Raw genomic sequence first — 72089 nt, 5'->3', positions numbered from 1 at the left:
TTTGTGGAGTCTTTAGGGTTTTCTATTAAAGAATCATGCTATCTGCAAAAAGCGACAATTGCACTTCTTCATTCCTTATTCAGATGCTTTTTATTTCTTTCTCTTGCCTTATTGCTATGGCTAGGAGTTGCAGTACTATGTTGAATAAGACTGGTGAGAGTGGATATCCTTGTGTTGTTTCTGATCTTAGAGAAAAAGCTTTCAGTTTTTCACCATTGAGTATAATATTAGCTGCACTATATGGCCTTTAGGTTGAGGTACTTTTCTTTCTTTATCCATTTCACTGAGTATTTTAGTCATAAATGAATGCTGTATCTTATTAACTGCTTTGTCTGTGTCTATTGATAAGGTCATATGATTTTTATCCTTTCTTTTGTTAATGTGGTGTATTACTTTGATTGATTTGTATATGTTGAAGCACCCTTGTGCCCCTGAAATGAACCTAACTTGATCATGGTGTATTATTTTTTAATGTATTGTTGTACTTGATTTGCTAGCATTTTGTTTAGGACTTTTGCATCTTTATTCATCAGTGATATTGGTCTGTGGTTTTCTTTTGTGTGTGTCCTTGCCAAATTTTGGTATCACAGTTGTGTTGGCCTCATAAAATTTGTTAGAAAGTATTGCCTCTTCTTCAATTTTCTGGAAGAATTTGAGAAGGGTAGGTATCAAATCTCATTTGAATGTTTGGTAGAATTCACTAGTGAAGTCATCTGGCCCTAGACTTTTACTTTTGGGGGAGTTTTTCATGGTTGTTCCAATTTCCTCACTGTTGATCAGTCTATTTAGATTTTCAATTCTTTGTGATTCAATCTATAAAGGTTACATGTTTCTAGAAACTTCTTCATTTGTTCTAGGTTATCAAATTTTGTGGCATATAGTCATTCATAGTATTCTTGTATGATCCTTTGTATGTCTGTAATATCTGTGGTAACTTCTTTTTCTGATTTTATTTGAGTCTTTTCTCTTTTTTGCCTTAATGAGTTTATTGAGGAATTTCCCAATTTTATTAATCTATTCAAACAACCAGGTCTTTGTTGCATTAATTTTTGTAGTCTTTTATATAGTCATTTCATTCTCTATTTCATTTCATTCTGCTTTAATTTTTATTATTTCCTTTCTTCTGCTGACTTTGGGCTGTTTTGTTCTTCTTTTTTCTAGTCTTTAAGATATAATGTTCAATTGTCTATTTGGGATTTTTTGTTTGTTTCTTGAGATAGGCCTGTAATAATATAAACTTCCCTCTTATTACTGCTTTTGCTGTCTCTCAAAAGTTATGTTGTATTGTCATTCTTATTTATCTCCATATCTTTTGATCTCACTTTTTATTTCTACTTTGACCAATTTTTTAGGTGCATGTTGTTTAATCTCTATATATTTGGGATTTTTCACTTATTTTATTGCAGTTTATTTCTAATTTCAAAGCATTGTGACCAGAGAATATGTTGGTATGATTTCAATCTTCTTGAATTTGTTGAGGCTAGTTTTTTGTCCCAACATATGATCTACCCTTGAGAATGTTCCATATACACTGGAGAAGACATATAGAATGTGATGTTTGGAGACGAAAGGCTCTATAAAGTCAGTTATGTCCATTTGATGTAATGTGTCATTTAAGGCCAGAATTTATTTGTTAATTTTCTGTTTGGATGATCTATTTCTGTTTAGCTGTCAACTTGGTGGTTAGGCCCGCTACTATGATTGTGGTTTTGTCAGTTTCTCCCCTTAGTCCTACTAGTATCTGTTTTGTATATTCTGGGGCTCCCTGATTGGGTACATATACAGTGAGAAGGGTTATGTCTTCCTGATGTAGTGTTCCCTTTATTATTATAAAGTGTTCATCTTTGTCTCTCATTACCTCCTTTAACTTGAAATCTATTGTGTCAGATATTAGTATGTTTACACCTGGTTTTCTGTGGGTCCCATTTGCTTAGAGAATCATTTTTTACCCTTTCACTATGAGTCTGCATTTGTCTTTGCACCTTTAGTCTCCTGAAAGCAGCATATGGTTGGGTTTTGTTTTTTGATCCAATCTGCTGCTCTGTGCCTTTTTACTGGTGGATTCAGTCCATTTACATGTAGGGTAATTATTGATATATAAGGATTTCTTATAGCCATTTTATCTTTTGTTTTCTGGTAGCTCTGTGCTTCCATTGGCTCTTTCTTAAAACTTTACTTATTGATTTTGGAAAAAGAGAGAAGAAGGGTGGAGAGAGAACAAGAGAGAGAGAGAGAACACCGTCAATTTGTTGTTCCACTTATTTATGCATTTATTGGTTCCTTCTTGTATGTGCAACCAGAGGTCAAGCATGCCACCTGGGTGTATTGGGATGACACTCTAACCAAATGAGCCACCTGGCCAGGGCTCCCTTGTGTTTCTGTCTGTTGTTTTTGTTTGGTAGTATTTTGTAACGTTTTTCTGTTCCCTCTTTTTTCAAGTTATGTGTCTTGGTTTGGGGTTTTTGTGTGTGGTTGCAATTGTGTTTATGCAAAAGAAAGTTTCATATATACAGTATTTCTTTTTCTTCTGAATGTATCTAATATCCATTTCCCTTTGCAAATTCATGCCTTTACACCTTCCCCTTTGATTTTTTTTTAGTACAAATTATCATTATTTATGCTGAGTTCATTTCCAAAATGTAGTATCTATTGTCTTCTTCCTCTCTTTTAATTTTATGACTCCCTTTAAACTGAATGTGATATACTTTAATATAGTACCCTGTTTTAAAAAAGGGTTGTAATATTCTTATTCTGTCTTCTTGTTGGTGATTTTACTAATAGTTGGGTGAATTTTTATTCTTTGTTTTAGGTAGAATAACCCCTTTGAGTATCTCCTGCAATGGACGTCCTCTGGTGGTAGGTTCCCTCAGCTTCTATATGTTTGGAAAAGTCTTTATTTCTCCTTCATATCTAAAGGGTAACTTTGCTGAGTGTATTATTCTGGCTTCATAAATTCTCTCTTTCAGTAGATTGAATATTAGTTTCCACTCCTAACTTGAAGGGTTTCTGCTGAAAAATCCAATGATAATCTAATGGGATTTTCTTTCTAAGTTATTGTCTTCTTTTCCTTGAATGGCCTTAAGATGTCTTTCCTTGTTATTAATTTTTGACAGTTTTAACTCACTGTGCCTTGGAGAGAATCAAGGATCAAGTTCTTTCAATGGGTTTGAATAGGATCTCCATTCCTTTCCTTCTCTTATTCTGGCATTCCTGTTATTCTTATTTGCTTTTTCTGACAGAGTCAGATAGTTCTTACAGAGTTCCATCATATTTTTTATCCTTAAATTTTTTCCTCTTCCCTTTATGGCATTTCTATCTTCAATATCCCTGATTCTTTCCTCAGTGTGGTCAGTTTTATTTCCTAAACTCCTTATTTCATTCTTTATCTCTTTTACTGAGTTTTTCATCTCCAGAATTTCTATTTGTTCCTTTTTTTAATGTTTCAATGTCTTTGAATAAAGTACTTCCTATTTTCATTGATTTTATTTCTGAGTTCATTAAACTGGCTATCTGTATTTTCTTGTAACGAGTTTTTTTCAGAAATACAGTCTTGAATTCTTTATCATTTAAATCACATATTTCTACCCTGGCAGGTGTGTCAAGGGCTTGTGAACCAAGGGTTACGGGTTTGATTCCCAGTCAGGGCACATGCCTGGGTTGCAGCCAGGCTCCTGGTAGGGGCCATGTGAGAAGCAACCACACATTGATATTTTCCCCCCTCTCTTTCTCCCTCCCCTCCATTCTCTAAAAATAAATAAATAATATCTTTTTTTTAAATCACATATTTCCATGTCTTTAAGTTTATTTTCTGGAGATTTTTTTTCCTGAGCTTCCTGGTTACATTGGTCATTCATGGTATTTGATGGATTTCTTCTCTATTTAGGCATCTAGGTTTGAGTGGTACATCTCTAGTAGATTGATAAAGAGGACTTGCTTTTCTTTTCTTGCTTGCTTTTGTTTTCTGGTAGGTGGCGCTGAAGTACACATTTTTAGTTCTCCTATACCACTCCGGCTTTTCAGATCTCTGCATTGCGGTGGAATTGTTCTGTGTTCCATGGGAAAGTGAGCATCTCACCTGTATTCAGGTGTCCTCGGTCCCAGGGGACCAACCGCACAAGGGAATGTGGTGGGAGATTGGGTTCCATGTCTGTGAAGTCACAGTGCTATCCCCTACAGCCACTGCTGGCAGTGCAGCCACAATGGATGAAGGTGGGGTGAGCAAGAGCATGCTAGCTGCTACCTCTTTGCTTTGTTCTGCCAATCATGGTGACTGGCAAACATCAGCAACTTCTCCTCTGTATCTCCACTTGGTCCTGGGATTAGTAGCAGACTGTGCTCATTGCTCAGGGGAAAAAATGTTTCTATAGTACCAGTTCTCAGGTTTGCAGATAATGTGCTCCACAACCCAACATTCATTGCTAAAGCTTCTTCTGGGGCCAACTCCTTACTCTGGGAGCATGAGGCCAGGTGAGCTCTGGGACGGTGAGAGGAGGCAGCCATGCTCCATGGCTTTGTTTCTCATCTGGAATGGCTATTGCCAGACAACCATAGCCACACCCCTGTGCTTCAGCCTTCAGCCTCAGCATGTACTGATCATTCCTGCAGGAATGTCCACAGTATCTCTCTGCTCCTTCAGGATGAAGGGAGCACCAGTGGTAAGGACTCACCAGTGATTCCTTCCCTCTCTGGGCTGAAATTCACAGACATCCCAGGGATGTGAGCTCCAGGCTGTCGCCAGCACTGAGTCAGCCCTTCTCCCTTCCCAGCTCCATGGTTCACTCCCACTTGTCCACCTTCAGATAATTCAATGCATGGATCTCTTAGACGTGCTAGTGCATTGAGCAGGGAAGTTTTCTTGAATTATAGCTGTTCAAATTGTTGAAACTTCAGGGGGAGAGACCAAGGGGACCTCTCACACCACCATTTCTCAGACATCACTTCAACAAATCTACATATTTCTTTTTTATTTCTTTGAATGGCTAAGTTTTCCTTCTTCTTTTGCCTGTTGCTGTAAGTTGTCTCCTAAAATTAAGTCTTCATTCTTCAGTCCTTTTATTATACCCAGCCTTGTCATCTCTACTTCTCTGTTCTCCTATAGTTTTCTAAATGGTCTTACAGTTTATGTTTTTTTTTTTAATCTTTAGAGAGGAAGGGAAAGAGAGAAATATCACTGTATGGTTGCCTCTTGTGAGTCCCCTTCTGGGAACTGGACTGCAACCCAAGTATGTGCCCTGACTGGGAATCAAACCGCGATCGTGTGGTTCGCAGGCCCGCACTCAGTCCACTGAGCTACACGAGCCAGGGTGTGTTTTCTTTGAGTATTGTGATTATATAGAACATTAGCATTTGTAATAATATTACACTGTCCACTTAAGTCAGTATCAGTTTAGGTAACCCTTTTACATTGGAGTCAAAGGTGATTTTTTGACTTCGGATATAGTATAAAGAAAGCATTTTAAGAGAGAATATCTGAGGACTGTCTAAGAACGGGATTAGGCTCCCCAAACCAGAGCACCAGTATCAGGAAGAGGAGCCCACAAAATATCTGGCTGTAAAAACCAGCCCGTATTTCATCCATTCAGGTGAGACAAAAAGCTACTAGAAACCCATGCATCCTCTTAAAGGGCCTATGCACTGACTCTTGCTTGCAGGTACTCACCTCGGGCTCCAGTGGAGGAGCAGAGGCTCAGAAAGTGCCAGAGGCATATGGAGGGAACTGAGTTGCATAGCTTCCGGGTGAAGGCTGGAGGGACAACCATCAGTGTCCCTGTGTTGAGCCCTTGTTTAATGCAGTTGGCAGACAAGTACCATCTTTACTTTGTTGAACCCCCTTGCCCAACACACACACGGAGAAACGAATCTGAATCTGCACTAGTCTGGTGAACTCCTCTCACTTCACTCTGAGACTCCCCTTGACCAAAAATGCATGTAGTCCCCAGGCAGTAGGCCTCAGTGTATACTGTGACTTTTGCAGATTGGCCTCAGGCTCAGCACCAGCACCCAATCTGAAACTGCATTAACCTGGTAAACATGATTCACTTTACCCTGGTGACTCTCTGAGACCATGCCTCACCTAACTCATGCACCACTCAAGACTTTCAGTAGCTCAGACTTACAGACATCCAGCAAGCAGCAGCAGATCTCAGGCGTCCTTTGTGCCTTTTGCTGACCTGCCCCAAGCTCCATACTGGTAGTAGCCAGCCTCACTTTTCAGTGTGGCCTCTCCCATGTGCACCCAGGTCCAGCACATGCAACTACCAAATGTGGATCACTCTGTAGCTCTTGATGGGTAGTCCCACGCTGGTCACAGACAGTGTCTGACATTGGTCTGAAACTGAGCCCCTCCCAAGAGGCCTCAGAAACCAAAACACCCAGTGGCCTGCTTCAGACCACAATGGAGCACCATCTGATTAGCTCCACAAGTAGCACACCAAAAAGATGGTCCCTTCCAAATAGGCATCAGACCCTGCTGGGGCAAATCCTGTACCATGATGTCAGCCCCACACAGCAGCAGCCCATGCATTGTGTTTGTGGCCAATCATCAGAGCCAGTTAGCCTGAGGGTCAATCTGACATGCCAACAGCAAACAAGGCTCACTACAGCAGGAGGGCACACACAACCCACAAAGAAAACACTTCTGGAGCACCCAGTTCAGGCAAGACTGAGACATTGGGCCCCACAGGACACCTTCTACATAAGGACACCCTGCCTGGGAGACATAATAGATCTACACAATATAGAAACAAAAACAGAGAGGTAGCCAAAATGAGGAAACAAAGAAACATGTCCCAAATGATAGAACAAGAGAACTCCCTAAAAAAAAAACCTAAATGAAATTGAGAAAAGCAATCTACTAGATAAACAAAATGAAGAATAAAAATAATATTATTTTATCAACAGATGCAGAAAAAGCATTTGACAAACTCTATCATCTATCTCTGCAGTGTGAGAATACAGGGAACATACCTCAACAAAATAAAGGCCATTTATGACAAATCCATAGCTAACATCATACTCAATGAGAAAAAGCTAAAAGCATTTTCCTTAAGATAAGTAATAAGACAAGGTTTTTCTCCACTTTTATTCAACATAGTATTAGAAGTCCTAGCCAAAGCAATCAGACAAGAAGAAGAAATAAAAAGCATCCATATTGAAAGGGAATAAGTAAAACATTATTTGCAGATGACATGATACTATATATAGAAAACCCTATGGATTCCACCAACCACTATTAGAACTGAAAAACATATTCAGTAAAGTAGCAGATACAAAATTAACATTCAGAATATTCATAAATCAGTTGTATTTTATATGCCAATAATAAGCTATTTTAAAACTTTTTAAAATCCTATTTACAATTGCTTTAAAAACTACCTAGGAATAAATTTAACCAAAGAGTTAAAGTTCAGAAAAGTATGAAACAAAAGTATAATTGAATAAAAAATTTAAAAATACAAATGAAACATATGTTGTGTTCAAGGACAGAAAAAAGTTCCATTTTTAAAATGTCCACACCACCCAAAGCAATCCCTTTAAAAATAGCAATGATGTTTTTCACAGAACTATAACAAATAATGCAAAAATTTATTTGAAACCACAAAAGACCAAGCAATCTTGAGAAAGAAAAAAGTTGGAGGTATCTTGCTGCCTGATATTAGACTATACTGCAAGGCCTTAGCAATTAAAATAGCCTGGTACTGGCACAGAAACAGACAAATAGATCAATGGGACAGAATAAAGAGCCCAGAAATAAACCCCAGCCTTTATAGTCGATTAATATTTGAGAAATGAGGTAAAAACATACAATGGGCTAAAGATAGTCTATTAAATAAATGGCATTGGGAAAATTGGACACATGCAAAAAATGCAACTAGATAATCTTATACCATATAAAAAAATAAACTCAAAATGGACTAAGAGTTCAATGTAAGCCCCCAAACCATATAAACCTAGAAGAAAACACAGGCAGTGAACTCGTTGACAGTTTTCTTACACCCCAAGGTGGACTATGGCCTATGGCACAGAGGCAAGGGCACGTACCCTCATGACAGGAAGGATGAGGAGGGCACGTGGCCCCTGTGCTGTCCTTTGTGGGTCCTCTATGGCCTTTCCTGACATGGACCTAGCTGTCCATCGGAATCAACTGGAGAGATTATTATAACAATCCTTTTAATAGGTCCTTTTGATTCAAGAGAAGGGATTGAAACAAAAAAAAAAGTTTTTTTTATAAGTCTGCCAGAGGGCTCTGATGTAGCTAAGCCAAACCTGGCATTTGTTAAACACCAGCAGAGCCATCCTGTTTCCTGTGAAGCTTGGGACTTCCTGCTGTATAGCCAAAGACAAAAGACTCATAAACTATTGTCTCCCATTGAGAGGTATATGCATGTTTTCATGGTGCTGTCGTCTTTATCCATTGTGAGTATTGGGGCAAACGATATAAGGCATCCACAGTGAGTCTTGGCCTTGGTTGCAATTATACTACTGCTGCAATTTGAGTGTGATAATCATAGAATTTTTTAAGACAGAACTGAGGAAACAAAAGGAGAAAAAGATCTTTTGGTGTTAATGTCAGTTATTCAACACCATTAAGAAGGAGGAGTTTCTAAGAAAAGCCACACAAAATCCCTGAAGGGGAAGAGGAACAATTTTTATGAAGAAAGGCGAAAAGAATTATATATGATTCATTTTTACTAAAATCTACATCCAAAACTGAAAATTATCGTGTTTAAAAACTGCTGGAAAAAGAAATTAGCTATTATTTTTTTAATTGTATACCTTAAACATTAGATAAAATACTTGCTGTTTCTTTGGTATTTTTATATAATAAAGAAGCTACAACATCATTTTGTAGCATTTTTAAATCAAATATTGTATTTTAGTAAATAAATAGAGTTTGTTTATACCACTTAAATTTGATGTCAACAAAATCTCCAACCCAAAGCAGCTTTACATTTCAAATCCCATAGAGTGAAACTTAACCTTTTAAAATCTGATCCAAAATAGTATCTCAGCTTTTTTTTTCAAGGCGAACACTTCCCTGATATAGCAGTCAGACCTGCATTTACAAACAACTCCAAGATTTCAACACCTAGACCCATGAAAGTTACGTTCTCTGCCTGCATACATCCGGAACATGGGTGAACTGGACAGGTCTTCTGACCCCAGTCTTCCAGGGCCAGGCTGACAAGGCCTCAGTACGTGCTCCCGAGTCACCCATGGCAGCTTCTGCTCACATTTCACCAGTCAGACAAGTCAATGACCACTCTTAACTTCAAAAGGGTGGAGGATTTTCATCTCTCTACTACCTCCCAGAAGAACTGGAGTATATTTCACCAGCCTTATTGACTATCTGCTTTTGCTTTTTATCTTCTTTGGATTTTGGCATCTTATAGCAATCCACACTATCTACCCCCTCATTTGGAACTCATATCACCAATCCAACAAACTGATATTATCAATCAAACAACAACAAAACATTTCATTCTTTTACACTTTCATATTAAAACAAGATCTTCTTTTTTTCTTAGGATGAACATCCCTAGTACATCTCATTTTGACAGAGCCAGGGTGCTATATGTATGTTAAAAGGAAAGAGTAATTGGTACTGCCAATAAGGCAGGGATGACAAGCTGTTCCCCAAAGACGGATGACCCTCCCCACCACCACCATGAGTTGTAACAGGAGATACACTCAGGCCCTGGTACTAGCTCTGTTACATGACTGAGTTCTGGCCAATGTAATGTAGATGGAAGTGCCATTCAACACTTTCAGACCCAGCCCACAAAATCTCCTGCTACTCTTATCTTCTGACGGGTTATTGATGCCTAAATCAACCTAGAAAGCCACACTTAGAAGATGACAAAGCCTCTTAACAGCCTGGTCTCCAGATGACTATATGACCCAGACCCTCCATCAATCCTTTACCCTGCTGATCATATAAACTTTTAAATTAAAAATAGTTTTATTGCCCTGGCTGGTATGGCTCAGTGGATTGAGTGCTGGCCTGCGAACCAGTTGCTCGTTCAATTCCCAGTCAGGGCACATGCCTGGGTTGCAGGCCAGGTCCCCAGTAAGGGGTATGCAAAAGGCAACCACACATTGATGTTTCCCTCCCTATCTGTCCTCTGCCTCTCTCTAAAAATAAACTTTTATTGTGATAAGTAAACTTTAATAGTGATGGGGGTAGTTAGAATAAACTGATAGAACACTCCAAAGTGTGAATTTTATAAAATGTTTTGGTTAGCCTTCACAGTGTAACTCCTTAGCTGTCTACGAATTTCTCTCCATTCTCATGTGTATTCTCTGGATTACCGCTCTGCCTGATTAGGAGAGACCTTCCCGGCAAGTGAGAGAAGACTGCATTATTATGGAGGATTTTGGAGAAGTACACAGGGAGGACTACCAGGTTCTAGTTTTATACTAACCTTAACTCCACTGATCACTCGACATAGAAACAAGATATAATCACAATGTTAATGACTGCCTAAGGTTGACGGGCCATATTCTAAGTGTCTCATGACAGAAATAACTCATAAAGCAAAATTAGATATATGATAGTACTTAAATTTTATCATGCTCATCAAAGCCTTAAAATCTCTAACATGTTGTGGCAAACATATTGCTAACGGCTCTGCCAAACCTATTTTCTTCCCCCCTGGACATGCAGGCAGGCTGAGTTTCCCAGCGGCCCTTTGGAGGACTCAAGGCCTGTGGGAAGGGCAGGACCACTCCTGGGAAGGAGCTGGGTCCTGAATGAATGCCTAAAACAGCACAGTCTCACCCAGCCAGCTCGGGACTAGGAAGTGAGGAAGATATAAACCACCAAGATTTTGTCGTCGTGATTAACACAGCATTCCTTAATAAATGACTTAGGACTGCTGCGTTTGCTTCAGAGAACTATGTAAAAGGCTAAAACTGAAGAAATGGTATGTAAAGTATAGATCAACAGAGCTGTTAGTCCAAAAAAGGAAGTCCAGCTCTACAGAGGTACTCTATACTCACCCCTCCCCCCACCCCACTCTGTTCCATTTGGCTCTTGAGTGTTAAGTGTTACAGAATGCTTCAGGCCATGGCATGGGGTGGGGCAGACCCTAGAGGAACTTGCCCTATCTGAGACACACCCATCAGGGCTTTCTCCTTATCTCCAAAAGGTCTCTGATGGAGGGAAACAAGAGGTCAAAACTTCCAGTTAAAAAAAAATAACAATAATAAGTCATGGGGATATAATGTACACGATAGAGAAAAGTCATTATTATCATAATAACTTTGTACGGTAACAGATTTTATTGCGATGCTCACATGGCAAGGAATATACACGTCAAATCACTATCTTGTATACCTGAAACTGATGCAATACCATATGTCAATTATAATTATTAAAAAAGCAGGCCCACAAAATGGGCATTATAACTTTGGAGGAGAAGAGGATTCTTCCTAGGTGCAGAGCAAGGCAGGCACAGCTGTAGCCCCAGGCCACTGGTCCCGCCCTCCCGCTTCACTTACACCAGCCCCTCCAGCCAGCGACCTACCAGGAGGCCTTTCCCTCCAGCCACCAGAAGAAGGCCCTGCGGGCTTGTGGCCTGCTGCATCCAGAGCCAGGGAAGCTCAGCTCAGGCCAGCAGTCCCATCCCTTTACCCACCTTCAGTCCACACTCCTGTACCCTTTTTCTGAACTTGGAGAGGCAGGGCATCCTCTGGCTTCCTTCCAGTGCCTCCTGTCAGACTCAGGAACCCAGGGCTTTGGATGAAACAATCCTCCACACAAAGACCTAAGAGGCAGCTTCTATTCAGATGTCAAAGCCTCAGGACCAAGGCTTTGAGATCAGGCTGTATTCAAGAGGTCTAAGGCTTCTTATCTCTTAAGACCCTCTGCTATGCCCTTAAACAGGAAAAATCCTTCAAGTAAAGGAACTGTTACTGGGGAGACCCCTCCTCAGCTCTTGTCTCCCTTGAAAGAAGAGAGTCCAGGTGAGAGACAACAGGCATAGTGGAAATAAGATAGCAAGTTTATTTATGAAATACACTTGAGTATGAAGCTGCAAGCAGACACCCAGCTAGTCTGAGTACTACAACTATTGGGATTTGGGGGGTTTTGTGCTTGTACCCAGCTTCTACATTCCCTCTCCTCCTCCCCTTTCCCAATCTTGCGATTAATATACAGTTTTAAAAGCATACAGAACTTCAAGGGATCCCCTCCTCTTGTGCTATTTTTTTTTCTTGTGATTTTCAGAACACCAGGCAATCTTACCAGACCAGGCTCAGGACTGCTGAATTAATGGGTGAGACCTGTCTCCCTCCCCCTCTCTGCCTTGGTTTACTATCTGTCCTGTCTGACAGAACCACCTGTGATTTGGAAACTCCCTATTGCAAACAGTTTATTCAGGATCCTCATATGTGTGTAAGAGGTAGATGGAGACAGGTAGGTGATTAGTTAGCTGTGTAGGTAGAGAGCTAGATAAAACTCCTTGACAGTCTGAAGATCATTCTAAAAACAGGGTCCCAGGGGTGAGTCTGGGTAACCATTATATGGGAAAGTCCTTGATCACACGAATGTAGTACAGTTTTTTGTCTTACGTTTCAGTCAATATAAATAAGGGAACAAAGAAAACGAATAAATTGGGTCAGGCAGAGGGGCTGAGAAGGGAATATTTCTAAAGTTCCTACACAGATGCTTACAATTTAATCAGGGCGGGTTCCCTCCCAGTTCCACACTGCACATTATTCCTAACCCAAGTTTCCTTCTCAGGGTTCAAGAGGAGGCAGGTTGCTAGGCTTTGGGTTTTGTGGTGAAATGGGACGGAGGGGATGCCTGGGTTGATCTGGGCCTTCAGGAGAATCATCCAATATTCCTGTTCAGTCCACACTCCTGTCCACTTCCTATAAATGCAAGGGAATCCACAGACTTAAAAAAAAAGGAGCTATTCTATACAAACTGTCCATTTCACAATTGTTTATCAAGGCCCCTGCTTTGTATGCAGCAAGGACCACGTGCGGTCTTGGGGAGTTCCGTGATGAGCAGAGCAGCCACTGTCCCCAAGCACTCACAGGTTGGTGGAGCAGGCAGCCTCACAAACATCTATTCTCTGCAAGGAGAAGTGCCCTGACAACTGCCACTCGCTGGCAATGGGACCTGGGGCAAGTCACTTGACTTCTCTGTGTCTTGCTTCCATCATCTGTAAATGGGTTTAATAGTAGTGCTCCTCTCCTTGGGCTGTTGGGGGGATTACATGAATTCATATATTAAGGTGCTTAGAACAATGTGAGACACACAGGAGGAGCTATGCACGAGTTTGCTCTTGGGGATAGTGGTCACTGACGGAGAGAAGCTTCCCGACCCTGTGCTCCCCTAAACCAGAAGGCCCTCCCAGAGGAAGGTACACAAACCGAGCAGAAGAAGAGTTGGTCAAGTGTCTGAGGGGAGGAGAGATGGGGGAGGAAGAGGAGAGAAAAGAACGAGGGGAATAGATGGAGCAGAGGAAGCAGCGTGTGGCAGCACAGAGGTGCTGAAAGCACAGCACGTGTGAGAACAGAAATCAAGTCCATTCGAACGTGGAGGCGCTTTGGAAGATGAGGCAGAGAGTTAGAAACAGACCACACAGAATAGGTCATAAAGGTCTGTTGTATCATGCTAAGGGATTTGGATGTTTACACATCTATTTATGGGAAAAATTTTTCTAGAAATCTGTGAAGTGCTTACTAAGCTGTATCAGCAATTTAGCTAAACAAGGAAATTGAGAAAAGTGCCCTCAATGGCCAGTTTCCAATGACCAGAATGGGAAACGTGTGCAGTGTCCCACAGGCACCTGGATCTGGCTGTAGATCCCTGGGGCCATGTGGACTGTGACTGATTTCCTACAGCTTCTTCTCCCTGACCCTGGAGTGGCTCCCCTCTACCCACATGGCATGATAATAGCCTACCTCCATAAAGGCATTCCAGGCTGTGACAAACTCTCCTGCTGTCCTCCCTGGTATCCCTTTGTCTTTACTGTCAAAGAACTGACATTTTGTTCTGGGGTCCACCCTTTTCTCCATCCACGAACTCTATAGAGAAAACTAGGAATAGCTCCAATCACTCATGTAATTCTTTCCCCTTTCCCAGTGATTGACTGAGAGATAGATGGACACTTGTCTCAATTCTGGCCAGAAACATGAGGGGACCCAGGAGGCTCCTGGGAATGTTTTGCCATCTCTGAAAAAGGAACGCACAGGCTGACATGCCTCTTCTTTCTCTGAATGTTGCGTTGGTATGAGACACCTGGAATCGCAGGTCCTCTGGCATCTCTAACACAATGACTTTTGTACAGTTACATAAATTGGCATTCCATTGAAAATTGGAGATTTATGACAACTTCCTGTGGAATATATAGGGTGGTTGTTATCCCTTTGGTAGATGAGAGGGCTGGAAGACATAAATTAGCATATGTATGAGGCCTAGAGAATGAGCAGAATAAACCCAGGTCTGATGATTGCTAGCGCTTCTACAACACCGGGATGCTTCTCTTTCATCATACCAGGTACAGACCACAAAGCTTCATAAAGATTGGCATTCATGCCCAGACAAAAAAGCAAGGCATGAAGATCAACCAGCCTGTTGCAGTAGATTAAAACGTCCTTCAGCACTTTTGTTCACATTGTATAAGCCATTTGAGGCTGAGCTGAACACACACGAAAGGGTGGATTCTAGTGCTTTTCCAGCTGAGAGATACACACACACACACCTGAGTCAGACAGCTACCTTACCCAGGAACAATTACCAACAACACGGCTTCCCAACCAGTGTGTCTCAAAGGGGCTCAGGGCCCTTGGGGATGCAGGCATTATCTCAAGTTTTGAGGAGACTCTTCACTTCACCGCAGGGTCGTAGGCAGTCCGGGCCACTGTGACAAAGTGCCTTGGATGGAATGGCGATAAATAACAGAAATTTATTTTTCGTAGCTCTGAAGACTGGAAGTCTGAGATCAGGGCACAAGCACAGTCAGGTCCTAGCAAGGGCCTTATTCTGGATTTCAGACACAGCTATATTTGTATCCCCACATGGCAGAGGGAAGGCAAGGGAGCTCTCTGAGGTCCTTTTACGAAGGCACAAATCTCACTCATAAGGGCTCTGCCCTGAATACCCAATTATCTCCCGAAGGCCCCACCTACTAATACCGCTATACTGCCCCCCAATATAGTATTTCATTATGTGAACTTGGGGTAGGAGGGCAAACCGTTTGTTGCACCTAGTCTGCCATATAAATGTCATTACTGTTCCATGTGCCGAGATATGAAATAAGTGGGAAGAACATGCCTGTTTTACCATGTTGTTCCCATACCTTCTATCGCGTCCTTTACAAACCCTCCGTTTCAGCAAACAGATACATTCACTGTTTCCAAAACTGTTCTGTTTGTTCACAGTTTTGGCTTGAAGACCTTCCGCATGATTCCTGTTGCCTTAAATCCTGGGTCTCCTCCTGCAAAATTAAAAAAAAAAATTAATTACACCCAAAGTGACCTCCTCCAGTAAACTATTTCATATCTTATTTTTTATCTGTGTGCTTTGTCTCCCCAAACAGACCACAAACAATCTCTCTGAAGGCTATCACAAAGATCCTTTCTCAGCAAATAATTCATTCTTAACCCGTTTGTGGATCATTGACACATCTCACTGTGCACTTGTGTTCTAATCTGTCCCATCTTCTCATTCCTGTGATGGTGGGATGAGCTGCAGAAGGTCAGATGACGTGAGTGCACGTTTCACAGCTCCAATGTACTGCAGCACTGCTGGGGGCACCACAGGGTGCTGGGTGTGCAGCACGGGGCTGGGTGCATGGAGGGTCACAGAAGAAAAAGAAGAAAAGAAACACATTGATAAAAACAGGGTGAGAATGAAGTCTAGGGGTCTTCTAACCTAAAAATCTGGAGACAAAAGAGGCCCTAACTAGTAAAGAATTCCTCTGCGTGGCAGGAGGACCCATAATGAGGAAGGAGACACCAGCCATTACTTCTCCCTTGGAACATTCACTATATGTAGTCAAATTTTAGTGACTATATTAGGATTTGGGGAAGGGCAGGGCACTTTTATTCTCTAACCACCAATAAAACCTGAAGTATTTGCAAGTTCAGGCATAGAATAGACAACTTTGCATAATTCAACTTAGCTGAATATCTCCTGTGGAGGTGAGGAAACCCAAGAGCCAGAGTCTAGCATCTCTGAAATAACCTAGTGTGTTGGAGGCAGGGGTCAGGGGGTAGGCAGTGTCAAGTTGGGACTTTGCCCCAGGGTGTGTCTGAGCCAGGGCAGGGAAAGAATCTGTTGAGGGACAGAATCTATTGACTGCTCTGGAGAACAGAGCTGACCAAGCTTGTGGTCCCTCTGTGGTCAGCCCTACTAACCACAGACCCCCGTCTAGCCCACCTCCCCCTGCAAGCCCTCCCAACACACTCTATATGAAGAACAGCTTGGCAAACTCCTGCAGTGGGACTCCCTCAGAGTTCCACTTTCGACCAACTCCTTCAGAATCCGTCAAAAGGGCCAGCATCAAGCCTTCTAAAGCTGCCAGCTTCCTAAGGGAATATTCCTACATAAGAATATGTTTTGGGGTGCTAATACGTCCCCTCTAAATATTTGGGACACAGCTTTTGAATTCAATAGTTTGACTGCTGACATCAACTATTATAATACAACTTATGAAAAGCTAAGATGCAAGAGGCCTATATGAAAGGAGATAGATCCTGTCAATCATGTATTATGATATCAGAGTGATTTAGAAAACTTTTAATTATATACCTCCAAGGAACCTGTGAGGCTAACACCATCCTATCTGTGGTCCCTGGGGCTCAACTGGAGTCCATGATAACCGAAGGTGGAGGATGAACTCATATAGAAACCCTGGGATGAAGGACAGTGGGCACTGGCCCAGGATCTGAGTAGGCTCAGGGCTTCTAGAAGGAATTGAGGTCACCTGGAAAATATAGAGTTACTGTAAAAATTATTTAGAATGGCTTTTCTTTGAATCCTCAACTCCCATGACAACCAGGAGCCAACTCCCAGTGACTATCTGTCTGATTATGTGACAATGCTCAGCTCCCTAATTTTCCCACGAAATCAAAAACCTCCTAGTTCGTCAGCTGCAATCATTGCCCACAGTTCAGCCTCCACACCAACACTCACGTACAAACGCACACACACCGACATACACTGTACTTTCTGTTTCAGGCAGCGATATTTTGGATCCTAATGCTCTGAAAAAACAGAGAACTATCTCACCAAGCGAAGGAAGTGAGCTCCCAGCCCTTGTTTTTAAAAATGTTCAGCTTGATAACTGAGTCCCCTAGGTCATTAGTTTCTCTTCCCCCACCCCTCAGTTGCAGTGTATAAACAAGGGATTATGTGAATTCCCAAGAGGGAGAATTAATTGAATTGGCTTTGCAGGACTAATGGATTTAATCTGGCTCTAAAAATCTTCTTACCAACCCGCTTCTCTAATGCTGTGACTGTTAAGCCTTTTCTTCTGCTTAGAGCTACCTAGAAAATATTTCATGTGTTTGTGTCTCATGATGTGGGGTTTTTTGGGATCTATGTAATTTTAATTTGCTCTGTTCTCTCACAATTATTAAAAATTAGTTCAAAGAGTATAAAGAATGTACATGGTAAACAGTGCCCCTTCTCGTGCTTCACTCTCTGTGTGATTAACAGGAAACGCATTTCTGACACTTTTAAAATGAGCAATCGCACGTATAATCAACTTGGTTAAAACTTCCTTCCTGGTAACTGCAACACTTCCTCTGCATCTGGATACGAGGGGAGACCCAGAAAAGCGGAAGAGTTTAGAGGTACACTGGGTAGGTTCAAATGCATTGTTTTCAAAAATCGAACAAATGATCCTTCAGCTTCATCGCCTCCACTGCTTTATCAGGTATTTTTTCCCTCTCTATTTTTTGCCCTTTTTGGGGATGACTGGGAATACTGACTCTTCCTTCTCTGCTAGAATATTTTTATCTGGAACGGTTACTGGTTCTTGAGATGATACTACCACTGAATGCCTCTGTTTCATTGTCTAGTTCAATCTGTATGTGTAGAGATACCCAGGAGGTTCCAGCAATAGCTTTGCAGGTGCATCAGTGCTTTTTTGTTTTTGTTTGAGAGGAAGAGGGAGGGCACCAGGAGCCTGTGCTAGCCAAGCTTCACATTCTTACAAGTGCATGCTGAGCCATTATTGTTCTTCCCAGTGTTTCTGAGGTCTTCTTGTAAAAGGCAAATGCTCCATAACCTTAACCATGAAGGAAGCAGTGAGTATGTAATCTGCCTGTTTCTTCTGCATCTTGTATCTTTTAAGATCGACTGAGGCAGAAGTTATTGCTGTGTGTTTGTGCGTTGCCTAAATTCAGACCTATTTAATTTCAAGTGTGAGTATTAATATATCTTCCAGTTCTCTTCTTTGTTATTCTATAATGTAGCAACATTACAGATCAAAGAGTGAATGTTTTAAGCTGCAAGAGACAGTGCTTCAGGACAGTTGGTTTTGTGTATTTACTAAGTAGAATTTCATAATATTTTATGGAGGGAATATTGACTTTATAAGTAACTTTAAGCCAAGATTTGAACAGAAGTTTGGATCTAATGAAACTTGTCTTTCTTATCTTCTAATCAAACTCTTCTTTTTTGTATATGTCAAATGCTCCACTATTTCTTAAGAAAATAAGTAGTTATGAGTCTCATTAATATTAGTCATTTGAGAGTGTTATCTTCTGAAAGAATTTTTGTGTCAATTGTTGATTCTTGTTTAGAATATAATATCTGACAACACAGTGAGACAGAATATTAAAATAAAAGCACCTTGTTTATATTTCAACTTCAATATTTTAGTATTTCCATTATTGTGTGAAGTGTTTCTTACTGCAGTTTGTCACACTTGTACTTAAATGCTTTCTGCAGGTAGGTACTCATTAAATATATATGGAAAGAGTGGATAAATTGATGAGAATAAACTTGTGAATTCTCATTAGAAACATGAAAATATCAGAGAAAAAAATCAGTTAAATAATCAGTTGGGATCCAAACAGTAGGTTACTGGAGCCCAGAAGTCCTTCCTTCCACCCTATGGCTTCTTGACTGACTAATACCGAGGACGATGTAACGAACTGTAACAAAGTTAAAATTACCTGAATGTTCTGCAAAGAGGGTTCAGCCGTGGGTGCCTCCTCTAAGACACAACCCTAACATAGCAGTGACAACCCAGAACTTCCTGATTCAAAACGATAAATATGTGTGAATGTTCTTGGCTGAAACTACCGATTCTGATATTTTTGAGTTTTGTTAATGAAATGATTACCTTTCCTAACTAGAAAGAAAAAAAATGGAGGGAAAAAAAAAAGGAAGACAGGAACTTGACTTAGGGAGTAGATACAAGAACCAAACAGTCTGGACACAGAGAATGTGAAGTGAGGTTGGGGAAGGCATCTGGGTCCCAATAAGTGGGAGACTGCACGAATAGGAAATATTTCAAAGGTTTTCTTAGTGGAGTGTTTTAATATTTCACAGAACACCTCACAAACTAGCACTTGATTTGTAAACTGGATTTAAAAATAATTAACATGTCAAGCCATTATAGTATACCACACACCATGGTAAATTAGTGCATTACCTATTTCCTTTATTAAATTGAATTCTCAAACATAAGTAGATAGAATGATTACAGAACCCCTTACAACACAGTGATACTGAATATTAAAATAAAAATACTTATTTACATTTCAATTTTAATATTTTAGCATTTCAATTATTATTTGAAGTATTTGACTGCAGTATGTCACATTTGTACTTAAATGCTTTGTGCACAGTAGGTACTCATCAATATAACATCGTCCACATTGAACAAGTACATGCATTACCTTACTTAATCCTCACCTCCAGCCTCTGAGAATATCACTCCTTTTGAATGATGGGAAACAGGCGCAGAGATTATTTAACGAGCTCAAGTCACCAGATACTAAGTGGCAGTTTCGGGATTCACGGGCCCTGACTCCGAAGTGCACCTGTCACTGCCATTCGTCTACACTGTCTCCTGCCCTCTCACAGAAAAACGCACCCGGAGAGTGCCGTCCCTGTGACCTGTCTCTGTTTCTCTGCTCCCAGGTTGCACAGGGCATGGAGTTGGAGAGCAATGAACAGCCCGTGGTCCTGAGAGAGGACAACTGCCGCAGGCGCCGGAGGATGAAGCCACGCGGCTCCGCGGCCAGCCTGTCCTCCATGGAGCTCATTCCCATCGAGTTTGTGCTGCCCACTAGCCAGCGCGCCAGCAAGACCCCGGAGACGGCGCTGCTGCACGTGGCCGGCCACGGGAACGTGGAGCAGATGAAGGCGCAGGTGTGGCTGCGCGCGCTGGAGACCAGCGTGGCGGCTGACTTCTACCACCGGCTGGGCCCAGACCATTTCCTGCTGCTCTACCAGAAAAAAGGGCAGTGGTATGAGATCTACGACAAGTACCAGGTCGTGCAGACTCTAGACTGCCTGCGCTACTGGAAGGTGCTGCACCGGAGCCCAGGCCAGATCCACGTGGTGCAGCGGCACTGCCCGTCGGAGGAGTCGCTGGCGTTCCAGCGGCTGCTCACCGCCCTCATAGGCTATGACGTCACCGACGTCAGCAACGTGCACGACGACGAGCTGGAGTTCACGCGCCGCCGCCTGGTCACCCCACGCATGGCCGAGGTGGCTGGCCGAGACCCCAAGCTCTACGCTATGCACCCCTGGGTGACGTCCAAGCCCCTCCCGGAATACCTGTTGAAGAAGATTGCCAACAACTGCATTTTCATTGTCATTCACCGCAGCACCACCAGCCAGACCGTCAAGGTCTCGGCTGATGACACCCCAGGCACCATCCTCCAGAGCTTCTTCACCAAGATGGCCAAGAAGAAATCTCTGATGGATATCCCCGAAAGCCAGAATGAACAGGACTTTGTGCTGCGCGTCTGTGGCCGTGATGAGTACCTGGTGGGTGAGATGCCCATCAAAAACTTCCAGTGGGTGAGGCATTGCCTCAAGAATGGGGAAGAGATTCACCTGGTTCTTGACACTCCTCCGGACCCAGCCCAGGACGAGGTGAAGAAAGAAGAGTGGCCACTGGTGGATGACTGCACGGGAGTCACCGGCTACCATGAGCAGCTGACAATCCATGGGAAGGACCATGAGAGCGTGTTCACTGTGTCTTTGTGGGACTGTGACAGGAAGTTCAGGGTCAAGATCAGAGGAATAGATATCCCTGTGCTGCCTCGAAATGCTGAGCTCACAGTGTTTGTGGAGGCAAACATCCAACATGGGCAGCAAGTCCTTTGCCAAAGGAGAACCAGTCCCAAACCCTTCACAGAGGAGGTGCTCTGGAATGTGTGGCTTGAATTCAGTATCAAAATCAAAGACTTACCCAAAGGGGCTCTACTGAACCTCCAGGTCTACTGCGGCAAAGCTCCAGCATTGTCTGGTAAGGCCTCTGCAGAGGTTCCGAGTTCTGAATCCAAAGGCAAAGCTCAGCTTCTCTATTATGTGAACCTACTGCTGATAGACCATCGGTTCCTCCTGCGCCATGGGGAATATGTACTCCACATGTGGCAGATATCTGGGAAGGGAGAAGACCAAGGGAGCTTCAATGCTGACAAGCTCACGTCTGCAACCAACCCAGACAAGGAGAATGCAATGTCCATCTGCATTCTTTTGGACAATTACTGTCACCCAATAGCCTTGCCTAAGCATCGGCCCACCCCTGACCCGGAAGGGGACCGGATTCGAGCCGAAATGCCCAACCAGCTTCGGAAGCAACTGGAGGCCATCATAGCCACTGATCCACTTAACCCTCTCACAGCAGAAGACAAAGAATTGCTCTGGCATTTCAGATATGAAAGCCTTAAACATCCAAAAGCATATCCTAAGCTATTTAGCTCAGTGAAATGGGGACAGCAAGAAATTGTGGCCAAAACATACCAATTGTTATCCAGAAGGGAGGTCTGGGATCAAAGTGCTTTGGATGTTGGGCTAACAATGCAACTTCTGGACTGCAACTTTTCAGATGAAAATGTAAGAGCCATTGCCGTTCAGAAACTGGAGAGCTTAGAGGACGATGACGTCCTGCATTACCTACTACAGCTGGTCCAGGTAGGGGATGCCAGTGTGATTTACAGAGCACTCTTCCCCCGAAATTTATTTGGATGTGCACAGGAACACCATTTAGTTGTCATCAAATGCCCTTTGTCCAGAGCATCCCGATTTGTCAGAGCAGATCTGAAGAAGCCACCTCAAAAAGTAGTATCCTGTTCCTTTTTAAAAATTCTCCTTGAGGGTTTTCTGACAGGCATTTTGAAGATGTTAGTATTTCCACTTTTTCGGAGGACTGAGTTTATGGGAACATGTTATTCACATTTGTTGTATTAATGATAGATTTGATTTATAGAATGCTCCTTTGTGTCAAGGCTTCAAGTGATATACATGCTTTTTATGTATTATTACATTTAATTCTTCCAATAACTATGATAGAGGTCAAGTTACTACTTTAATTATAAGGAAACTGAGGTAAAAAGAGAGGCTAGCTTATGTGCCCAAGGTCACACACTTTGAAAAACTGGAGTTTAAACCCAGGAGGTCTGACCCCAGGCCCTGCTGCTTTCTCTGCCTCCCGGGATCCTGCATCAGTCCACTGTCAGGGTTGGGGTCCTAGGGAGAAAAGGCCATACTCTCTGATCATGAACATGACATTCATGAATAACACCTCATATCTGGATGGGACCGTGAAAGACCCTCTCTTCAGACAGGTCTGGCACTGCGGTTCCGCTCGTGTTCTCATGCCTTTCCCTGGGGTCAAGAGAGGCCACACCATTTGCCTAAGTTTTCCTCAGGAAGTTAGAGGAAGGAGGAACAGTTCTCCTACTTACTGCAGCCGATCTCAAATTAGATTGTGCTGCTTGGTAAGGACAAGGAAGTAGAGAAATTGAAATAGAAATTCTCATTTAGAATGCAGGAGTGTTCATTCATGAATTCAACAACATGTGCATAGCGCTTCTGCTGTTCTGAATGCGGGACATGATGCAGTGATGAAAACAGAGCCTGTCTGCTCTCATGTAGCTTGCTGTGCATGAAAAAGACTGACATTTAATAACAAACTGTAATGAGTACTTTGGGGGAAACCTAGAGTATTATGAGAAAATAGTTAGGGATCCTGGGGACACAATTTAGATCAAAGAAGCCAGGGACAGTTCTGAGTAGGTGATGTTTGAGCTGCAATCATTAAGATTAGCCAGGGTAAATGTTGGACACTAAACTGCCTAATTATTATCTGTGTGACTGGAAGGCCCTAGAGTTTCTTGACAAGCACTGTGGATGGTTTTCGCTTAAACTCTGAACCACCACCTTCCATTAAGCAAATACTTGAAACATATTATTTGTCCCTTACCTTCATCTATCAAGTGTATCCAGTATTTTAATCTGTCCATGAGTGAAGATACTAGCATAACACTAAGGAAAATTTTAGAATAAGCCAAGCATCTTCAGCTTTCTAGCTCTCCAAAACAAAATAGAACATAAAACAAATTTGCATGAAATGTGTTCCAAGTCCCAAGGCGACTGAAAATTATTTTACACTGTCATTTTCACACATAAACTTTCCAGAATTGGAAAATGAATGGTGTTCTTGGAAATATTTAAATGAAAAAGGTCAATAAGTAACATCAGCATTGAATTTGTGGTCATAAATTTGAAGAGTATAGTCATTTGTAAAATTGAGACATTTTCAAATATGGTCAAATGACTCATTTAGGCTGAAATGGCCTCCTCATTGAGACCTGCATTGTCTTTGCAGAAGTGAAACATGAAGACGTTTGAAAAGACTCACATTAAAACATTTCTGAAGTGAGTACTGCTAGCGAAATAGCCATACTCTCCAAATTGAGATCTTAGCTGGAGCTATAGTGGCACCTATTTGACCATACCCATGGAGAGGATCTTTGAAAGTATTAGGGATAATTGAAATATTATCAAGTCAGTATTGATCGCTTCCAAACTGGAAAACCAGAGTAAGAAGTGAAAATCATACCCAAAGTTCCCAGGCCTTAAAACATAAAGTGGAATGGGAATTTCTACTGTTCCATCTGAAAAAAAGGGTAGACCATGTCTATTTATAAAGAAAATACACTGACATATTTAATTTTAAGCCTCCTCTCTTCATCATACCTACCCTATAATTTTATAGATGTGTCTATAATAATCAAACAGCATGTGTTAGTCTTATTGTTTTTAAAATTATGGACTATTGCAGATTTATAGAAAAGTACAGAGAATGATGTAACAGATACCACACACCCATCAGGGTTTAATTATTTTTTACATTTTATTAGTTTTTTTTCTTCAGTCTTGGAGCTATCGTTTAAGTCTGTATTTCTACATTAACCAAGTGATATGAAAACTACGAAACGCTTTTCCTGAGGAACCATATTAAATAAGAGATTTTTAGACAAAAGCTCTGTATATACCAGTACCTGGCAGGGGGTAGAGATCACTCTGCATGAATTGATCCAGGCCTGCTGTTTACTTGCAGTTAGAACCTGTGAGACAGCTCAGTGACTTGCCTTTGAGATGCCAGGCACACATCCTGAGCAGAAGTGGAGTGACAGGACTTTTAGGATCTTCACATTTAACAAGTATTTTCCTCCTTACATGTACTCTGTCTTCACCGTTTTCTTTCCAACAACCTCTCTTGCATTCCACTTTTATAGATTTGTTATAGCCATTTCCATCTTTCCCCTCTATTCTTCCAATCAATCAGCTAAGCCCTTAACAGGAGCCAAAGTCCTCCCCTCTTCGCCTTTGAAGTTATTGAAAGCACGTGACTGTGAGTCAAGAGTTTTGGCTTCTACTCCCAGTCCTTAAGCAAGTTCACTTTGGTTCACTCTGGCCCAAAGTGTCCTTGGAAAAAAAAGTTTTGCACTTAAGTGACTAGTAAGATTCTCATTACCCTAGCCATAAAAACCCACCAAGACAGAGTGCTAGTTTTTCTCCATTTCCTTTTCCCTGATGAACCAACATAGAATGTAGCCCTGCAAATGCTCGTGTGTTCTTCCTTTAGGCGGTGAAATTTGAACCTTACCATGACAGTGCCCTGGCCAGATTTCTGCTGAAGCGTGCTTTAAGAGTAAGTACTTCCATTTTGATAATAACATGACATTTTAAAAGTTACTGGGAATTGGCTGATAGATCTAGACCATTAGTCACAATAATTTCAACCATCTTGTTCCCACCCTCAGAACAAAAGAATTGGTCACTTCTTGTTTTGGTTCTTGAGAAGTGAGATAGCCCAGTCCAGGCACTATCAGCAGAGGTTCGCTGTGATCCTGGAAGCCTACCTGAGGGGCTGTGGCGCCGCCATGCTTCACGACTTTACCCAACAGGTCCAAGTAATCGAGATGTTACAAAAAGTTACTATTGATATTAAATCGCTCTCTGCTGAAAAGTATGACGTCAGTTCCCAAGGTATGGTAGCTATATTTTCTGGGTTCTCTTTCCAGATGCCTTCATCTCCAAATGCCATCATCCCTGGAAGGCGCTTTGGGCCTTCCTAAAGGCAGCAAAGAGCAATTTTTAAAAATCCTCTGTCTTTAGGGAGCAAGCAAATTTAAGTTCTCCGTTTACAACTCAGTATATTTTTAAAACTGTATATATATTTTTAATGATGAGTTTATAATAGATATTAAACTGAAAAAATTTTAAAGCATTATGCAGATGTAAGATCTATTTTAAGAACAATTGTGCATACACAGTAAGGTTGGTTATTTTTAAATATTTACGTTTTCCCCCATCTTTCAATATATACACATAATTTTCAAATTTTCAGTATTTTAAAATAACAAATTATTAAGAAGATATTTAAATTTTTTGGCACATATATATGTGTGTATACATATATACCTTCATATATTATATATATACACATATAGTATATATACTATATTATATATTTATATATAATATAATATATATCAGAGTACTTCATATCACCTCTTCTCTGAAAAATATATATCACCTCTTCTCTGAAGGCATTTCCAATATTGTTTTGGAATATTCCTAAGAAATCCTGTTCCTGGCCCCCACAGAAAAAATAAATGAAAATTAATCACTCTCTCTCTGTCATCAGTACATCCTTCTAGTCTGCTAAAGTACATGAGCCTTGAAGCAGGGAAATATCTTTTATTCCTATTTGTGTGTCTCAACCCAGCAGCATGGTTCATAAGGGACATTCACTAACATACTCAGCCAGTATTATAAACTTCTGGATATTTAGAATTTCCACTTTTTCCTTTTGATTCTTTACTAATACACCAATAATGCTCTGTTCTAAAAGTAATAATAGTAATAATGCCTGGCTGGTGTAGCTCAGTGGATTGAGCATGGGCCTGCGAACCAGATGATGGCGGTTCGATTCCCAGTCAGGGCACATGCCTGGGTTGCAGGCCAGTTCCCAGCAGGGGACACACGAGAGGCAACCATACATTGATATTTCTCTCCTTCTCTCCTTCCCTTCCCCTGTAAAGATAAATAAAATAATAAATAAATAAATAAATAAAAATAATAGTAATAATGATCTTACTCACTTTTATTTTTATTGTAAGTATGAAAGGGGAACATTCATACTGGCCTCCAGTCTGTTACACAGGGAGTAATTTTTAATTTCGGTACTTTACTTTTAGAATTTGGAGGCTGTCACATCATCTCCACCCTGCCTAACTTACTCTTTGGAAAAAATTTGACAGAACCCTAACCAAATTCTATTTATTATGGTCTTCAAATGTCTGTTCCCCAAATCAGATGGCAGTTTAAAGTTTCACACATTAGAAAGAAAACTAAAGTATCAGTTCCTTAGTGCTATTCTTAAAATACCCTTCCCTACATGGCCATCCTGGTGTACTGTATCTCTCCCCTACCTCCGTCCCCTGGTGTGGTACGTGCACACGGTAGTATTGCTCCCAGTGAGCCTGCTCACCTTGACACCTCAAATGGGTAGTTCCTCCAAGACAGAGACTAACCCCCTTTTCTCTTACTCCGCACCTGACCAAACGTATAGAATGTCATGAATAGATGTGGCCTCAGGGAGCGTCGTGGATAATGTTGGTAATTTCTTGAGCTCACATAACTCGTGTGCTTTTGATAATTACAGTTATTTCACAACTTAAGCAAAAGCTTGAAAATCTTCAGAATTCGAATCTGCCCAAGAGCTTTAGAGTTCCGTATGACCCTGGGCTGAAAGCAGGAGCTCTAGTGGTACGTATCACCTGGGTGTCTCCACATAGTCCGCTGTCTTGAAAATGTCTGTCAAGCTCTTTTCTAAACACTAGACACTAAAAGCCTCTACACAAGGCAATTGCCCACCCATTTTGTATTAAATTAGCTTCCATGTGGAATCATTTACGTGCAAAAAAAATGTCCATTTTAAGCATACAGTTCATTACCACAATTGAGATACAGAACATTTATATAGAAATTTCGTAGAAATAGTTCTTTCATATTCTTTTTTTACTTAGTCCTTTCTTCCTTCCACACCCTATCTCAGACAACAAATCTGCTTTCTATTATGTAATTTTGCCTTCTCTAGAATTTCATGGTGTGGAGTCATACAGTATGTAGTTTTATATTTTATTTAGCATAATGCTTTTAAGATCCACCCATGTTGCTATGTGTATCAGTAGTCTGTTCCTTTTTATGACTGAGTAGTATTTCCTGATATAGCAATGCCACAGTTCATTCTCTATTCACTTTCTGAGTAAATAGTTAGCAGTGAGATAGTTGGGTCAGATGGTACATGTGCATGTAATTTCATAAGATACAGCCAGGCTGCTTTTCCAAAGTAACTGTACTATTCATTTTACATTCCCACCAGCAATGGATGGGAGTTACAACAGTTCCACATCCTAGCCAACACTCATTGTCAGTCTTTTCAAAAGACTGATGACACCCATTGCAGTGGTGTGAAGTGGCATCTCACTGTTGAGCGTTTTCTCGTGTACTCGGCCTCCACCTTCTCTTGAGCATATTCTGTTCACATCTTTCATTCTTTTTTAATGTGGCTTGCTTTCCTATTTTTTATGAGTTATTTATATATTCTGGACACAAATCCTTTATAAGGTACACATTTCACAAATATTTTCTCCTGGTCTATGACTTGTCTTTTCATTTCCTTATTATATTTCAAGGAACAGAAGGTTTAATTTTTATTAAGTCAATTTATCACTTTGTCTTTTATGGCTTATGCATTTTTCACTCTAAGAAATATTTGCTTGCCCTGGCTGGTGTAGCTCAGTGGATTGAGCACGGGCCTGTGAAACAAACAACCGCAATTCAATTCCCAGTCAAGGCACATGCCTGGGTTGCAGGCCAGTTCCCAGCAGGGGATGCATGAGAGGCAACCATACATTGATATTTCTCTCCCTCTCTCCTTCCCTTCCCCTCTAAAGATAAATAAATAAAATCTTTTTTTAAAAAAGAAATATTTGCTTAATCCAGCAACGCTCAGCCTGGGGTGGCCAATCCCCCTCCCACATACATACACTCACATACCAAAGGACATTTAATGATATATTGAGACATTTTTGACTGCTACAACTGGGAAGATGTTCCAGTGGGTAGAGGCCAGGAATGCTGCTAAACATCCTAAAATGCACAGCACAGCCCCCAAACCCTAGCAAAGAATTATCCAGCCCAAAATATAGTGCCAAAGTTGAGAAATACTGCCTCATTCAATGTAACAAATATTTTTCCAGAAATCATATAGTTTTAACTCTTACATTTAAGTTTTATGTATTTTGAATTAATTGTTTTAATATAGTTTATTATGTTATTACAGTTGTCCCATTCCCCTCCTTCACTTCCCTCCACCCTGCACACCCTCTCCCACCCACATTCCCCCCTTTAGTTCATGTCTGTATGTCATACTTGTAAGTTCTTTAGCTTCCACATTTCCCATACTACTGTTACCCTCCCCCTGTCCATTTTCTACCTACCATCTATGCTACTTATTCTCTGTACCTTTTCCCCCTCTCTCCTCCTCCCACTCCCCTGTTGCTAACCCTCTATGTGATCTCCATGTCTGTGGTTCCATTCCTGTTCTAGCTGTTTGCTTAGTTTGTTTTTGTTTTAGGTGTGGCAGTTAATAATTAGAGTTTGCCGTCATTTTACTATACATGTTTTTTATCTTTTCTTAGATAAGTCCCTTTAACATTTCATATAATAAGGGCTTGGGGCTGATGAATTCCTTCCCTTGACCTTATCTGAGAAGCACTTTATCTGACCTTCCATTCTTGGATGTAGATCCTTGCATTTTATAACTTGGAATACTTCTTTCCAGCCCCTTCTTGCCTGTAAGGTCTCTTTTGAGAAATCTGCTGATAGTCTGATGGGAACTCCTTTGTAGGTAACTGTCTTCTTATCTCTTGCTGCTTCTATAATTTTCTCCTTCATTTTAATCTTGGATAATGTAATTATGATGTGCTTTTGTGTGTTCTTCCTTGGGTCCACCTTCTTTGGGACTCTCTGAGCTTCCTGGACTTCCTGGAAGTCTATTTCCTTTGCCAGCTTGGGGAAGTTCTCCTTTATCATTTGTTCAAATGCCTTTTCCACTTATTGCTCTTCCTCTTCTCCTTCTACTACCCCTATAATTCAGATGTTGGAATGTTTAAAGATGTCCTGGAGGTTCCTAAGCCTCTCCTCATTATTTTGAATCCTTGTTTTTTTGTTCTTTTCTGTTTGGTTGTTTCTTCTGATCCACTCCATTGATTTGAGTTCCAGTTGCCTTCCCATCACTATTGGCTCCCTGTACATTTTCTTTTATTTCACTTTTTATAACCTTTACTTCTTCCTCTATTTTGCAACCATATTTAACCAATATGGGCTGCTCAGATGCTTCCATGAGCATCTTGATCACCAGTGTTTTAAACTGTGCATCTGAGAGGTTGGCTATCTCTTCGTCATTTAGTTGTATTTTTTCTGGATCTTTTATCTGTTCTTCCATTTGGGCAATTTTTTTGTCTTGACATGCCTGTTACATAGTGGGGGTGGAGACTTACGTGTTCACCAGGGTGGGGCAACCCAGTCACTGGGTTGTGATGCTGTATGTGGGGGAGGGATCCAAGAGGGAATAATGGTGCTTGTTCCACCAGATTTCAGTCACTTCTCCCACTTCCCCCAAGCAAATTGGGCCCTTCTGTTGCTGATTTCCAGGTGGGTGAGCTTGTGTACATCCTGGGACCCTATGGATCTCTCCAACAAACTCTCCTGTGAGGCTGGAAGTCTCACCTGGCACCTCAACCTTCACAGGTGTTTTCGATTGGTATTTTGAGTCTTTATTTCCCTGTGCTGGAGCCCTGGGTTGTGCAGTCTGTCTCGCTCCCCAGTTTCACCTGGTTTATCTGTGTGAGAATGTGGGAACGCCCGCTCCCCCAGCTGCCTTGTGCACCAGTGCCCCTCCAGAATCCACTGCCTCACTGGGTCCACCAACCACTGCCTGCACACCCCGCCCGGGGTTCGCCAGCTGTCGCTTTGCTGCAAGTTCTATCCACCCAGCCACCCAACTCCACTCCTCCTACTGGTCTGTATGAATGTGTCTATTTTAACTCCTTGGTCGTCAGACTTCCATACAGTTCAATTTTCTGTCAGTACTGTTGCTTTTTTGTTTCTAAATTTTTGTTGTCCTTATTTTGGTTGTATGAGGAAGGCACACTATGTCTATCTATGCCTCCATCTTGACTGGAAGTTCTGAATTAATTTATGTGTATAGTATGAGATATGAAGATCAGGTTTCATTTTTTATCTGAATATCCAACTTTTCCAGCACCACCTGTTGAAAAAATTGTCCTGTTCCTGTTTAAATATGTTGGCAATACTTTTGTCAAATGTCATCTGACCGTGTAGACTTATATCTAGATTCTCTATTCTGCTCCACTGATCTAAATATATCTATCTTTATGTCAATACCACAGGCTCTTGGTTATATTCAAATGATAAACCACTTCATATGTGCATAAAACTCTTACAATGGTATATTTTCATCAACCTCTTCTCATTGTTACACTGTTTTTGTTATGCTTTTAATTTCTACATATATCAGAAGCCAAATACATTGTTATTACTTTTGCTTTAAATGGTTGAAATAGATTTAACAGACTGACTTTTTTATATCTACCCACACATTTACTCTGCACTACTTGTATAGGCTCGTGTTTCCATCTGGCATCATTTTCCCTCAGCCTTTAATATTTTTAACAGTGAAAGTCTTCTGGCAAGAAATTCTTCTATATTTTATTTGTAAAACTCTTTATTTCACTTTCATTCTTGAAAGATATTTCCCCTGGAAAGAAGGGGACATTCCTCCCTTCATGTTTATTTTCTGTGCAATTAGCAGTAAACCGGCCCTAAAATAAAAACACACACTGACATTTGTCCTTACCCAGTTAGAGATTGCTAGGAATAATAACATATAATACAGCTTCAAATTGTGTTTGTTTTCTTTTAAAGACCACATCACGGTTTTGATGAATGGTGAATTCACTTTGGGCCAAAACCCCTAAGATTTTTTTATGTTGGAGTGGCTGCTAAGCCACATTTCCAGAGAAGTTCCTTGAGTTTATTTAGGTGTATGGGGTTTTTCTTTTGAGAGAGGATGCACTGTACCTGAATGCTAGATTTCTGTTTACTACAGTCAAATTTTATCTTATTATATTTGGTCTGTTGCCTCTGATTCTGCAAGAATAGTTTTTACATATTGTGATGCAATAGGATACTTTTTTTCAAATTAAATCTTATAAGGCCAAATATATAAAGAAAGGACAGCAAAGTTGCTCTGCATTAAAGGGGACCTGAGAGTACCAGAATTCGTGGGAGTAGGGCACGCAGAGGATGGGATCTGCTAGACCTCCTGAGCATCTTCACAGACTCTTAGGGTTCCTTGGGACACACTTTGAGGACCACTGGTGTGAGTGTTGTGAATTGCTCTCACTAGTATTCTCAGGTTTGGTGAGAACCCTTTCTATATTTTTATCCAAATCATTGAAAATCATTTCCCAACTAGGAGTTTGTCCTGATTATTTTTAGTGATAACTTTGCAAGAGGATGTGTGTTCCCACAATGTGTATTCATTGTACATTAAAGCATCTGACTGTTTCCTTACAGATTGAAAAATGTAAAGTAATGGCCTCCAAGAAAAAGCCCCTGTGGCTTGAGTTCAAATGTGCTGACCCTACAGCTCTATCAAAGGAAACAATTGGAATTATCTTCAAACATGGAGATGATCTGCGCCAAGACATGCTTATTTTACAGGTACACCACTGTTAAGAATTTGTTTCGGTTACCTGAAAAAATAATTCTGGTATAATTAGATCTACAAGATGCCTTCTACTGACACTATCCTGTTCTGTCTTTGATCATTGTTCATCTTGTATGATGGACAACGATCAAAGATTCTCTTAGAGAATCTAATAGATGATGGGGGAGTATGGCTGTGGGTCGTTAGATGCACATTCTGGTGAGCATCACGGTTCTGTCCATTGCTGACAGGATCCACAGCCAACGTTCCCAAATAGCCAGATGTGCCTCCCTCACCTATCCTCTGTTTCATACACCCATTCCTAGTATGGCAACCTAGAACACAGGCATATTAACCCCCACAGCATTCACTTAATTCTTATTCATAGACATAGCTACATACTCACAGGTGCTCTTCTTAAATACATCACCTTTGATACACACCCACATACACAAACTCAAATGAATGATTTGATAGGGAAGAGAGAAAATAAAAGAGGTAAGTGACTGGAGAAACCATGCAGTTAAATAACAAACAGCGAATGGATTACTAGAGCAGGTCAATGGCAAAGGTATCACTGTTAATCATTTTTCTGTTTTCTAACATTTCTGGGTAAACTTTAGCTTCTCAAATTCATAAAGTGATACTCTATATTCTAGCTGTTTAACATTGTAGAGGTAACATAATTTCTAATAATAATATGATTTATTTAAAACAAACCGCAATGATGGGAATGTAGACTATTTAAGAAAAAGGACATGTTTTTAATTCCCTCTGAGTTTCTGGTTTTGCTTCCTTCTAATATGGAAACAATAATACCCTTTGCACTCTTTTCAAGAATTGTATGTATATTTTCCTGGGAAAAAATTTTTATTAAAAAAAGAAAAAGTCCTTCAAACTTTTTAAAATTAATTAAATTCCCAATAAATCTGTAAAATCCTTTGAATTATTTGCCCTGGATGGTGGCTCAGTTAGTTGGAGCATCGACCCGTAACTGAAAGGTTACTTCTTTGATTCCCAGTCAGGGCGTATACCTAGGTTGTCAGTTTGATCCCTGATGCCTGCACATGTGATCCCAGGTCTGGGTGTGTACAGAAGGCTGCCAATCACAGTGTGTATCTCATGGTGATGTTTCTCTCCCTCCCTCCCTCTCTCTCTAAAAAGCAATGAAAAAGTGTCCTTGGGTGAGGATAAAAAAACTTTTGAATTATTCAAAGATATATTTGAGAAACACAAAACATCTCTCATTTTCCTCTCATTTTGCACTTTACCTTTATGAACTTTATTTTGTTGTTAGGGCACTTTGCTTGGCAGATAGGACATGGTATTTAAGTTCTCTAATCCTCAGTCTCTTCACCTGCAGAATATGAATAATAATCATATCCATGCTATAAGGTGAATGCAAAGGATCAACATAAAACAGCACCCAGTAAATGTTAGTTCTCATTATCATTGTTGCTATTGTTTTCTTGGTTGTAGCCCAAGAGTGCCTTATGAATAAAAATTTGTAGGGATGGGTCCTGGCGGGTGTAGCCCAGTGGATTGAGCATGGGCCTGTGAAGCAAAGGGTCGCTGGTTCGATTCCCAGTCGGGGCACATGCCTGAGTTACAGGCCAGGTCCCTAGTAGGGGACACATGAGAGGCAACCACACATTGATATTTCTCTCCCACTCTTTCTTCTTCCCTTCCCTTCTCTCTAAAAATAAATAAATAAAATATTTTTTAAAACTTGTAGGGATGGTAGAGTGGATATTTTCTTATTGTTGTTCAATTACAGTTGTCTCTATTTTCCCCCCATTACTCTCTCCTGCCCTACCCACCGCCCTCCTCCCACACTCAATCCTCCCCCATGTTGTCCTTGTCCATGGGTCCTTTATACATGTTCCTTGACTTGACCCTTCCCCTTCTTTCCCCCATTATGCCCCTCTCCCCTCCCCTCTTGTCACTGTCAGTTTGTTCTTTATTTCCACCTCTCTGGTTCTATTTTGCTTGCTTATTTGTTTTGTTGATTAGGTTCTATTTATAGGTGAAATCATATGGTATTTGTCTTTCACCGCCTGGCTTATTTCACTTGGCGTAATATTTTCCAGTTCCATCCATGCTGTCAAGAAGGGTAGGAATTCCTTCTTCCTTTCTGCTTTATAGTATTTTATTGTGTAAATGTACCACAGCCTGGTACTGGCATAAGAACAGACACAAAAATCAATGAAACAGGACAGACAGCCCAGAAATAAACCCATGTCTCTATGGTCAATTAATATTTGACAAAGGGTCAAGAAGATAAATTGGGGTAAAAATAGTCTCTTCAACAAATGGTGTTGGGAGATCTGGACAGCTACATGCAAGAAAAATCGACCACCAACTTGCACCATACACAAAAGTAAATTCAGGATGGATAATATTAGTCATGGAACTTTTTGTATTGTGGTAAAATATATGTAACTAAAGTGGAGGAGATGAATCGTGGCTAACATCTATCTCAAAAGAAATCCCATTTATCTTTTCTCAAGGTAAATCTCAGGAACCAAAATTAACAGGCTACCAATGAATAGAAACTTTAGAGCACCAGGTTTATAAATAAAAGTACAGTTGTTACTTATATATTTTGTGTTACTAGATAAGATTTTTTAAAGAGAAAAAATATATACATTTATATTGGAAACTTTTTTGTGTTTTGACGCACAGATTCTACGAATCATGGAGTCCATTTGGGAGACCGAATCTCTGGATCTGTGCCTCTTGCCATATGGTTGCATTTCGACTGGTGACAAAATAGGTGTGTGGTTACCCTGGGAGAGGGGTAAAATACTGAGTTAGTTTTAAAGGATTATAATTCCTTGATGGTAGGCATTTACTAGCTGACAGATGACAATCATAATCCATATAAAAGGGAAGAAAATGCTCCCAGGCTGGTGAATATGGCTCCCAGTTTAATATGGATATGTTGAAGGTAAATGAATGCACAATTCAAATCCTTGTGCCTAGACATGGAAATAATTTTAGTAAAAATTGCTCCTTCCTCTTTACTTTCCTACCTCTAAACTTTAACTGTTTCATTACACATTAAACTTCTCCCTCACAGTTAACATTTAAAAATAGACAGAAATATCTGCCACTTATTTTAGTATCCCAGAATTCACATTATCAAAGCTATTACATATTCCACTCTTAGGTGCTTGTACAAACATTCAACAACTTAATGTCAATCAAACATTTTTATTCAAGTTTCCAACTTGAGAACTGTACAAAAGTACTTACATTTGACCTGTAATTTGAAAAAGGAAAAGGCACAGGCTGGCAAGTAAGGAAGGATATACTCAGGCCATAACTGCTTTTACTTAGTACTTTTCGAACCATCCCTTTCCTCTTTTCATTCAGGGATATTGAAAGTATGTCCCACACAACTTCCATTTTCTCCTCCTTTTGTTTGTTTTTCTTACTGCTAAGACCACCAACAGCATGAACCTGGAAAATAGCTCTCTGCCCTCCATTCCACAAAGACATAGCCATTTCTCCTCTGGGCCAGGCACTGGACCCCAACCTGCATCAAACTGTGTGCCTCCTCCTGTAGGAATGATCGAGATTGTAAAAGATGCCACAACAATTGCCAAAATTCAGCAAAGCACAGTGGGCAACACAGGCGCATTCAAAGATGAAGTCCTGAATCACTGGCTCAAAGAAAAGTGTCCCATTGAAGAAAAGGTGAGCTTTTTCATTTCCTTACTTTGAAGGCTCTGTATCAGTTGTCATTTATGTGGTAATTATAGTTTCACATTTTCAAAGGATCTACCGATATCGTGCCTCCTGATGTATTTGGGGGAAGCCCTTTCTACACGAGGTCATGGGGGTTTAACCGCCTTCCCGTGCCAGCTTAGCATATCTGTATAAAACAGACATGCTCAGTTCAGAACCCCACAAGCATTTGCTTCTCCTTTGATTATCAGGCACGCTTTGCATAAAATTTGGTTCTGTGAAATAATTTGTTAGCACTTTTTATGAAAGTCTATTTTTGTTGTTCAGCAGAAAAATTTAGTTACCACATATAAATTTCTTCCTACCTGGGAAACACCACATACCCTATAAAAAAATTTCTAATTTACCACTTTAATCTAAACGGTAAATTATGGATGCCGAAAATGGCAGTTCCACCGTTCCTCTCAAGTACGTGTGCTGAACCCCTCACCTGCCACTGGGTGGCCGTGTAAAGGTCGGCTGCACGGGCTGAGCACTTCTCATCGGCATGGTTAGCAGCTTTTGGAGGGACAGTGTCATTAGCAGCACTTATTAGCCTGATATACATGTGTCTTGTGACCCCACCCTATTTTAACTGGTCACAAGCAAAACACATGCTCACCAGTGACAAATGATCATGGGTTCTGTGTGGCTGTTGTCGAGTGACTCCTGGTTAGAAAGTGAAGCAACCCTTTGATTAAATTGATGTTGCCCTTTCACTTGTGTTTCCTCCTGGTACTATGAGGATTCACTGAATCTTCACCTAAAGGGTAAGTAGAGCAATGAGAAAGTTGGCACTGAACAGATATAACATTAATAGAAGCAGGCACAACTAACGTGCTCTCTGAAAATGTAATGTCTTTTTGAACGTCATTTGTAATACATCCGTGCTGCTCTGTGCAGTTAGAACACAACTCATATTCAGATGCTTTTTAACTAGTTTCAGGCAGCAGTGGAGAGATTTGTTTATTCCTGTGCTGGCTACTGCGTGGCAACCTTTGTTCTTGGAATAGGCGACCGGCACAATGACAACATCATGATTACAGAGACAGGTGAGTTTACTTCTTGTGACTTTTTTGGTTGGGGTGAAATACACATGACATAAAATTGACCATTTTAACCAGTGTAAGTGAACAAGTGGGGGCATCGACTACATTCACATTGTCCTACAGCATCGCCACCCTTCATCTCCGAAACGTTTTCATGTTCCCCAGCTGAAACTCAGTACCCATTGAATGCCAGCTCCTCCTTCTCCCAGCACAGAGTAATTTTTAAATGGAGTTCAAGGGTGGAGCACATATCTAGAAGTCGTTGTACAGAGACACAGATTCCGTTATCACCCAAATCACTCAGGCATGAGTAATAGAAGATGATGTAGGAAATGAGACCTAAGTAGCATAAATCAGACAGCAGCTAAGTAGGATCTTATCCCAGAAGCTCATGAAGGTGGGCGTGACCAACAGTGTCCGATTTCATAGAAAAGCAACTAAAGGACTCATAGATATCTCTTTAAATCTGAAATGCTGTGCCCTCCTAACGACCCTCTTCACTGGTTCACTATGCGCTCTGACAGTGCTCAATACTGGCTACCATGCTAGGAAATTTTTGTCTAAGAAATTTGGGCCAATTTAAGAAGCGAGTCTGGAAAAAACACCACGTTTGGGTAAACCACTTACTCTCTATGAGAATGGAAAGAGATAATGCCTTTATAGAGACCGTACGTATAATAAAGAGCTCTACAAATGAGAAGAGTCGACAGTAGTTGTGGTGGTGATGATGACAGTGGTAGAGATTGACCCAAAGGAGATGCTAATGACTTACTTCTATCTTGGTACTCAGAAATAACAGGTAAATGTATGTCCTCCAAGCAGAATGAAACATCAGTCTATCTTGAGTTACACAAAGGAAGAGGGTCTTGGGCATAATGATGACATATTAGCCAGAGTTTTAATTGACATTTCTAATAATAATTCTGAAGTAACAATTTTTAAATAACATTTGGCTGTCATTTAAAGAACACCGGATGGATATATATAGAAAACACCTTTGGTTCAAAGACTTTGTGGCTACTACTACACACACCTGCTAAGACAAAAAAAATATCACCAGCTGATAAAACAGTATAAAAATAGCTCTGTCACCCAAGATAGTTCATTGTCAGCAACTTAAAACAAAAGCTTCAAGATATAAACAAACCAGAGTATTGTTACAAGTGCTTATGCCAGTGTAATGATGTCAGACATTTTCTTCTTTTAAGGAAATCTATTTCATATTGACTTTGGGCATATCCTTGGGAACTACAAAAGTTTCCTGGGTATTAATAAAGAGAGAGTGCCATTTGTGCTAACCCCAGACTTCCTGTTTGTGATGGGAACTTCTGGAAAGAAGACAAGCCTACACTTCCAGAAATTTCAGGTAACTGGCCTCCCTCATGACCACCTACTGTGAACACCAAGCAGATGGTGCCCTCCTCTTTCTCTCCTCTCTGAGGCTGCTCGCACCCCTGCCCACCCCTTCTGGCATGACCACCCATCACCTCCATTCCTTCCCAAGTGCAAAATGACATTTCTCAGTAATCTTCCCACCAACAGCCAAACAGCGAGTGAGGAAAAGCTTCAGGGGGACTGGTGATTCTAGGACATCAGGATGACACTGGTACTGAAACGGGGGCTTTAAGAAAGATCACCTGGCAACCAGGTTTAGCTTTTGAATACTTATCTACCCAAGGCAAGGCCTAGAAGACCCAATTTTTACATAGATTTTTCAGGACTCCCAAATGATTATGGACTTTTCTTGATCGTTTTTTCTCCAGGTGTATATCAAATTGCTAATGCAGGAACTCTTACTGCACCACAGTGTGCTTATCTCATCTTTGTAAAGGACAGTCTTTTCTCTCATTTGAAGTCCTGTCGACTTGACTGCAGGTCCTGCGGGGCTCTAGCTTGCCTGCTCTCTGTGAGCCAGCACCTGCCTGGGTCTGCCCAGCTTCCTGGGAGCATTCACATTCCGCCTTCTTTCCCAGCCCTTCTTGGTCTACGTTTGCTGTTGACTCTCAAACATTTTAAACACCTGAGGAGTAAAATTTTCACGCTTGCCAATTTAGTAACTGTGAATGAATGTAACTCAGAGAAATTGTAACTACTACTATAATATACCGATTTTATTAATAAATGCAAAACAGGCCAATAGAGGCAACAGGTGATGACTTTATATGTACAACAGCCCTCCCCCTTAATGCCTTTTATATGTACTCAGCGTTTTAGAGGTCTTTTTCCTGAGTCTTTTCTCAAGTCCCACATTGCCCTTGGGTGGGGGGGGGGGAGGGGAGCATGGGCCTGAAGCTCAGTGAAACAGGAACTAGAATGTACTGTTTTGGAATCTGTCTGTTCTTGTTTATTCTCCTGCCTGACTTTCACTTCAGTGATTACAGGACTTATCCTCCACAGTTCCAGGAGTTCTGTCAGAGAAACTGAGATCTCTGTGGCCAGATGGTCTTAAGATTTCTACTGTTTTTCTGTGTAAACTCAACTGGGTTTCAGACAGTTGTCAGGGATTTGACACATTTCAGTCCTGTTTTTCTTTAAATTTAAAATCATATGTTTTGACAACTTCCTAGAACAGAAAAAATGGTTTCAACAACAACAACAAAAAAAGGCAGAAAGGACGAAAAAAGAAACACCTGGAAGAATTTAACTATTTAATTGAGGGAAAACACTCAGTTCTCTTCTCCTGGAGGTGACTCACCTGACTAGCTTTGAGCAAACAAAGCAGCAAAAGTGCTATTTAAAGAGTCAGATGGACACAAGGAATTTGACCTCACAGATTCTCCTTGTTTCTGTGGATATGTTCTCTTCCTATTACTGACAACATTTCCATAGACCAAAAAGTGCCCGTGTCAACCCTAAAATCCCAGGAGGGCTTCCCCTTCAGTCTTCTTTGTTGTCGTTTTAAATTTACCGGGAGAGGAGGCCAAGGAGTGGTTGCCACCCCCCAGCCAGCTTCCACCCAAAGCAAGAACTCTTTGCAGGGAGACTTCTCCATTCTTTGTGGCCATAGTGTGTTTCTTAAGCCATTAAAACCTCTTTCTCTAAAGTGACATCTAGGCAGTTTCCACTGCTAAAAACGCACCTTCATAAATTGCACATACTTACATAGAAACACTTATACTTTAGGGTATTGACATACTATTTAAGTGCCAGTGTATACATGCACTTTGATCCTTAAACACAGATCCAGCAAGGTATTGCATTTGGAAAGATGGGTGTTGGAACAGGGAAACTTGAGTACATCTCAGGCAAAAGAGTAATATATAGAGCATGAAAAAGAAGTGTTGTTCTGGTTAAAGAGCAAGTGAGGGTCCACACTCTGCCTGCCCCCTTGTCTGTTCCTCCTTTCTGCACTTGTCCCCACCCACGTCACTCACAATCGGACAAAAGCCAAACGTATGTACATCCGTATACAGTTAGACAGATGCAGACCTTCAAAAGCTTCCAGCCTGACAAAGATGAGCAGCAAGTTTTTTCATCACTTAACTCCAACTGTTTGGCAGGGTTTGTTTTTTTTTTTTTTACATATTACTAAGCCTTTCAGAAGATTTCCTGTTTCTTAGCTTTATGTTCCCTTTTGAGATGAAGTTCTTCAAGGTCAGGAAGCACATCTCTAAATTCTCTAAATAGCATCTCACATCTTGTATCATAAAGCTGCCATTTTTAGGTAAGCTGGGAAATGTTGTATATATTTACATTTGAATTAAAGGTTTTCTCATTTCCAGTGAATCGCTCATTTTGAATTGGCGAGATTAATGAATGCATACAGCACATGTGAGTAACTTATTTGAATGGCTCGAAAAAAGTTGACCCACTTTCTGTTAAGGCTGAGGTAAGCCCCCTCCACAAAGTCTTAAAAATAAACCCAGCACGTGGCTAGAGGAGGGCAGCCAGGGGAGCGGGCGGAGGACGGCACTCCCTTTGCTCCCCATCTGCTTTCCAAGCTTGAATTCAAACTGAACAAAACTGGCGCTGGTTAGCTAGTTTAGCTAACGACCATATTCATAAACTATTTCAAGAACAGTGGAGAGTTCAGGAACAAACTACAATCAGACAAAAAGACCCGAAACCAAGGCCTGCTGTTGGAACCCAGGATTGTCTGTTAGCCCGTGGAGTAGCAAAGACACACACATATATTTTGATAATGACCATTTTGGTAAGTTCTCCTTAGAAAAGTCTCTCTCTTCCTGAAGAGATAAAAAAGAAAACAATGTTTTTCCCACTGGTAATATATTTTTGAACCATTTTGTTTTAAATTTCACTGAACAATTATAGAACACATATTATATGCAAATACATTTATATCACTGGCAAATAAAATGTGGCTTCCCATTTATTTTTATATAAGAATGCGGGGTTTTTCTCATTAAAAGTAGTAACTGCTTCTAAAAAAAACAAAACCCAGCAAAATACTGAAAACATCAGTAAGATATGAAAAAACCATTATCCCACCTCCTAAAAATGATACTGTCAACACTCTAGTGTCTTTCTTTCATTCTATCAAGTACAGTATTTGGTGTTTTAGGTTGTAAATTAATTAGACCTTATTTAAAAACTAAAGAAATAGATACAGTGTTGCTCCCTTAAACTGTTCACTGACTTCTCCTCTGACTTGCAATCAAATCTAAACGTCTCATCTTGCCCTCCAGGGCCCTGTGCTATGGAGCTCTGCCCCCGCCCCCTGCCCCTGGCACCTTCCCTACATTCACTCAGTTCTCAGTGGCCTTCTTCCACGTCTTCCCTGTCCACCTATCCAGCTGTTCACCACGCAGGCCTCCTCCCTGGAACGGCCTCCCTGCCCTTTAGGGCCCAGATGAAGTGTTATCGGTCAGAACAGTCTTCTAAATAAGGTCCCTGGGGTCACTCTTTGCCACAGCGCCTGCATGTTGCCCTCAGAGCATCTATCACAGCGTGTGATCATCTGGGCTAGCCCGCTCTTTGTGTCTCCCTTCCCAGAGTAAGCTCTGTGTGACCTGGCCACATCTTACCTGAATCCCTCCCACGGGGCCTGAGACATATAAGCACTCGGTAGGTTATTTGGGGTGTGAAGGAGTGAATCGTAGAGGAGTAATTGCTGCATTAGTATGAAGTGGATGAGACTAGCTTGCCTTTTGGTTTTCTTCCTTCCTCATAATACATTGTATTCTATGAATTTATGAAGTAGTAACACAGGCACAGACAGACAAACTACCATCACATGGATGTCAATAAGCCTTCAAGGTACAGGTTAAACAACTGTATATCAGAGGAAGTAAACCTAATTAGGAAATCTAATGTTATTAAATAATACAAATATTTGTTATATGGTGCAGGGGACACATTCACATTTTTGTGAAAATCTTCTGACATAACCATTATATACATTTTTCTATCAGAGCTATAGTCCGTGCCAAGAAAATGAGGCCTGTGTCATATACAACTTGGGTATATACGCCTATAGTATACATTCAATGCAGGACAGTTTTCAAGGAGCATAAACAACTTGGCCTTGTATAAACGAGCATTTTGAAGATGTTCTTTGCACATAGTAGGTACTAAGTAACTGTACATCAGACAAAGCTGAAAAAATCAGGGGAACATCTTTGCGTGCACATCTATGCAAAGCAAGCAATTTAATGGGCGAACTTAAAAGGCTCTTGCCCCTAGATGTCACTCTTAAGAAGCATTATACGAGAGAAGTCTGGGACACAATATGTTATTTTAATTTAGGATGCCAGTTTTACCAGGCCCTGCTGGGCTTCCACCCCAACAGTGCTGTCCCCATGCAGGGCGTACCCACACACCCCAGGCTGCAGGCCCAGTCCTGGGCCCAGCTGCTATACAGAGTCCTGAGTCGGGATTTTAACCTTCATCCTCAGTTCACCTCTGCTCCCATCTCGCTCTCATCTCAGATTCCAGGTTGTCTGAACTACTTCTGCCTCAGTTCCTCGACCTGGCCCTGCTTGTCAAGCTGCTTCGAGCCCGGGGTCCCTGTACTCTCCTGCTATCTGTCTTGGAGGAACTCAGGTAGTCTCCTAGGCCCAGCCCCAGGGAGCACCAGGGCAGAGACCTCACCCTCTGATCCTCACCATCATTCCCCATCCCTGTTCTCTGACTCCCCTTCCCTGTGTGGTGTCCCCTGCACTTGTCCACACCTGCAACTGTCTATATCTGTGACCTGCCATGCTGGGCTATCTCAGCCTCCTGCTCCTTCCTGCTACAGTCACCAGGCCCTGTCCTTCCATATCCAAGATAGCACACATTCAGCACACACTTATTAAATACCTACTGCATTTCAGATACTCTGCCAGGCACAAAGAAAGCTCAAGGACTGCTCTTGGTAAGGTGAGATGTCTCTATAGTTTAACCCTCTTCAAATATAATTGTTCCCTAATTCATCCTGATTTTAAAGCAACGAATCTCTCCCAACACTGAACTTGGCTCCTGTGCATTGTGCATTCTGCACATTATCTACAGTGTGCTGGACACAGGTGACACAGAGCAGAGGCCCAGCCCCAGGGCCCAGCAGGAGAGATACTGTACAACTTGGTATATCTTTCTACTAAGATACATATACAACTTTGTACTAAGGATTTCCACCGTGGGGTGCAGAAGGAGCAACTAAATCCTGGGGCATAGAAAAGGGCTATGGAGTGAAGGAAGTGTTTACATCGGGGCCTTAAGGGCTGAGGTCAATTACAATTTGCCTTGTATTGAATGTATACTATAGGTCTATACCACATGTCCAAACTTCATGCCCTTGCTCATGTTATTCCTTCTGCCTGGTTGTTCCTTCCCTCCTCTGCATCATGAGAACAACATGAACAAGGGCATGAAGTTAGTATTCAGGATCAGTGCTTAGGAATAAAAGCACATTTGTCCATGGTATACATGGGAGTGCAGAGTAGAATCTGAGTCAAGGAAGGAAATAAGGGTCTAATTTGAAGCAGGGCACGGGCTGGATTCGGAAGTAGAGAACAAAACAAAGAAGTCCTTTGGAGCTCATTTGATTAATCAAACATTACTGTAATAAAAGCTTCTTACAGGTCACCAGGGAGATGACAAGTTTACCTGTCAGACTGCTCAGAACTTACTGATTTGTTAAAGGGTTTCTCTTGAGATTTGTACCCTGGCCCCCTAACAAGGACAAGCTCAGCCTCCTCCGTCTAGTCTTGAGACTCAGTGCTTCGCTGTGTGTCTGTGCTGCCACTGGAATACATGCGCAGAGAGAGGTCCAGCATCAGCCCTTTGTAGGAGTTCAGATATGTTGGTGTGACACCTCCCCCCAATGCAAACTTGGCTGACTGTAGAATTGTTAGGACTTGGATAGGCTTGCTGAATTTTATCACTTTTCTGGAAAAGAAATGAACATAACCCTGGAAAATGGCCCTGGATTGGTCCCGTGTTAATCCACCAACATGCAGTGTTGCTCAGTGCCTGAGATATGAGGCCTCTGGTACTTTTAAATATTTATCAAGAATAACCTTCCAACTGGCATCATTCTCTCAATGTTTGGTTTCTTCTAGAGAACTATTTTGTCTACCATCAGAGTATTATTGAGGACACTATTCACCATGTTACAAAATGTACTCTTCATAAAAATCCACTCAGGAAATTTCTTAGGTCTGAGTCTCTACAAAAACTGTGTGTCTCCTAAACAAGTAGGTTTTTAAAATCTTCTGTATATTGGATGAAGTAACACATTCAATCTTCCTTTTGGCTACAGATACACTTGAAGACCACCCATAGCAAGCATATAGGATTTGTGATATGTAGGTTTAATCTCTTGCCCAGACTCATTGTGGGTCATTTCCTTTGTGAGTCCCTCTCCTTCTACCCACCTCTAAATGTTGTTTCAATTTTTGTGTGTACAAATAATCTACCTTCAATTCTTTTGGGAACAAGGCTGGAAGATAACACATACTTCTACATACAGTCTCATCTATTTAGAATATTTTACTAAAATAGGACAATTTAATTATAACCTCTACCTTTATAATGAATGAACTTGTAGATAAATATGTGAGAACATGAAATACAGCCCTTCTTCTGGTAGACAGAGCTGGTCTGAGAAACATGTTTAAGAAGTTTTTAAAGATAAGAATTCCAATTCAAACTGAACAAATGCATGACCAAGTGTCAGACACACTCTTACTTCAGATTTACCAAAAAGGGCTTCTTCCTGCATTAATAACTTCTAAAGACATTGCCTAGCTAATTCATTGATTCTTATAAAAAAATAAAATCCCCTTTCTTTGAAATATTTTTCTCCATGCTCCTTCCTCTAGCAGAAGAGGCAACATGATCATGTAGGAAAAGTCAGTGGGTGAGAACATTTCTCTTCATTAATGAGTATTTGTTTTTCTTCTCCTTTTCCTCCCAGCCATAGATTCTGCTCAGGGAGTTTCTGTTTTTTTGTTTGTGTGTTCGTTTTTGATCCTGAGATTACTTCCTCATTTTTTGGTGCATTATGTACAGTAATATTTCACTTCCACTTTGTTTCAAGATGAGAATGGAGGAATTTAAAGAAAAAGTAGGCATGTTCCACATGACCTTGGATAGTCTAAAGCAGTCAGGGCTCATTGGTGGTTAAGAATTGAGTAGATTGTACATAAAAAGTAGTTTGTTTGTTTGTTTGTTTGTTCAGCTTAGCGGAGTAGTAAGTGGGTCCAGTTAACAAGTCAAATCAAAGTGTTGCCCCCGAAATGGTAATGAATTTCTTTGTTCCCAAGAGTTATGGGAGTGGCAGTTCTATAAAAAACAATCATTCTTATGGTACTAGGTGCTATCATTAAGGCATTGGAGTCAACTGTGAAGTTAAGAGCAGATGTTCTGTGTAGGCTCTCTCTATTCAGTAGCTACTAAAGCATACTGTGTCAGCTAATGACATTCACAATACTACAGTGTTCCCCACATTCACACTCATTAGCAAGTCTATTAACCAAGTCCCTGAAATCGATTCTTCCCTTACCCCTTCTTCTCCACTCAGTAACAGAAAGCCTTCCACAGGGGTCGGAGAAGGACAGAAGAAGGTGGTCTGAGGTCAGTGCCCGGCAGCCCTGACAGAAGGGAAAATTCTCTTGCTACGGCCAGTAACTTCTGTGTTCTGTGCTTCCCCCTGAGCTCCCCAAGCCACATCCTCATGGTGCCTCAAACCACAGGCCTCTGGGCTGAGGCAGCATGGTCAGAACGCTCTCACAGAATGATGGCTGAGTACGAAGGGCAGAAATGAAACCTCCGGGGCTAGAGTGGGTGGAGCAAGTGTTCACTGTGCCCCTCATAGCAAGAGAAACACCTGCGTGTGTAGCCTTTGTGCCTGCTGAGCACTCCTGTCTTCCTACCCATCTCAGTGGCCAGTGTGGACAAAACCCTCCCCCTGGACACTGGTGGGAACTGAGGCTCCTATACCAACCCACTTCACCACCTCGGTCTTTACTGTCTAAGGAGACATTGTGAACAGGTGGTCTAAATGGGAAGGTGACCTCCTCAGCGTTGAGAAGTATGTGATCAATAATGCAACTTCTCACATTATTAACAGTAATAGCCAACCACTTACATAGTACTTAAATCTCACTGCTACCATATAAAATAGGTATTGTTATTATCATTCCACAGATGAGGAAACCAACGTCCAGAGAGTGTAAGCAACTCCTGCTACAAGCATCTTGTCAGTAATAAAGCCAAGCTTTGAATCTGGGCACTGAGTGAAGTGTGAATCTGTGCTTTTAACCACTGCTCCACACTACCTTTAAGCGATAAATCTGCACCAAGTATCTGTCTGCACAGCCAGTCAGAATTTAGACATTGTGTCTGACAAGTATGGAGCATGTGGTTAAATTTGGGGATGACATTTCTTTCTCATAGAAGCGACTCCTGTACAATATATGAAAATCAGAACTAACCAAATAAATAAGAGCCAGTATAAATTCCTTATGTAGGTGAGATAGCCTTCAAGAGAAGCAGAAACATGAGGCCCTACCAGAGCATCAGACCTGCAGCCTAGGTGTGTGCCCTGACCAGGAATCAAACCCACAACCTTTGGTGTATGGGATGACACCCCAACCAAAGGAGCCACCCCAGGGCGACAGTTCCTTTTTTAAACATCTCTTCATGTGCTTTGGAGATCTTGTGCTTTGGTTAATCACTGTGTCGCCACTTGATACGTACTTACTGACCACCTATAGACTGGTGTTAAAACTTGGCCCCAGATTAATCTTCCCCCTCAAAAAATTTCTGTTAAAGAATTTGACTACACAGTGCTCTCAGACAGCAGTGTGTCCGTGTGGGGCGAGGAGGGTGGGAAGGAGGGGGTTTGCCTAGAGCTCCCAGCGTACAGAAGGAGAGAAAATAATTAAAAATCAGAAGGTATTCTAATTCAAAATCAAAAGTCATCCTTATTTACCCCTTTCTGAAAATTGCGAGTTGGCAAATTAATGAGACTGTGGCCTGGAATGAAGCCTGCCCTTAGCCTGTGTAATTAGTGGAAAATAAGAGAGACCTCAGTGGGTCCTACAGGTGACTGAGAGAACATGATTTCCTGACAGAAGCGGGGTCACTAGAAACACAAGAGCACTGAGGCGCTGGGGCCCCTTCCAGGGACGTGCTGCCGGGACTGCAGCAGGAACAGCTCAGTCCGTTGTGTCTGTGGAGCCTGCCCAGAATCACGCCGTCTTCCAGGTGGGAAGGGAGACAACTACATCCGTTGAAACCTTGCTATGTGCCATCCTCCACGACAGACATTTTATATAGATTGTCTCACTTAAAAAATGCCAGAAGAGTCCATGAGTTTTTGTCCTCGGCTAGAATGATGCATGCACAGTCCAGCCTTGACGCACAGAGTGACACAGGCATGGCCACCATGGTCATGGCAGTTACCCTGCCACAGGCACGTGACACAGACGAGGTCATCTAAAAGCAAAAAGAAAAATCACTATTAACATTTTGGCCTATAAACTTATTCTTGTTTAAAAGAATTGTGTTCAACTATCAAAATGGGATCATACTATGTTCAAACCTGCTTTTTAACTCAAAAGCTTTTACATGCTTATTAAATATTCTTCTACAATATCATTCTAGTAGTTGTAAAGGTCTCAATTATAGTACTTTCATAATTTTTTTTGCCAGTCCCAAGTTGTAGAATATTTAGGTTGCTTTCAATTTTCTACAGTTTCAAACAATGTTCTAATTAACATTCTTATAGATATCACTGCAAGATTAGCCATTTTTTTAAAAAAAGTAAATTCTGTCCTGGCTGTTGTGTCTCTCGTGGATTGAGCACCAGCCTGTGAACCAAAGGGTCGCTGGTTTGATTCCCAGTCAGGGCACACGCCTGGGTTGTGGACCAGGTCCCCAGTAGGGGATGCATGAGAGGCAACCACACATTGATGTTAATCTCCCTCTCTTTCTCCTTTCCCCTCTTTCTAGACATAAGATAAATACAATCTTTAAAAAGAAAAGCTAAATTTCAAGCATGTAAATTTCTGGACAAAAGGATATAGACATTTTTTAAGTCAAACTTATTGAGGCATAATTCACATACAGCAGAAATGGACCTTTTAAGGTACACAGGTCTTTGGATTTTGAGCAATGCATATCATATAACCACCACCACAATTAAGTTATATAATACTTATACATATGTTAAAGCTTTTGATGCATGTTATCAAATTATCTCCTAGTAATATACCTATTCCCATCTACCATCAGCCTATGAAAGGTGAACATTGGGTATTATCTTTAAAAAATTTTTAAATAAAAAAGATTTTCCAATTCAGTAAATGAATGTTTCCATCTCTTTTTAGGTTCCATTTATTTGATTACTAGTGAGGTTGCATATTTTTTCATATGTTTATCTGTTTTATATCATATTATATGAATCTTCATTTATATCCTTGGCCTGTATTTCTAGCCAACCACTTACCTCTTTCTTATTGATTTGTAAGAGTTATTGGGAGGCTGGGATGAAGAAGTGACCTGTCATGTTGCAAATATGTTTTCTCTTGTTCTTTGCCTCCTTTAATATTTTTATAGCTTTTTTTCCCCTTAAAAGTTTGAAGTTTCTATAATCTTTCCAGCTATTCTTACAGATTCTGTTTTGGAAGTCAGCTGCATAAAGTCATTTCCCACTTCATGATTATTTAAATACTGTATTTGCCAATTTGTAGTCAAATCTTTAATTCATCTGGAATTTATTTTGAATATTTTTAAATTTTTTTATTTATTACCTTTTTCATTACCATTTAGTCCCTTTATACTCCCTTCTCCTCACAATCACCACACTGTTGTCCATGCCCATGAGTCCTTGTTCCTTTTTGCTCAATCCCTTCACCCCCTAATCTTCCCCTGCCTTAGCTGTCTTCCTGCTCTCTGTCTTTGAGTCTGTCTCTATTTTGCTTGTTAGTTTGGTAGGTTCATTAGATTCCACATATGAGTGAGATTATATGGTATTTGTCTTTCTCTGACTAGTTTATTTCACTTAGCATAATGTTCCCCAGGTCCATCCATACTGTTGCAAAGGGTAAAATTTTTATCTTTTTTACAGCTGAGTAGTATTCCATTGTGTAAATGTCCCAAAGTTGTTTTACCCACTCAGCTATTGATAAACATTTGGGCTGCTTCCATATCTTGGTGACTGTAAATAACACTGCAGTGAACATAGGGGTACTTGTGTTCTCTTAGATTAGCGTTTTAGATTTTTTGGGATATACCCCCAGAAGTGGGATTGCTGAGTCAAAAGGCAGACCCACTTTTAATTTTTTTTAGGTATCTTCATACTGCTTTCCACAGTGGCTGCACCAGTCTGCATTCCCACCAACAGTGCAAAAGGGTTCCCTGTTCTCCACATCCTCACCAGCACTCTTGTTTCTTGATTTATTGATGATAGCCATCCTGACAGGTGTGAGATAATATCTCATTGTGGTTTTAATTTGCATTTTCTTAATGATTAGTGACATTGAGCATCTTTTCATATGTCTGTTGGCCATCTGTATATCCTCTTTGGAGAAGTGTCTATTCAGCTGATTTGCCCATTTTTTAATTGGATTGTTTTTTTGGTGTTGAGTTTTGTAAGTACTTTATACATTTTGGATATTAACCCCTTACAAGATGTATCAGCAAATATGTTCTCCCATTCTGTGGGTCATTTTTTTATTTTGTTGATGTTTTCCTTTGCTGTGCAAAAAATTTTTAGTCTGATATAGTCCCATTTTTTAATTTTTCTTTTGTATCTCTTGCCTGGGGAGATATATACAATGAAATATTGCTATGAGCAATGTTCTAGATTTTGCTGCTTATGTTGTCTTCCACAATTTTTATGGTTTTGGGTCTAACCTTTAAGTCTTTAATCTATTTTGAATTTATTCTTCTGTATGAAGTAAGAAAGTGGTCTAGTTTCACTTTTCTGCATGTATCTGTCCAGTTTTCCCAACACCATTTATTGAATAAACTATCTTTAGACCATTGTATGTGCTTGCTTCCTTGGTCAAATATTAATTGACTATAAAGGTGTGGGTTTATTTCTGGGCTCCCTATTCTCTTCCATTGATCTATGTGTCTGTTTTTATGCCAGTATCATGCTGTTTTGACTACTATGGCCTTATAGAACAGTTTCGTATTAGGTAGCATTATTCCTCCCACTTTGTTCTTTCTCAGGATCGCTGTTGCTATGTAGGGCCTTTTGTGGTTCTTGTGGTTCTATAACCATGCGAACTGGGCTTCAGCCACTTGGTGCCCTTGTATATGACTCAGGAATTGGTGTTGAAGGAAACAGGTTTTTATTAACAGGGTTCTAACTTTGGGGGTGGGGTGCTGACAGGACTGCTGCTCTGATCTCTTTTCTCCCATGAGACCCAGAACTTCTCTTGATCTCCAAAGGTCTACAAGCCAAAACTATGCCCAGAAGTCTCCCATTTCCTTATCTGTCCTTAAGTCAGTCATGCAAACATATCTCCATCCTGTGGCGTGCGCTGGTATGTTTCAGAGTCGCCATCTTCTCGCAGCAGGTCTCTCCTTCAGGGTCCGGGGTGTGCTACTCCCAGATTCTGTATAGGCATGCAGAAACTGTGTGACATACTACGTTGGATTATAGTGTCCCAGATGCTGAAGCCTGGGGGGCACAGATCCCTGCGTGGGACCCTGCCTCCAGGAGTAGACTCCCATACATCAGGATCTAAGACCCTGTGGGTCTGGCATCTGCTTGGTCCAACAGGCACTCCTGTCCATGAGGGAGACAGGGCCAGAGGCCCAGAATGTCCAAATGCCCAAAGCCTAGAGAGAGAGCTTGCTACAAGTTCCAAAGCAAGAGTGACTTTGTACCAAGAGGCCATAACAAGAGTATGAGTAAGGGAGGGAGAAAGAGCTTTTCTGCCCTTTATATTTTTAATTATATTTTATTGATAATGCTATTATAATTGTCCTCACTTTCCCCCCTTTGCCCCCTTCCTCCAATCATTCCCCCACTCCCTCAGGCTATCTCCCATCATTGTTCATGCCCGAGGGTCATGCATACAAGTTCTTTGGCTACTCCATTTCCTACACTGTGCCTTACATCCCCATGGCTACTCTGTAACTACCTATTTGTACTTCTTAATCCCCTCACCTCTTCACTCATTCCCCCACACCATCCTCCCATCTGGCAATAATCAAAATGCTCTCTGAATCCGTGATCCGCCCTTTACTTTAAAAGTCCCTCCCAGTATCCCATGTGCACAGGAAGCCAGTGGGAGTATCCAACCTTTCCTATGATGCATCAGTGCCCACCATTTTTGTCAGCCCCCCAGTGTCTTTGACCCTCTTTCAGGTGCCATCTTTAGTCATGGCAGAAGTTTGCCAGCCATGCACAGGTGCACATGTATATGTTAGTCCAGCCTGGGGCATTCAGCCCCCACAACTCATGGAGGCACTGTATAAAACACCCCCTCTTCCCCCGCACTATATCATGAGTCGCTCTGCCACTGTGTGTTCTCATAGTCACATTTACAGCTTGCCCTGGGCGGCAGCCTCCTTCCACAGCCTCTCCCTTCAGGAAAGCATGGGCTGTTTTAATCTGCCTTTGTTATACAATGTGCCTTAACAGCCCTGCCTTCTCCTCCATCAGCACCCTTTCCCACCCTCTACATTTTTGGAGGACTAGGGGTGTTCCCCCTGTTTACCAGGGACCTGTGGTCTGACCTACACCATTATAGTTCCATATAAATTTTGAAATATTTGTTCTAGTTCTGTGAAATATGTCTTTGGTATCTTGATAAGAATTGCACTTAATTTATAGATTGCTTTTGGTAGTGTGGATATTTTTCTGATGTCAATACATCCTATCCATGAACACAATATGTGCTTTCACTTTTTTATATCTTCTTCAATCTCTTTCTTCAGTGTCTTGTCATTTTCATAGTATAGGTCTTTTATATTTTTTGGTTAGGTTTATTCCTAGCTATTTTATTCTTCTGTTTTCCTAATTTGACTTTCTGTTAGTTCATTATTGGCATATAAAAATGCAGCTGATTTCTGAATATTATTTTGTATGCTGCTACTTCGCTGAATTCATTTATCAGTTCTAGTAGTTCCTATGTGGAATCTTTAGGATTCTCTATGTACAGCTATCATGTCATCTGCAAATAAAAAGTTTTACTTCTTCCTTTCCAATTTGGATGCCTTTTATTTTTTTCTTGTCTGATTGCTATAGCCAGGACTTCCAGTACTCTGTTGAGTAAGAGAGTTGAAAGCAGATATCCCTGTTTTATTCCCAATCTTTAAGGAAACACTTGTAGTTTTTGCCCATTGAATATGATCCTGGCAGTGGGTTTGTCATATATGGCCTTTATTATGTTTAGGTATGTTCCTTCTATTCCAGCTTTGCTGAGAATTGTTATTATAAATCAGTGCTGAATTTTATCAAAAGCTTTTTCTGCATCTATTGATATGACTGTGTGGTTTCTATCCTTCATTTTGTTTATGTGGTAAATCACATTTATTGATTTGTGAATGTTGTAACAACCTTGAATTTCTGGAGTAAATCCCACTTGATCATGGCGTATGATCTTTTTGATGCATTGCTGTATTCGGTTTGCTAATATTTTGTTGAGGATTTTAGTGTCTATGTTCATCACAGATATTAGCCTATAATAATCTTTATTTGTAATGTCTTTATCTGGTTTTGAAATTAGGATAATGTCAGCCTTATAAAATGAGTTTGGAAGCCTTCCCTCCTCTTCAATTTTATGAAATAGTTTGAAAAGGAGAGGTGTTAGTTCTCAGAATGTTTGGTAAAATTCCCCTGTGAAGCCAACTGGTCCAGAGATTTTTTTGTTGTTGTTGGGAGATTTTTGCTTACTGCTTCAATTGTCATTCGTTGTAATCCATCTATTTGGATTCTCTGATTCTTCCTCATTTGGAATATTGCACATTTCTAGAATTTATACATTTCATTCACGTTGCCCAGTTGTTGTCATGTAGTTGTTCATAATACTTTCTTACAATGCTTTGTATTTCTTTGGTGTCAGTTATTATTTCTCCTCTTCCATCTATGATTTTATTTCTTTATTTGGGTCTTCTCTCTTTTTTTCTTGATGAGCCTCACTGTTGGTTTGTTAATCTTGTTTATCTTTTCAAAGAATCAGCTCTTGGATTCATTGATTTTTTTGTATCATTTTTTAGACTCTATTTTATTTCTGCCCTGATCCTCATTATTTTGTTCCATCTACTCACTTTGGGTTTTTTGTTTTGTTTTGTTTTTCTTTTTTAGTTCTTTTGCTTACAAAGTTAGATGTTTATTTGAGCTTTTTTGTTTGTTTGTTTTTGAAATAGGCCTAAATCTATGAATATCCTTATCAGGATTGCTTCCCCAGCGTCCCACAGATTTTAGATGGTTGTGTTCTCTTTTTCATTTGTTCCAAGGTATCTTTTGATTTTTTTCTTTACCTCATTGTTGACCTATTTGTTGTTTAATTACATGTTATTGAGTTTATAGGTCTCTGCATGTTTTTCAGCATTGTTCTTGTGATTGATGTCTAGTTTCATAGCACTGTAGTCAGGGAAGATGCTTGATGTGGTTTCAGTCTTTTAAACTTATTGAGACTTGTTTTGTGTCCTAACATGTGATCTTTCCTAGAAAATGTTCCATGTGTGCTTGAAAGCATGTATATTCTGAAGCTTTGGAGTGAAAAGCTCTGAAGATATTAATTAAATCCCTTTGATCTAGTGTGACATTTAAGGCTGCTGTCTCCCTGTTGATTTTCTGTCTGGAAGATGTATCCTTTAAGTCAATGGGGTGTTAAAATCCCTGCCTGTACTGTATTTCTGTCAGTGTCTCCCTTTGTGTTCATCAAGATTTGCTTTACATACTTAGGTGCTCCTGTGTTGGGTGCATAAATGCTTACAAGGGTTATATCCTCTTGTTGGATTGTTCCCTTTATCATTATGTAGTGTCCTTCTTTGTTTCTTACCATAGCCTTGTTTTTCAAGTCTATTTTGTTGGATATAAGTATTGCTACCCCAGCTTTTTTTCCTTTCTATTTTCATGAAATATCTGTTTCCATCTCTTTATTTTTAGTCTGTGTGTGTGTGTCTTTTGATGTGAGGTGAGTCTCTTGGAGGCAGCCCATATATGGGTCCTGTTTACTTATCCATTCAGCTACCCTATGTCTTTTGGTTAGAAAATTAAAGCCACTTATATTTAAAGTGATTATTGATAGATATGTATTTAGTGCCATTTTATTATTAGACAATTTTCCTCTTTTTTTTCTTTCTTTTTTTCTTCTTAAAGAAAGCCTTTTAACATGTGTTGTAGCACTGGTTTGGTGTTAACAAACTCCTTTAGCCTTTTCTTGTCTGGGAAGCTCCTTATTCCTTCTTCAATTTTAAATGATAGCCTTGGTGGGTAAAGTAACCCTGGTTGTTAGTCCTTGAATATTTCATGTCCTTCCCTTCTGGCCTGAAGTGTTTCTGTTGATAAATCAAATGACAATGTAATTGGTACTCCAGTGTAGGTAATTTACCTGCTTTTCTCTTTCAGCTTTTAGTATTCTCTCATTGTCTTTAAGGCTTGCCATTTTAATTATGATGTGTCTCAGTGTGGGCCTCTTTGGGCCCAACTTGTTTGGGACTTTCTAAACTTCCCAGATTTGTGTGTGTTTTTCCCTCACCAGATTAGGAAAGTTTTCTTCAAATAGATTATCCATCCTTTGTTCACTCTCTTCTCCTTTTGGTGTTTCCATAATGCAGATGTTGTTATGCTTCATGTTGTCCAAAATGTCTCTTAAGTTCTTCTCATTTTTGAAATTCTTTTTTCTTTCTGCTGCTCTCTTGGGGTTTTTTCCTACCTTCTCTTTCAAATCGCTGATTTGGTCTTTTGCTCCATCTAACCATTTATTCATTCCAGGGTATTATTTATTACAGAGATTACATTATTTATTTCTGACAGGTCCTTTTTTTATGGTTCCATGCCTTTTTCCATGATGTTGAATATGCTTGTAATCATTACTTTAAACTGATGAATTGCTTGCCTCTATTTCATCTAGTTCTTCTGTGGGTTAATTCCCTTGTTCTTTCACTTGGTCTGTTTCTCTGTTTCCCATTTTGGCTGCTTCTCTGTTTCAAGGTATTATGTAGATCTGCAAAGACCCTGGCATAGACCTTTGTCAGATGCAGCTTGTGACTGGCCCTGGGCCACCTGTTTGGAGCTATCAGTGATCCACAGCATGTGGCTCCCTCTGCTGGGCTTTTTTTGTGTGCAGAAACAACAAGACTGCACACTAAGGCCAGTTTTTACCACCAATGGGCCAGTAGAGGGTCAGCTAAAGTCTCAGAGCTCCTAGAGATCCACTTTAGTTGTTAAGCGTAATCAATGACATAGCCTAAAGCTGTAATCAGCAGCCTGGCTTAAGCTACACAGGGTGGGCAGTGTAATTCCTGTGGGCAGCACTATTACTTCCCCTCAGGCTGATGCCACTCACCTGCCTGAGAAAGACAGCCTCTGCAGTATGGGGAATGGCAAGACAGCCTCTGCAGTATGAAGGAATCCTGGAGGCTGTTCCTTCAGTTTTCTCCCCAGAGCCATCAGTCCCAGCCTCTCTCACAGGTCTCTAATCCACTCAGCTCTCCCTCTGCTGGAGCCAAGAGTAAGTGGCTGCAGACGAAATTGTGTGCATTGGCCATTTAAGAGGCTCTCTGTATCTCCAACCTTCTCTCCCTGGCAAACAGAATCCCTGCTGCTTTTCACAACTGGATGTTATCTGGGTTCCTTTCCTAGCTTGGTGCTGTAGGCTGGAGAGACCAGCTTGGTGTTTTGACCCCATACTTCTCAGGGAGAACCCTTTGGCCTCTGAAACTTCAGCTCCCATCCGTGGGAGCCCAGCCAGCCATCTCTCACCTCCTCATTCCCTACTAGTCATGTTGTGGTGAAGTGGTTTTTTCTGTCTGTCCATGGTCATAAGGCTTCTCTCCAGCTAGTGTTCATTTGGATATTCATGATTTCTCTACAATTTAGTCATAATTCCAGATTGGTCCTGGGAGGAGGTTAGTGTAGCTTCCACTTACTCCTCCACCATCCGAGGTCTCTCCCTGGAATTTAATTTGGTATATCACATGAGGTAAACTTTACTTTCCCCCCAAATGGTGAGCCAATTGTACCAGCCCCATTTATCAAATAATAGATTTTTTCCTATTAATCTGAGAAGTCACCTTTTTATTGATTATATACTTAAATATGTCTCTGAATTTTCCATTCTGTTCCACAAATTTTCTTACCTTTTGGGGGGAAAGACTAGGTATTACTTCATAAGTTTAAAATATTACAGTTTTAAAATATGTTTATTATCTAGTATCAAAAGTACTGTTTTTTCATTACTGTACTTTTTCAAAATGTTCTCTGGGGCCCTGATTATTCCAGATGAAATTAAAACCCTATCTTTTATTGAAATATTATTGCATTTACATATTAATCTGAGAAGAATTTGCATCTTTCTAACAAGCATTGAGTGCCCCTGAGGAACAGGCCGCTCCACATGTTCGGGTTTCCTTTTTTGTGCCTCAGTAAAGTTTTCCTTGTTAAATATGGGTTCTGCCTGTTTCGTGTATGTGTTTATCCAGGAATCATAATTTTTTTGTTGCCATTATTCATAGCATCTGTCTTTTCACTATACTTTCTAACTGGCAGCTCCTATTCATTGCATTATATTTATTAATGTCATAAAAAGCTAGTTTGATAAAAAAGAGTTACAATAGTATTTTTGTTTTTCTCTGGCATTCCAAGAAGACAATTAAGTTATTTGTAAATACTAACAATTTTACTTTCAATTTTCTGATTTTATTTTTTTTTCTGTACTCCTTATTCAAAATGACTGTAACAACTGTTAATTTCAAGTAATTCTTCACATCATTACATTTTAGTTACGTATTGTTATATGTTACTTTCACAAAATTAAAAGTGGATTTCAATACACTAATTTCTGATGAACTACTCTTGCAAATTTGGAATAAACCTTACTTAGCTATGGTGTGTTATTCTTTTAACATTTTATTCAGTATTTTATTTGAAATATTTATGTTTATTATTGTTAAATTCAGTTTTCTTTAACATTCTCTCTTTGTCAAGTTATGATATTACTGTTGGGTTATTGTAATGCTATAAAGTTGGAAATCTTGCATCTTTTTCTATGCTTTGGAACAACTTAATTGGCATAATCATTCCTGTTGTTTCATAAGTGGATTTAGCTCACCTGTGTCATCTAACTCACCTGTATCACCTGTATCATCACCAGATGATAGTATATCATCTATCATCAATACTATCAATACTACATCAATACTAAAAAATACTATTGTCAATAGTATTTTTAAAGCCCTCTCTTTCACTTACTCAGAATTTGTAGTCAAATTCCAAAGTTCCCTCAACAATTTTGAGAGTCAGACAATGAAAAGTTAATTCATGCCCTGGCTGATGTGGCTCAGTGGGTTGAGTGCTGGCCTGTGAACCAAAAGATCTCTGGTTCGATTCCTGGTCAGAGCACATGCCTGGTTAATGGGCCAGGTCCCCAGTTGGGTGTGTGGGAGAGGCAACCATGTATCTCTCACACACTTATGTTTCCCTCTCTTTCTCTCTCCCTTCTCCTCTCTCTAAAAAAGTAGATAAATAAAATCTTTTTTTAAAAGACTACTCTTTTTTTAAAAAAGCTAATTCATCTGTTTTCTTAGAATAAAGTGACTAAATAAAGATGAACACTAAATCTCAAACATTATGTTTTCATCATCTCTGTGGACTCCATTAGCTCTTGACAAAGATTGTTTATGCTTACATAAAGTTTATTGATTCCAGTATTGTGTTCAAAAACTGACTCATTACTCTTCAGCAACTACAGAAATTTCCATCCTCAATTTTTTAGGGAAGAACTGAAGTAAAAATGTAGACTCAGAAATAAGATGAACCTTAACAGTATCATTAGTTTTCCTGGAGCAGGCCTGAATAGATACAACTATACTCAAGTGCTTAAGAAATGACAAAAACATCTCATCAAGCTTTTCATTGGAGGCAGGGGACCTGCCTTGTTTGTGATGGTTTCTTCTCACAGACAGGGTAATGCTGTGTAAATTCCAGTATGGCCCAGTAGTTTCTAGTCTGTTTAGTTACTGTAACAACAGTAACAGCATTTTTTTTCCCTTTCTTATCCAGGACGTGTGCGCTAAGGCTTATATAGCCCTTCGTCATCACACCAACCTCCTGATCATCCTGTTCTCCATGATGCTGATGACAGGGATGCCCCAGTTAACAAGCAAAGAAGATATTGAATATATTCGAGATGCTCTAACAGTGGGGAAAAATGAGGAGGAGGCTAAAAAGTATTTCCTTGATCAGATTGAGGTTTGCAGAGACAAAGGATGGACTGTGCAGTTTAACTGGTTCCTACATCTTGTTCTTGGCATCAAGCAAGGAGAGAAACATTCAGCCTAATACTTTGGGCCAGAATTAAAAACAAGTCATTGTTCCAAAGCTTTAAATCAGCATTTCAATCATTGATCTTGGATTTAAATTGTAACAGGACGTTATGAACGTTGGCACTTCAGAAATATAGCTCTTTTCCTAGTTGGACTCTTTACTGGAGAAAAATATTGGCACATCTGATTGTTTAAGTAATGTTCAGTTCTAGGCCTATTTGCAGGTTTGCTTCTTATTTGTCTCAGTGGCTTTGGAGGATTTTCTAAGTTTAAACAGACGAATCCCTTCTTTGTTGTGCCTGATGTTTTGACTATCTTATTATTGAGTGCTTCTGGAAATTCTTTAGAATAATTGGTGACATCTGTTTTCATCTGGGTTTACTCTCAATTTTGGTTATCCTTGTGTTCCTCAAGCTCTTTACAGAAAAAGATGTAATCATTGTCATCTTTGTCTCGTAGCTTAAACAATATTTTCAAACATCCCCTCCATGTCTGCAGATGTCAGCGATGTGCTGAAAGCAAGGAAAGCGAGTTAGTCTTTTCAGTGCCTTTTGCAATCAGGTTTTTTCACAGTGTACAACTGAGACAAACAAACACAAAATGGAAAATCTGAACCTTTGTGCCTCGGCCCTTCTCTGCTGGTCTGGTTCCAAGATCATGACTAGGAAAATAGAGATGAGACCATTCGTCCGCACTCTGTCCACAGAGTGAATTATTAGGCACAACTATTACAGGGTTTTCCAGCACAGAAATAGGAAGTAACTAAAGGGATGCATTATTTTTGCCTCTGTATTTTTCCCCTCCCTTTCTTCCTGCCTCCCTCTTCCTCTTACCACAGCTCTTTACTCAGAGCTCTGAAATCTTCAAGAACCCCTTTACCTTAGATTCAAAAGTTAGTTGAAAAAGAATTATGGATTAGTTTCCAAGTATATTCATTTAAAATTTTTGCCTAAGAAGCTTTTTCTTTCTGTTTTAATGGAAGAAGACATTTGCCAGCTAAAAAGTACTCAAGTTAGGAAGGACACTACTTCCCCTATCCATCTCTCAGTTTAAAGAACTTTTAAACTTCAACACATCCTTCACATTTCCTAAAAATAATTGAAATGTGTTTTTAAAAACCTGTTTTCATCTATTATATATTTTGATATTTATTGGAAGTGTTTAACCTTTGAGAAAGATCATTAAGTTATTTATAAAATATTTTTAAATTACCTATAGTTAATACTTTAAAAAGGAATAATTCTGATAGTAGTGTCTATGTTTTTTAATATAAATATATATTAAATCTGAAATTTTGCTAAGTAGATGCCTGGTTTGGTGTAGCCCAAACCTTACTTTTGTGTGTGCAAAAGCTCAGTGGTTCTTAACCGTGGCTGCAAACAAGAATCACCAGGGTACTTTTTAAAATACCCCACCTGAGCACCAACCTCGGTTATAATTTCTTTGGGGTGAGAAACATCTGTGTTTTTCTAAGTACTCAGGGTGTTTTTAATACACGGCGTTCGAAAGCCCTGCGTGGCCTTGGAAGGTACAGGTGACACTGCTTCCTCACCTACAGATCCTTTCCCCTGGCTCATAAGGCAGCTAGAAAGAACTCTTTCTTGCTAATTCATCTTTTAACATAGTGTTCTGTCCCCCTGTACAGAGGACCATGACCTGCAATGAAATGTACATTCCTCTGTGGTAATGAAGGATAGATGTTTTATGGCATTCTTAGAACAATTCCTACCATTCTTTTGAAGAAGAGCAGGAATGATGCTTTCCAATTTAGAAGAGGGTGCTTCTATTGTTCTTATAAAAAATAACCAAGCTTGCAGAGATTTTACTTTTTATTTCAATTGCTGAACTAATCACCTTAATGATAGAAGAATTACAGAGCAATGGATTTATATTTAGCTTATTGGTGCATGTGCATATATATTTGCTCCTCAAATGAACTTGATTCTTTCATATTCCAGTGAAGACATAATTTTAACTCTATAGACTTGCAAATTAAAAAAATCACTTTTGTGTGCTTCCTTCATTCCTAGTGAATCAATGACCCACACCTTTTACATTTTTGAAAATGACCTAGAACTACGGTGATCTTGCTATTAACAGGAGATGCTGGGAAACTACCCACAACTCTATCTTCGATGCCAAAAAAAACAACAACCCAGAAACCATGGGTCAGACAACTGAGGTCAAAGCAGCTTTTATGTATGCCTAGAACTGGCTACATAATTTTCAGAGCCCAGTGAAACATGTAAATGCCAGGCCTGTCATTCAGAATTATTAAGAAATTCAAGCTGGCAAAGAAGAACTTTAGCCAAGCACAGAGCCCTTCTGAGCACGGGTCACTGCACAGGTCACAAGCCCATGAAGCTGGATGTGTGTGTGTGTAGATAATGGTTGTGGTGCTCAGTCTTACATTTAGACGAGGCCTGTATGAGTGCAGATAACGTTCCCAGATCAAAATGTGCTTCTGTTCAAACTGAAATACCTCATCTCTGTGGCTGTGCATCAAGACCTAAAACACCAGCCAGGAAAAGTGAAGCCAAGCAGATATCTGAGACCTCATCCCGTGTGACTGCACTCGTCTGGCTCTGGTGACACTCTCGTGAAAGCAGAGCAAATGGAAACATTTGGAGAGGAAATGTATCAGCTCCTAAAGATAGCTCTTGAATTTAAAAAATTAACCTTATGAAATATATCTTCTACAGAAGATGAATTATTTTTTGAAAAGGTTAGATATAAGAATTCTGCAGCATAATTCAGAGGCTGTTGTCCTATGTAATTGTAAATTATGTTTTGAACTGAGTAAAAAAATAATTTAGACGGTTTCTGGGGCAAATTCTGACCTTTATTTTTTAAGCTAGGCTGAATTTGACTATGAAATAAAATGTTATTGTCATCTACAATATGAATAAGAAATAAAATAAATGTGGATTGTTAAAGGCTCTACTGTCTTATTTTCTACTTAATCCAACCTAACAATTCTAGCAATTAAATTTGGTTCTAGTCCGGGAGGAGACATATACATTTTTGTGCAGGTGCTGGGGAAGCCAAAGCACACCCCCTGGGCACAGCACCCGTGCAGAAAGCCACGACACTTCCTCTTCTGGAAAGCCCGGTTCTCCCCACTCGCATTTGTATATTAATTAGAAATTGTTAAACGTGAATGTAAATAAAAGGAAGAATCTGATATCTTGTGTTGCCTAGTATATACCTTTTAATGTCTGAACGGCCATATACTCCTGAAACTCCAGTCCTTTCTTTTAAGAAAACCCTATGGAGGGTCCACTACGTACCCAACACCAGCCAAAGGACTGCACTCCGGGCCACAGAACAAGACTGACCAATCCCAGTCATTAAAAAGTAGAGTTTGCTGGTGATGGCAGACATTTTATAATGGGGGTATTGTGGGTTGCACTGTGCCCCCCAAAAGATACACTGAAATTCTAACCCATGGTATCCATGAATGTAATTTTTTTGGAAATAGGTTCTAGGGATGTACAGATGCACCTTATTTTATTGCACTCCACAGATGTGGCATTTTTTTACAAATTGAAGGCAAGACCCCCCACCAGCAAAAAGATTAGACTCACTTTATTGAGATACTCGATGTATAGCAGTGGTCTGGTATACGTCTAGCAGAGAAAGGACCCGCCGTATCTCTGAGGTCTGCCTGTCATTTAGATGAAGTCCTAATCCAATGCGACTGGTGTACTTAACAGAAGATGAGGGAGAAGGCCATGGGATAGAGGCAGAAATATAATGATGCGTCTACAAGCCAAGGAATGCTTGGGACTATCAGAGGCTGGAACAGGAAAGGAAGGATCTTCACCAGAAGCTTCCAAGGGAAGGAAGCCCAGCCAACCCTTGTTTTCAGACTTCTAACCTGAAGAACCGTGAGACAAGTGTTTAGTGTTGTAAGCCACCTGGTTGGTGACACTTTGCTGTGGCATCCCAAGGAAGCCAATACAGTGTCAATAACCAAAAGTTTTGTGGGGTTTTTGGGGGGGACAGATGGTGGGAGAATCACACAGTTTTTTTTAAGTAAACCTATTTGATATTTTCTGCTGTTACCAAAAGGATTTAATTGCATATGTAACAAAATGCTAATATTCCTACTGTATTTTAAAAAACCCCTAATAATTCAACAAGAAAAAGATAAATACCTCATCAGAAAATACTAAATTTCCACAAAAAAATACAGGTGGCCAATAGGACAGCAGACCCCAAATCGCTTTAGATTTAAGAAACAAGAGTTAAAATAACTAACATTTTTCACCATCAGATTAGCAAAGATTGGTCATGCCAGCAGTTGGTGATAATTGGGAGAAAGAACAGTTTATCATACCATTGAAAGCAAAGCAAGTTGGTAAATTAATGCACAGCATTTTGTCAATTTTATCAAAATTAAGAAGGTATCTATTCTCTAATTCAGCAAGTCCACATCCAAGAATTTACTCTTTAGAGATTATTGGATTTATGGGCAAAAAGTTAACCAGCATTCTTTGTAATAACCAAAACTTGGAAACAGCCTAAAAGTCTTTCAACAGGGGACTGGTGAGTTAAGACACATCTATACAACGAACGCAAGGAAGCCCTTGAGGAGGTAGGGGCATCAGAAAACCACAGTGTGTGGACAACCACGCAGATCGCTGACCTATAAAGGAGTGAAGCGGAAGTGGTTGCAGGACAGTGTCATATTACAGCCTCACTCAAGTTAAAATGTAGGTTTGTATACGCATTAAAAGTCTGGGAGGATATACTTTGCATTTACTTTTTCTCTTGTATTTTGGGGAACTTGACTTTCTCTCATTTGAACTTCTTGACAAGGAAAAAGTGCCTGTTTATTTTGGTGAAAAATGCAATCTGCCTAATAATTGTATGCTTTAGCTTCTACCGGTCCTCATTAATAGCTCATAAAATTTTGTTTCTCAAAGAAAAATTAACCATGAGAAGTCAATAATTATCAAGTACTCACATCAAAGCCATTGATGGAACTTTACGGCATAAAAATGACTGTGTCAAAGCCTCCTGCTTTCGCTAATCCTACTGGACTGTGATCTGTTATACGCTAAGGCTGGCCTGCTCTGCCCCCTAAGATGACCACACTTCTGTAGAAGGAGGGCCTCTAGAGGTGCTGTCCATTCACTCAGTGAGCAGAGCCTTTCCTGGCCCAGTTCCTCTCAGCTCTGCAAACCTCCTCCAGCCCCTGTGGCCATCCTGATCTCTGTCACAGTTAAGATCCCCTTTGGAGGTACAAACTGACTCATTTTCACTTCTACTGAATGTTAGATTTTTTTCCTAATCTTACACACATTAGTATGTATTAAATCTCACTGCCTACTGCTTTGGTAAGAATTTCCCCTTCTGGGAGCTGGGCTCTGAGTCTGATCCATAATGCAGTTGTTGATCTGACTTGGAGAAAATAACAGGGACAGGGACATACCAGGGAGTGGAGAATCCATTTGCAGCATCTCGGCATCAGTTCTCTTCTCTCACAGCAGATGTACAGCCATCTGAGAAGTTTTATACTCAGCTCATCAAACTCAGAATTCTTTCAGTTATGCTACAGAGTTCAAATGGGTCCCTACTTCCCACTATTTTCAGCCCTATTCAAACTTTATGACTGAACAGCAGCTTTGATCAGCAGATGTGGTTGGTGGCCAACGCCATACTGGTCCAGGCACCTCCCACCTGGCCCCTTTCCCTTCCAGCATCACCAGGCACCTGTGTTACAAAACAACCGACCCTGTGACTACTGAGAGTTTTCCCTGGGGAAATTCCCTGGCCACAAACTACTGCCAGATCCCTGACCTTTTCCAGGCTCTGCTGTCTCCAACCCATGGCTCTAGAAACTAGAGAAGACAATTCCTCATTTGGGAAGCAACTAGCATCCTCTATCTCTTTCTTTCTCACCTGCTCAGCTGGATAAAGCACGTGCCATGTCATGAGCTGCTCTGTGGGAAGGTCTACAGGGCAAGGAACCTGGGGAAGTCTCTGACCAACAGCGTGCAGGGAATTGAATTCTGCCAGCAACCACATAAGTGAGTTGGAAAATGTATGTTTTCAAGATGAGGCTTCTGAAAGACCCAGAGCCAGACAACCCGGATAAGTCATGCCCAGATTCCTGACCCATGGACTCCGTGAGGTAGTCAGTGTTATGGTTCTAAACCACACAGCTTTGTAGTAATTAGTTGTGTAGCAATAAATAAGTAATACACTTTAGAGTTGTTTGGAGGGTTTAAAAAGACAAAGAAATGAATTGACATGAAAGAACTTACTGCAGAGCCTGACACAGAGTAGCTGGTTAGCAAGTTCATTGACTCTAAACACAGCAGAGTGGCGAATATCACTAGGACTTGCAAACAGCAGCTGCAGCCTCCAACGGGAGAACAGCCCATGTGCATAAAGTCTGCTGGTTTCAGCCTCACCAGAGAAACTCAGACCCAAACGTTTGACATGTACATGCAAACACAAAGGCATAATTAATGGCCGTGTGTGTTATACATACTAATGCAGAAAGTCTCACTTTTAAATGTAAGCTTGTTTTCGCATGAATCATACAGCCGTGCCAGGTACCCCTGCAGGCATTGAGGCGATGATGATGGTGATGATAACAATGATGACGATGGAAAAGACGACAAAAAAAGAAGGAGAGCTCCAACTCCACCATGTTTCGTGAAGTAGCAGTCCCACTGTTTCTGGTCATTTTCTCTCTCCTACCTTATACTTTATTCAAATATGCAAGTTCAGAAAGCAATCATCAACCAAATGGAAACTACAAGAAACATCCAAGGGAATCCAGTCCCAGCCCCAGAGATGCCACTCCATCACAACAGCTGTCACAGCCTTTCACAGAAACGGGTAGTTGAAAGTACCACCCAAACCTACATGAAAATCACCGGGAACAGCGTGAAAGCATTTCAAAATGAGAACAGGTCCACTCCATTCCACAGAACTTTCTTCTGTGTCTACTGTGTGCCTTGGCCCTGCTCCATGATCCTGGGGAACCCAAATAAGCTCCATCTAGTGGAGGGAATGGCGCCTCTGCACCTGACTCTCAGAAAAACCCTGATGGAGCAGGATCTACTGATGTCTGTTACAGGCTTGGGAGTAGGGCCAGGGACGTACAGATGACCTCTTGACTAGAGAGAGAAGACAGATTGTGATACACTATAACAAGTATAAATAAAGAATGAAGAACACACAAAGGTGGCAAAAATTAATTCTGATTAAGAGACTAGGAAAGACTCCTAATGAAGGTAACATTTGAGTGTGGTCTTAAGGAGTAATAGGATCTCAACGTACACGATCATTTCAGATGGTGTGAGCCCAGGGGTAGCATAGATGATGGAACAAAGGCAATGAGATGTAAAGCTGCAAAGTGAGGTGAGACATTCCAAGCAGAGCAAAACAGAAGTGTCAGCTATATGGCAAAACAAGCAGAAGCAAAGGCTCAAATGGACAAGGTCATAAAAGGTCTTGAAGCTGAGCAGAGGAGGCTGGATTTATTCTGCATGGAATAGAAAGGCATGAATACCTTTTAAGAACAATAGCAATATGACCACGAATTAGTCAATATGCCTTATGTTGCTAGTGACTGAAATCCAATGCAAATTAGCTTAAGCATAAAAAAATGTACCGGTTCATTTAATTGCAGTAGAGGTGCCTGTGGCTTCAGGCTCAGCTGGTGCCAAGGAATAAATAATGTCATCTCAGCTCCGCCTTCCCCTTCTTCTTTCTCAAGGAGGTTCTCTCCACACTGTGGCAAAGATGATTGTCAACAGCTGGAAACTTACATCGTACTGGCCGAAGCTCCTCTGTGAGAAGAGAGGGCTTTTTCCCTGGTAGTTCCATTAAGAGTGTGGTGGCTGAATCTTAATTGGATTTGGATCACCCATTACAGATGTAAATACTACGGCCAGAGTAATGTAGTGTCTGTCCCTGCAGAGTGGAGTCAGCCCTACCCCAACTCCATTCACTGAAGTGGTTAGTTCCTTCAAGGAAAATTCAAGTGCTATTTTTTTAAAAAGAGAGAAATAGGAATAAAGGTGGCAAAAAGTACATACATACATTCATAAGATTTTAAAACGGTCCATTACAAAACAGAAAAGAAATTCTAGAAACAGAAAATAAGACAAGGGGAGTTTCCCCAGAGGGGGGAAAAAAAACCCTCTACAGGAGACTTGGCAAGAGGAGCTATCATGGGCCACGAGCATGACCCGAACAAAGCAGCTGTTTGCAGCTTCACCCACAGTGTGTGGGAGTCAGGGGAGAAGAGCATTTTAGGAAGTATGTTTGGGAATCATCTGTGTAATGAATATAATTTAGGGTGGCATGTTATAGGCTTGGGAGTGCAAAGTCAAAACTTAGATTTATCATTTTTTAAAGATTTCATTGATTTACTTTTAGAGTGAGGAGAAGGGAGGGAAAAATAGAAGGAGAGACACAACAATGTGTGAGAGAAACAGCTTGGTTGCCTCTCTCACACCCACAACCGGGGACTTGGCCTGCAACCCAGGCATGTGCCCTGACCAGTAACTGAACCAGTGGCCTTTCACTTTGCAGGATGACACCCAGCCAACTGAGCCAAACTGGCCTGGACTTAGATTTATCTTTTATATCATGTTTGTACCCATATTAAATAAGTTCAGGTGACCTTGGTATGTTATCATAGTTAATTTGATATCAGAACAAACACATCCTAAGATAACTTAGCTTAAACTTAGAGGAACACCATATATAGGAGTCTACTGGGGAAAAACAATTATTCACATTACTTGTGGACTCATATTTTTCTTCAATTTGTAAAAATGAAATAAATGTCTATACATTTGTAGTCAAGTATGTGGTATCAGTTTTCTATTATGAATATTCTAAATATAATGTAGAAGGGAGAACCCAAGTGAAAGAGTTTGGGACACACCACTCCAAAATATGCCACTTTGGCATTCTTATTTTGAGCTTAAAGCACTTGAGGAAAAGCAGTTGCAGGAAGAGTTCTCTGACCTCCTATCTTCTTCCTAAAAACAGGCCACAAAACCTCCCATGACAGAGATGCCCTCCGTGTGCAAGGAAGAGAACATCATCACCACCAGAGGCTGGGAACCGCCACTGAAATGCTTCTGTGCAGATCCACTAAGATGCCCCTCGTCTTCCGCTAACTTCCCTATCCCACAAATCTCCTAGTCACAGCCCTGCAACTGTGCCCCTAGCTTAACCCAAACCCCTTTGTTTTGTCATTCCTGCATACATTAATTGTTTCTTTGTCTTAAAGGTATGAAAGATTTCTGTTCTGGTCACTTTTGGGGGGGTCTTTGTTATTTTGCAAACTGCCCCCCTCCGTAGATATGTAAAAATTAAATAAAATTTGTCTGCTCTTCTGTTAATCTGTCCTGTGGCAGTTTAATTCCTAGGCCCAGCCAGAGACCTTAAAAGGGCAGAGAATTTTTTCCTCCCCTGCATGGAAATCTAAACCTTCCTTTCATTTGGAAAGTGCTAGAGGCAGAAGAAGTTTGGGGAAGGAACACCGTCTTCTGGAGGTGGGTGTCCCGGCTGCACCCCAAGGCAAACCAGTCAGCCTGCCTGGCTTCACGACCCTCATCTGGACAGAGGACACTGTGCTGGACTCTGCATTAGGGTCCTTTCCATTCTATGATTCTGAACCCACAAGTCTCCCAAGTCCCCCAATCCTGGAGTCCCCTTGGGACTTGGCCTGCAACCCAGGCCTTTCTGGATCCCAGGAAGGACTCAGAGAAAATCTGGAATCTTCTCCAGTCAGCCTGCTCAGTGTCAGTGCTGTAGACGGCCTGCCATCTAATTCCACCTGAACCCCCACAGCGGGGAGCAGAGTTTATGTGCAGATCGACCAGCCACACCCAGTGTGAAGCATGTGACTCAAGTCACACACTGACCCCTCAAATGGCCGGTGGGCCAGGTCAGCATCCTTGTGGTACCACAAGACAGACAACTACTACAGCACCCAGAGAGGTCAGATGTGAGAAGCCCCATAGTCCAAAAACTAGACCATTTGGAAAGAAATATGGTAAAAGCTGATTCTAGCAAATCTGGGTGCTTTATGAGGGGCCTTTCTGTTGGAAGGAAGAGAGAACCACTATAACTTAAGATGTAGAATTTACTTGGAGGATATAAATCTGTCTCATAAAATCTTAGATTAGAACTATAGCCAACCCTCCCAAAGAACCAGAAACTAAAAAAAAAACATCAAAATTCCTTCCAACTCTCTTTCCTCTCTCCTACTTTTTCTCATGTGTGCTTAAACTCCCTCCCTGCATACCAGCCTTCCTCCTGTTGGCTGAGCAGAAGCTAAGCAGGACTGCCTCTTAACTCTCGTTTGGGCTGATAGTCTAGTTTAAACCTTCAGCACCTTTGCAGTCCAATTAACCTGCACTGAAGGTTGTGATTGGCTCAAGCCTTGTCCAGTGTCCACCTCAAGGCCAATCAGTTATGACCAGGGAAGCAGAATCACATGGTGAAAACATGACTGCCAAGATTTACCCCCCACTACAATGGAAAACACGGGCAGAACAAGGGGCCACGTTTCTGAATCTTTTGCCATGAATGAAAATATGTAAGTATAAAAATATTTTGGCCAAGTTTTCTGTGATTTTCTTGCTCAAATATTTCTCAGTATGTTTAAAAATACACATAAAGACATTCTATAGTATTCACATTTTCTACATAGTCTAATGTCTATAGGACCTAAGTGGTAAGACACGATTCCTCAATCTGAACATCACTATCGCTCATAAGTGACTATCACAATAATGTAGAAGAAAAGCCACTCAACTGAGTGAAGTTGATCACCCCGTTCACCCTACGAGTGAGCCTAGGGCATTTAGTTCTCCCCAGCTGAGCGTGCAGCTGACATTCAGCAAAGGAAGCATAAAAGTGCTTTCTGGCTATGTGGGTGTGTTTCATGCAAACACTCTTCTTCAGCAGTTCCTGACTTCAAATAAGAACTTCAAGCAATAACAGGCATGTTTAGTGCTTAACCCATCTAAGAATAAAGAAGTAAAGTTATATGGTTTCCGTGGAAACCTTTTCCAAAGAAGCTTGCACATGCACCTTCTCCAGAAACAAGTGCTGCAGCCAGGGAATTGTTTTTCTGCCCCAGGCCATTCATTTAAGGGTCAAGGCCAGGCCTCCTCCACTGAAGCTCTGGGAGCAGTTAACCTTATTTTGCTTAAGGTTAATTTAGTATCAGTTCTCTCTTCACTGGCTGGTTCTATGAGAAAGACATGCCCAGGTAGCTCTTGGGATCTTTTGAAGCATTTGCAGGTGCTGGCTGTCAGAGAAAGTGTAGGAAGTCCTACACTGTGTACCAAAATGGGTGACAGGTATTCCCCAGGGAACAAGAGGAGAGAGCTTACTGATTATTAGTTATTTGTGTCTGAATTCTCAATGTACTAGTGTTCAGATTAGAACAAAAATTACTTGGAAAAGGGCCATGCATATTGGTGTCAGTCCCGTGAACTTTTTCAATAGCCAGAATTTTATAGTTATGGGGTAAGATTACCAAACAAAACAAAACTATCGGGTTTGCAGAATTTTAGGAAATTATCAATACTTTGATAATTGAAAATGAATCCTGCCTGGCTGAAAGGGATATTTTGTGAACCACTAAGCTTACCTAAGTATGAACAGCTAGGCCTACCTGAGTATCCCCCTCTTCCACTGCAACATTTCACTGTCCTCTTTCTGTCTCTCCTTTCTCATCTCCATAATAACCACGGTTGTTACCAAGAAGAAATCAGCCTGACTCCTCAATATTTGCCTCTAACTTAGTGATACTTATCTTGGAAGATCCATGTTATTTCTTTGTTGGAAACTCTTGACATTTTTAAGATATCAGGTCAATATCTTGGTTTCAAAGTCTTCCTTCATGTCCAACAGTAATAGAGCAGATGAAACTCAAGCAAATCACATTGGAAAAGAGAGTATCATTGTAAGATATGGAAGACACTTCATGACTCCATTTAATAGGTCAGGACAGACAGTATAGGTATTACACTGACTAGTCTTGGATGGACAAGAGGGAAAAACATTGGCCAGAACAGCACTTACTCAAGGCTCCCTTACTAAGCAAGGCCTCCAAAACAGTGTGCATTTCCACTGAAAGTCATCCTCAACACACAGGAAGCCATGAGCTCAAAGCTTAAAGTACCGAATTTACTTCCAAGATAATGTACTTTCTCTTCAATCAGCAAACATTCATGTGCCAGGAACCATGTGAAATTTTTAGAATTTAGAATTCCTTCAGAGACAAAGTAGTTAAGCTCCTGAATATATCTTGTCCTGGCTCACTGTTAGAGAAAAATCATGTTCCCTAATTGATCCAGATAAAATAGTATTAGGAAAAGCTTAATTTTTAAAAAAATATTTTATTTATTTATTTTTAGAGAGAGGGGAAGGGGAGGAGAAAGAGAGGGAGAGAAACATCAATGTGTGGTTGCCTCTCGCATGCTCCCAACGGGGGACCTGGCCCACAACCCAGGCATGTGCCCTGACTAGGAATTGAACCACAGACCCCTTGGTTCACAGGCTTGTGCTCAACCCACTGAACTACACCAGCAAAGGCAGGGAAAATTTTCTTGAATCCACTTGGCTTTCTAAATTTTGTAAAACACAAGAGCTAAAAACTTTCAAATATTTATCACTGATGAGTGATTTTTATTCTTTCTGGACTCTGCTCTTCTTATACAGAAAGTGAAGCCAGCAATCCAAATTGACATGAGATGTGTGTGAGCAAGAACTACCATCAGCTTGCCTGCGAAGTTCAATAAAGGTCCATGATTTTGTTAGTGGTCCTGCCCTTTAAAGTCAGTCCTCTGTTTCTGCAAATCAACAGTGAAGTGTGCTGATGATTCATAACTAAAACTGTATTCCCTTTTCTTCAAATTTCCTGGAACTTTCTAAAATTTTTATATTTATCTTAGTAAAATATGTAGGGCATATTTTGAACTCTTAGAATATTCTGTCTTTACCAAGCATGTTAATTGATTTAAAAGTATCCTGAAGTTACACAGATCTGGATATAGAAACTGCAAATAGAATGAAAGATTTCAAAATGTCTAATTAATTGGACTAA

At 40.6% G+C, this 72089-nt stretch overlaps 1 protein-coding gene and 1 long non-coding RNA gene across 6 annotated transcripts in view; both read left to right on the top strand.

The window, feature by feature from the left end:
* LOC119000735 (uncharacterized) overlaps nt 1-3688 on the top strand; it is a 20961-nt gene extending 17273 nt beyond the window's left edge. The window contains exon 3 of the long non-coding RNA XR_005069394.1: nt 3604-3688. This is a non-coding gene — a long non-coding RNA (uncharacterized LOC119000735). The remainder of the gene's footprint in view (nt 1-3603) is intronic.
* Nucleotides 3689-17557: 13869 nt separating this feature from the next.
* PIK3CG (phosphatidylinositol-4,5-bisphosphate 3-kinase catalytic subunit gamma) lies at nt 17558-60071 on the top strand. 5 transcript variants are annotated; one of them, XM_037065871.1, is made up of 11 exons: nt 17558-17897; nt 20117-22123; nt 25083-25148; nt 25261-25486; nt 27168-27271; nt 32171-32317; nt 34989-35079; nt 35875-36005; nt 36976-37087; nt 38293-38450; nt 58722-60071. In XM_037065871.1, exons 2-11 carry the CDS (start codon nt 20129-20131, stop codon nt 58998-59000), a joined length of 3309 nt encoding a protein of 1102 aa, XP_036921766.1. In that variant the 5' UTR covers nt 17558-17897; nt 20117-20128; the 3' UTR covers nt 59001-60071. The 5 variants fall into 5 exon arrangements, with proteins under 5 accessions (XP_036921766.1, XP_036921769.1, XP_036921765.1 ...); XM_037065870.1 differs by lacking the exon at nt 17558-17897 and adding an exon at nt 18131-18270; XM_037065872.1 differs by lacking the exon at nt 17558-17897 and adding an exon at nt 18131-18274.
* Nucleotides 60072-72089: the final 12018 nt, after the last annotated feature.

This window comes from Sturnira hondurensis, unplaced genomic scaffold, assembly GCF_014824575.4.
Source record: "Sturnira hondurensis isolate 20B ecotype Veracruz unplaced genomic scaffold, ASM1482457v3 Scaffold0016273, whole genome shotgun sequence".
NCBI classification, from domain to species: Eukaryota; Metazoa; Chordata; class Mammalia; order Chiroptera; family Phyllostomidae; genus Sturnira; species Sturnira hondurensis.
The sequence above is the reverse complement of the archived record's forward strand: the minus strand, read 5'-3'. Positions and strand labels throughout refer to the sequence as shown.

Coding starts and splice junctions, on each gene's coding strand:
- PIK3CG (XM_037065870.1), top strand. Junction 25,149..25,260: donor TGCTGAAGCGTGCTTTAAGA/GTAAGTACTTCC, acceptor TCCCACCCTCAG/AACAAAAGAATTGGTCACTT. Junction 37,088..38,292: donor CATCATGATTACAGAGACAG/GTGAGTTTACTT, acceptor TCTTCTTTTAAG/GAAATCTATTTCATATTGAC.